Source organism: Musca vetustissima, unplaced genomic scaffold (genome assembly GCF_032173495.1).
Source record: "Musca vetustissima isolate MV318-11 ecotype Yass unplaced genomic scaffold, APGP_CSIRO_Mvet_v1 utg1154, whole genome shotgun sequence".
NCBI lineage: Eukaryota > Metazoa > Arthropoda > Insecta > Diptera > Muscidae > Musca > Musca vetustissima.
In genome coordinates this window covers 192,914-265,002 of record NW_026881586.1, presented here as the reverse complement: position 1 = coordinate 265,002, position 72,089 = coordinate 192,914, and the positions used below count along the sequence as shown (strand labels likewise).

At 33.6% G+C, this 72,089-nt stretch overlaps 4 protein-coding genes and 1 long non-coding RNA gene across 5 annotated transcripts; 1 reads left to right on the top strand and 4 right to left on the bottom strand.

Moving 5' to 3' along the window:
- Positions 1-37,512: 37,512 nt before the first annotated feature.
- Positions 37,513-37,752, bottom strand: LOC133327517 (uncharacterized). Its single transcript, XM_061536035.1, has one exon. It carries the CDS (start codon positions 37,750-37,752, stop codon positions 37,513-37,515), a length of 240 nt encoding a protein of 79 aa, XP_061392019.1.
- LOC133327519 (uncharacterized) lies at positions 37,663-38,013 on the bottom strand. Its single transcript, XM_061536037.1, has 2 exons — positions 37,967-38,013; positions 37,663-37,896 (listed from the first exon to the last, which is right to left on the bottom strand). The coding sequence occupies exons 1-2, from the start codon at positions 38,011-38,013 to the stop codon at positions 37,797-37,799; spliced, it is 147 nt and encodes a 48-aa protein (XP_061392021.1). The 3' UTR covers positions 37,663-37,796.
- Positions 38,014-44,358: 6,345 nt separating this feature from the next.
- LOC133327518 (uncharacterized) lies at positions 44,359-44,611 on the bottom strand. Its single transcript, XM_061536036.1, has one exon. It carries the CDS (start codon positions 44,593-44,595, stop codon positions 44,359-44,361), a length of 237 nt encoding a protein of 78 aa, XP_061392020.1. The 5' UTR covers positions 44,596-44,611.
- A 28-nt stretch (positions 44,612-44,639) lies between these two features.
- Positions 44,640-44,901, bottom strand: LOC133327520 (uncharacterized). The gene is made up of 2 exons (XM_061536039.1): positions 44,810-44,901; positions 44,640-44,739 (listed from the first exon to the last, which is right to left on the bottom strand). Exons 1-2 carry the CDS (start codon positions 44,854-44,856, stop codon positions 44,640-44,642), a joined length of 147 nt encoding a protein of 48 aa, XP_061392023.1. The 5' UTR covers positions 44,857-44,901.
- A 9,608-nt stretch (positions 44,902-54,509) lies between these two features.
- Positions 54,510-54,907, top strand: LOC133327521 (uncharacterized). The gene is made up of 2 exons (XR_009754258.1): positions 54,510-54,640; positions 54,835-54,907. It is a non-coding gene; the product is annotated as an uncharacterized LOC133327521 (long non-coding RNA).
- Positions 54,908-72,089: the final 17,182 nt, after the last annotated feature.

Genomic DNA, 72,089 nt, shown 5'->3' with positions numbered 1-72,089 from the left:
TGATGTACTAAATTTGATACAATTTTAATTTAGAGGATCTGGTAGAGCTGGAATCCTAAAATTTGGAATAAAGATTGGGGGTTGTGGGAAATTTTGGAAATTCTTGGTAGGTAGTTATGGACATTTATGTTTATATGTACTAATTGGTGCTAAATTTGGATTTGAGTGAATCTATATTTGAATTTGAATTGAATGTTTTTGGAAATAAGTATTACAAAAGTTCAAAGGGTAATAATTAATGATACCAAATTTAGTATAGAGCTAGTTTTCTTTTGCGGTCAAAATTGGTGTGTAGTGTTCAGATATGGAGGTGATTTTGGAAATTTCTTAACTTATAAAAAGTTCCCTAATTAGCATTTCTCAACGGGTCCACTTTTTCATAGACCCGATTTTAATTATTTTAAATGTAAAATCCGCATTTTCAATTAAATGCGGATTTGCCTATCTTACCAGATCGAATTTATACCTTCGTCCACCTAAACAAATGTCAAATATATTTCTCATTTCCCAAACACCTGTTAAATTGTTATTCGGTTTTCAATTTGTCATCAGAATTTACAACTTAAATAGATTTCAGTCCATAGATACATCTATATAGAGTAGTGGCAGTGGTGAAGATGTTTACTTTTGGGTATGGCGTTGGAATGGTACGAGGAAGATGTGGATGTTGTATAAATGAAAATCTAAAGCTGAAATATCACAGGGCGACGTACTTTATTTCCTGAAAATGTCCTCGAAATGCGAACATTACACATACAACAACAAGTTGAGAGTATATCCCGGAAACAGGAAGTTGAACATTTTCAAGGAAGCGGCAGCATTCAAAAGCCCTCAAGCAAGGAAACTACGACACACACACAGACCAACACACCGTTGCAAAAGCAACACTAACATCCCGACCATACCAAAACGATGAGGCACAGGCAAAGCGAAGGCCACCACCACTCATCCGACCGACATGTCTTGAAAGCCATTTGCAACTTAACACATTTTGAGCTTTGCTAACGCAAGTGGGTGTGTGTACGGGTGTTCTGTGTCTGTGTGTATGTACGGCTGTGTGAGGATGCGATTTTGTATTGCTGTCGGTGTGCTCCCAAGGAAGTTGGATGTTAATGGCATAAAGGATGTTGAAATGTATGTAAGTTTATAAAATGCCATGCCACTATACAAGTTGGTAAACACCAGCCAACATAGACATCGTCACTCGGTGAATAGGCCTAAAGAGTAATGTTTTTATATGCATTTGTGCGAATGTTGGTATATAGGGGGCTGGATGGGTGGGTGGTTGGATGTTTAAATGTATATGTGCTGATACATTTGTGTGGTTAGTCTTGTTTATTCTTCATTTGATTCTTCTTCTTTATGCCGGCTTGCTTCCACTTCCTCTGTTTCGAGAGCTTCCTATTCTCTGGATGTTTGATTTAAAGACATTACTAAAAGGTACAAATGAATGGATGGATGAATGAATGAACGAACGAAGACTGGGTGGAAGGGCTGGTTGGTTGGGCAGGACGGCGGGCGGGTGGTTGTTAGATTGTGGGCTGATATTCTTTCTGTTCATCATATTAAAACAAGTATTAATAGTCTTTTGAGTCAGACGGAAATGACGGAAGTTTAAACGTTCCTTCGACAGGAAATCATTGTCCTGAGCGTAAATTAGATTCCAAACAAACTAAACATTCATAGAACACACTCGCATACACACACATACATATACAGCTAGTAGATAGAGTAAACACCCAAGACAGAGATACTAAATTACAAACAAGAGTAGAACGGAATGGCATGGAATACAGATGAAATCGAATGACAACTATTAAGCAAAAGACCACAAGTGAAATGCAGACAGGATGGAGAATAGAAGAAGAAGACCCAGAAGGCCAAATGTAGTGGTTGTTGGACAAACACAAATTAATGAGGAAGACTCAAAGCTAAATATGTCAACATATGTACGATGGCGGAGAGAGGCAGGGGCTATAGTCAATATGTAATACCCAAGGAAAGGTTAGAGTTTACAGTGACATTTTGGAAAGTTTCTTCATCGAAGGAAGCTATTATCATGATATATGAATGTTGAGTCGGAAATGTTGTTGTTATGGAAATTCAAGGAAATTAATAAAGTCAAAAAAAGGAAGAACTATATTTGCTTCACAGCAAATCTTTAGTTATATAAGAACATATAAGTGGGGTGGGATAAAATCCCGTTTTATGTGTATATAACTTGAAGGAATTAATAGTGGTATTTTAATTTCCAGGTCATCATTTAGTTGTGGTTATCACTAGGACAAATGTTATAACGCTAAGGTCCTTAAGGTGGGAATTATAACATTTGTCTCTCTTTCAGCGAAATGAGTGGTATCATATCTATCGGGACCCTGTCATACCAAATTCCAGCCACTTCTGTGGAATATTGAGGCTGAGAACGTCAGAATTCCTAAAATCAGGCGGTGGTGTCACAAGAAAATTATGATCAAATGTCGCTGCACATCTTTGTTATCAGTTATGGATCAGTACTTAATGGTTTCACTGGACAGAAGCATCGATGTGGATTACTAATTTAATGATGTGCATTTGATCCTGGCAAATGATCACTGACCTCATAATAAAACCCTGAAGTTTCCACCGAATATGAAAACCATGGGCCCGACAGATGCTGATCGGATCTGCAATGACAGACATTTGATCCTGGACACATATTCAACATCTGAAGTCTGAAGTTTTACATCCACCGAATATGAAAACCTTGGACCCGTCAGACCCAGATCGAATCTGCAATGTTAAAGTACCAGTAGAAGTTTATATAAGTTTTTTTATCGATATCGATTTCATCCATTTGGTTTACTTTCAAATTATTTAACAACAAAATCCACCTGAAATATTTTGAAGAAACTTTTGCTGAAAATATCCGAACATTCGAAGACAGTAAAACCCAACCTGTGTCTGCAATGTCAGGGAATGCATATTTCTCCACATTTCATACAGGAAAATTCTTTCCGTTTCCGCATTCTTCACTCATTTATACATATTCGCTTCTTCATACTGACAAAAACGCATTCTGTTAAAAATTCTCAGGAATTTCATATCGTCGAGTTGCAAAACTTTGAGAACTTATGACATTTCCGGTTTCTGTGGAACCACCTATGTGAAATACCTTCGAAGTAAATGCCAGTAAACGATACTGAAAGAAACATTAACAAACAACGATACCGAATAAAAATAATCATGATGAAATAATGCGACTTCCGTGTACTTGAGGCGTCCTCAAGATGACGGGCACCACAAGACGAGGACGCCAGTGATCACTTGATCGACAACAACAACCAGTAATGTTGTAATAAAAGGATTCAAATGACAAAATATGGTGTCGTCTTGGTAGTTCACCTCCACAGCGTTCACACACAAACTCATGCACGCACCCTTACATAGACCAGCCACTGATTGGGTCGATCGTTAATACACGAATATCAAGTGGCGTTCAAAATTCCCATAATTCGAGCCACCGCACTGATTATGGATTCCAAGCACAAAAGCTGTGAAAGAAGAAAAACGTTTTTAAATTTACATAAAAACAAATAAAACTGACGTACTGGCTGGCTGACTTAAAAACAAACAGACACACGCACACGCGTTCACCCGAAGAACTTTGTCAAGAAGACCCAACCTTTTTTCTTTTCTTTCTTTCCTCATTTCTTTCAACTGACTAAGGTGGTAGCCGCTGTGGACTGGAGTTATTAAATACCAACAGCCTACAAATGACATAGAAACGAATGATTGTACCATGCAATAGAAATTCCGATTCTCAACAAATCCAATCGCGATCGTTTGGGTCAAGCTGGCAGGCATACAGCGCCCCCTCCCCACACAGTGTGGGGCAACGCCACCGCCACCATGCACTTTGTGTTTCGATGAATGACAGCAGACGATGACAGTTAATGATTAAAGGTAAACCAGAAAAGTCGTTGGACAATAAAAACAAACAACACCTATGGTAGGTGGAGGAGGAGGAGAGGATTGAAGCCAACCCTTCGAAGCCCCGAGGTAGAAAAACATAAACAAAACGAATGAAATGTTTCGCATTTAATCGCTGATGACACTACTATCAAATACCGATTCAACTAAATTCCATTTGATTAGGGAGAAATGTATGGCCTATCAAAGTTGGCCGATTGTATGTAAACAACCTTAAAGGTTGACGGATTTACCAAGAATTGTACGAGGGTAGTGTGTGGAAATTTAAGAGCTCTGAACTTATAATAAAAATAAAAAATTTGATTATCGCTGTAATAAAGAAATTTAATTAATCGAACGATATATTTTGTTTTAAACGACGCGAAGAAAATGCTCCAAGAAAATGTTGAAGAGTGTGGTCGGAGAAACTGTGTCAATAGACTTGAAGGTTCGGACGCAGGGCTTTGCTGGCAGGAGGGACACATATTTAATATTCCGGGGACCACGGGAAGCTACTGGTGATAGAAGAGAAATCAGGTGATAGGATTCCCCATTAGTAGCGTATTTATCTGGTTTTAGGATTGGAATAATCCGAGGAACTTTCCAAGTATCATGGATTAACAAATGTGGCATTGGTGACTTGAGAACTTTGGTCAGATAAACTAGCTCTGATGCACCAAGCTTTTTAACATGAACATGGATATACCGTCTGGACCAAGGGCTTTGGATTGCTTGGATTTGTAGATAATTGTCTCTACCTCCCTGGATGTAAATGACATGAGCTGAAAGTCTCTTTTAAAATTCTTGGATCTTCGGATAATTGATCGATCGATCGATTGATGATAAATGAATTGGTGGCAGAACTGCAATGCACATTTTTTGGAATCAGAATGTTGAATGTTATTGAAGGAAATATCAGAGAGATTTCTTTTCTTTTGGAACTAGATATACTCTTAATAGTAGACCATAGCTGTTTGGAATTTATATTGTTGTGGTAAAGGTGGCATTTAGAGCGGATTAGATCATCTATTTCAGCGCTTAGCCTCGGCATTCTGTCGTCAGATGGACAGTTTGGTCTCATTAGAGGAATTCTGCTAGCGGGAATGAAGCGTTTTGCTTCCTTAGAATAGTTTCACGAAATAAGCTTTTTACCCTTTCTAGCGCATACAGGTGGCGGCATAGGACTTAAGGAATCCTCAATAAATTATATATCTTGATTTTTATTCATGAAAGTACGGTAAATAAGTTATTTAAGTTTCAAATGGAAAATCCATGCTTTTTCTCTATATTTACCGTTATAAAATTAATTTTCGAAGTGACCCATATTTTCGCCAGGGACTTCTACTACCGAATGGTACATTAGAACCCCTGAAAAATTTTCGTGTCGCACAGTGTTATTGAAGGAAATTGAGAGATTTGGATGATATACTCTTATAGCTGTTTGGAATTTATATTATTGTGGTAAAGGTGGCATTTAGAGCGGATTAGATCATCTATTTCAGCGTTTAGCTGCGGCATTCTGTCGTCAGATGGACAGTTTGGTCAATTTCAAAATCGTCGGGAATGAAGCGTTTTGCTTCCTTAGAATAGTTTCACGAAATAAGCTTTTTACCTTTTCTAGCGCATACAGGTGGCGGCATAGGACTTAAGGAATCCTCAATAAATTTTGGATTTTTATTCATGAAAGTACGGTGATCGAGCTCCACAAAATCACATGGTTTCTCTACCGTGGCCAGGATGGATATCGTTTGGATGATAACTAGCCCCAATGCTGTTGACGTGCGGAATATTGACAATTTCTCTGTCTCGCCGAATTGTAATTCGCGGAGGATGATAAGGAACAACTGCTGGTCAAATTCGTTTCTTACAAGGCAACAATGAGGATGTTGTTTTCATTCATGGAGTTTGTGATCTCAATTACCTTCTTCCTAAGAAAATTGTAAACAAATTGCATGCTTAGGAAAGAGGTATTTGGATCACTTTCCTGCATGGACTGCTGCTGTGCTGCTCTTGTGGTGCAGGTGGATGAAATTATTTGCCTAACTGAAAACCGTAATAGTAGAATAACTAACTTGACTACGAGCATGAAAACTAGTAGTAGTACTATTGGATGGAGAACTAGACGAAGTGCTAGCCGTAGTACTGGAATCACTACTAGGATAACTAGTCGGACTAGCCGCAGAAGTGGAGGAAGAGCTAGTAGAATAACTAGATCTATCACTCACACTAGTAACAGTACTACCGGATGGAAAGGTAGACGGATTGCTAGCCGTAGGACTCAACTGGATTCTTGCAGATCTTGCAGAATTACTAATGCAGCCATCGGCCACAAAGTAGTAGGGAAATTGTGATGTGACTACCAACAGTGAAAATGGGTCAAAACTTTTATATAAGGACTATGTCAAAACATTGTCATATATTAAACCCGAAATGCTAAGTTACAGCCATTTAGGTAAAAAAAATTGGCAAAAAACTTTACAATACAGGATAATGTTGTTGTTTTCCGATTTTTTTTTATTTATTTTTTTTTCTCAACTTGTCTAAATAATACCAAAACTAAATATGCAGTTCAATATTTGTATTTCCAAATTCCCCATAACTGTTTATCGCCATCCTCGTACATGAAATACAACTGCATTGTAAAGTAAACATAGATATTTGTGTTTCTGTATAAACGGACATTGCACCTACACTTGCCTGTTATTCTTCATTACAATCAATTTATTGACTATACTTTCGTTCAGAATTGGGATTGGCTTTGGCTAGAGTTTGGACCGACCACTAGCAACAACAACAACAACAGCACCAGTAACAAAAACAACAAACCACAATATGGGAAAGAAACAAAACAACAATAAACACACAATAAGAAAGGGTATGAAAAACAAATAAACCTTTTAGAACCAACGACGACGACAACGACCAAATTTCCATTCCGTATTCAATACGCAGGCGCAGTGTTTGGAACTTAACGTACGAGTATGATACAATGGGTGTACCAGTTGGTTGGCTGGAGGGCTGAGGTGTAGCACGGTGCGGTGCGGTGCCGTGATTTGTGTATGGAGAACATGATGCACGTGAAGGAATTGGATTTGGTATTGCGGCTATCAAACTCGTGTAAAATGCAATGAGCGATCATAATTTGTATGCACATGTTGCTGCGGCAGCTATTGCTGTTACTGTTTGTTGTTCGTTGTTGCTGCTGCTGATGATCGAGGCAAGGCAGGCAGGCAGGCAATTTGTTGTTGATGTTCGTTGTTAGTGCCTCGACCGCTGGTGTGTAATGCAAATGAACACATTTAAGCAAATGTTTATGAGTATTTCGCTCGCTACTATCACACCCTTTCTTCCTTGGCACCCTTCCCACCCACAGTGTTATCACTCTCTGTAATATTCAATTGCAGGCCACTTGTTGTTTGAATTTTTGTTTTTATTCTGTTGTCCGCGAGGTTACGTTGCTTGTGGCAGTGCTGATGGATATACGAATTAATTTAAACGCTACAAAACAACAATATAACCACGAGAATCGTAAGGGGAACTACAAGCAGTACATGACGAAAAAGAAAAACATTATAAAGTCAACAACAACGGCAACAAATGTAACATTCGTTTGTTATGTACTTGACAAATTTCATATCGTAATTTCTTTCTGGGGTTCTGTATTGCCTGCCCGGTCCGTTTTCCTCGTTAAAGTGATATCGCATTGTTATGTGAGAATTGGATTTACAAATGCTGAAATTTAACTACGCACGTACGCACTCACACACGCACACTCACACGGTCAGAGACAGAGTAATCGGCACTCCTCCACTTAGCCACCACTACCATTACGTGATGGTAAGTCAATGCACTTGTTACACACTACAGTGATACACTGTGATGCAGTCGAAAAGGATACTCGGAATTGTTTTTTTATGGGATTACAAGTGTATACCTTCATCCATAAGATCAATGGCATATTAATTTTGTCATTCAGTCGTCCTCATAAATGCAAACGGACGTAACTACACTTTCGTCCGATTTTGTGTAAATGCTGCACTAAAGACATTAAATATTTCTCCAATAGCGATAGAACTTTGCACAGGGTACTTTTCCAAAAGTAAATTTTGAATTTTTTTGTAGTTACGTCCGTTTGCATTTATGATGACGATATGTAGGGAACATGGGCTACCTCGTGTAACTGCAATTTTTAAAATGTTTTTTGAAATAACATTTAGTTATTATGTTCCTTTATACTTTAATAAGTTTTGATCAGAATTTTTAACTTTTCGAATAGAAAATTTTGAAATTTTAATAAAAACATTTCTGATATGTATGTAAAAATATATAGGTTCGAGGTCGTCCATTAAAGTGGAAGAAAATGATTAAATCGAGCTTAAAATATGTCATTTTTTATATTCAGGGTTAATGTTACATATGTACCTACTAGTTAAAGTTTAAAAACAACAATAATTTAAAATAAGATATATAAAGTTTGAAGGCAAAATGTGCTCAAATGTGCATTTTGGGGATAATATGGAAAAAGCTCTATCAGGTAACCCAAAATTCAAATCCTACACCCCAACAATGATACTAACTCCAAATTTCAGGATCCCACCTCAATCAATTCATCCAAAATTAAATTGTATTAAATCTAGTACAATATAGTACCCATAAGTATGAGTTTCCAACACTACATTTTAAATTGCACAAAATTTAGTTCACATTAGTAAGAATTTCCAAAACTTCCGAAATAGCTCAATTTCAGGATACCAGATCTATTGGTTCAAGTAAATCCAAATTGTAACAATTATAGTACGACTTAGAACTTTTCTTACACTTACGTACAAAATTTAAATTTTTAAATTTTAGGATTCTAGCTCCATTTGTACCTCCAATTAAAAATTGTACCAAATACAGTACTATATAGTACTTTTCGTACACGTTTTGAAAACCACCTCCTTATATCGGCCTTACTTCCTAATCATAATTTGCATTCCAAATTTCAAGTTATTTGCTCTATCCATTCACATGCTACGAGCTGTACCAAATATTCCATGATACCACTTTTAGTACTTTTCTTTCCGTTATAGTACGAATTTCCAAAAACCTTTCACCTTTGGACCAGGAGTAACCATCACCAAAAATTTCAAGATTTTAGCTTCAGCCGTTTCATCAGGCCGTTGATGAATTCATTAAAAAAAAATAAATAAATAAATTATTATAGCAAATCTTATAGCAATTTCTCTCTGTGCACCACAAACATGTGTCATATATGAAAGTAGGAACACGAAGAAATGATAAATTTCCTAAACGATTCAATTCTACAGCAATATGAAGAAATGGTCGAAATAAACAAAAAAACTCCCGGATCTAGAAACGAAAGAAAATGAAAAAAAAAAAATAATAAAAACGCAAACATTAAAAATTCTTTACAAACACACAAAACGCAGAAGATTACCGAAGACGAAATTTAAGACCTTCGACTTCTCATAAAAATAACTACAAGCCTGGACTGTCATATGAATACCAAATCAACAAAATCATCATCATTTCAACTCCATTTGAAATTATTACCACAAATTTCAATTCATCAAACAGGCGGACGGACGGAGGAATGAACACACGAACGAATGCACTATTGCAACGACTTCAGAACTAACGTACTTAACCGATTCGGCATGATTGCACTTGCTTGATTTGTTCGATTGTTCTCTTCCAAATGGCCCACACTTTGGTCGCTGTTGAAGAAGTCATTAGAAATTAGTCACCAGTAGCTGGCTATTGCTGCTGCTGCCGTTGATGATAACTGCTGCTGGCGAAGGCGGTGACGGTGGAATGAGTGCGGGTGATTTGGGCCGTCAGCCACGATCACAACGCTCATGATTTATTAAGCGGACCTTCTAATGTTTGCTCACCAGGCAGCAAGGCGAGGTGTCAAGATGAATATTTAATTTGGTTTCTTCTCTCCTTTCCGTATTCTCCGTGGGCCATTGCAGGCTTATCGATTTCGGTTGCATTCTCCGGCCGGTCCGTTCTTCCACATATTTTGGTGATGGAAAGTACGCCTCGTCGTAAATATTCACATTTCAACAAATTGTTGACAATTATTTGAAGTTATGATTCTTGGAAATGTTGGAAATAAATGTCCGATGGAAACGACCCAACCGTACGCAATGTGGTCATTGCGGTTGGCCGTATTGGCCACTGTGTATTACACGAAAATTTATTATTTGAATTAATTCGGGAATGACAACGGCAACTGCAGCTCCGGAATATTTTAACGATGATTTGATAGCGGTGCTGACGGACAGGCGGGTTGGCATGTTGGTATGTGCGCTTGCCTCACAGCCCATCGTGAGCAATGTGTGGGGAATGTTTATAGGAATTGACGGCAATTTAACCTCATTTTGATAGGAACGCAACAGGATGTTAGTGGCTATCACGGACAAGTGTGCCTGAGAATATTTCGATGGCTCTGCATTGTCTGTAAACTACAGAAGTAATATTTTTTTTAAATTATTAATATTTTAACTGTAATTTTCATTTTTCGTGGGAACAAAGCCTGATTAGACCGAGATAAGAATAAATTCTTAAGAACTTCGGAAAGATCCAAGAGATTTTATTTATTATTTTTTGAAGGAGGATTATTAAGAAATCTTCTTGCGCTACAAATAACCCCAGCTAATTAAAAAAATCAATCGATAGTTAAGTCATATTTTGTTTGATTTCTCCAAATCGCGTTTGACAACGGCATCCGGTGGTAATCATTGATTATTGATTTTTCAGCTACCGTAATATCGAAATACAAATTTGAGTAATTAACATTTAAAGCGTTCTCACGATGTGTTTTCATTGATCCTTACGTGACAATATTTAGCTACTGGAATATGAATATTAATATGTTTATCAATTATTATTAATATTAATAATAATGAAGGATATTGAATTTCGGTAATCAATAACTTTATGAAATTGCCGCAGCAATGTGTGGATGGAATTTTTAGCGCCCTTCGAGGCACTTGTTCAAACATCAGAGAAAAATAACCGAATTGTTTTCCGGTTCAAATACTTGTTAGTTTGTCGAACATTATACAAGTGGCCAAACGGATACGAATAAATCAAGGCAGATTATTAATATATGTGGTGATTGTAACGCTATTCATAAGCATATTTAAAAGATTCTTTCTTTTGGTCAAGATCGACTTTCGATGTTCTTCATAAATACTTGGTTAAGTTTTTCAAAGCCCAAATTTCTCAAAACTTACACATTCTAGAACTTTATTCTATCTGTTGAGAACAATCAAAAAAATGTAATCGAAAAGTCTAACATTCGAAATTTTGCTCAGCGGCAAAAAAAAAATAAAAATAAAAGTCTAAAAGTCAACTTTTGCGTTCGACAACGGTACATCACCCTTTGAAATGATAATTACTAATTTAAATCTACAAATCACTGAAGTGACTATACGCCGCAGATTGATCAACCCTACGTTGAGTTTTGTAAAATCTCATGTAGTCTGGCCACTAGAAAAATTACGTAACATATTATGGACAGATGAAACAAAAATTGTCTCATATGGCGGAACTGGCTCCAGACAGTATCTTCGAATCACCTCAATACACAGCCGTAGAATTCGGACTTCGAATAATCCATTAATTTCAAAGAAAAATAGGTTAACTCCACTTCAGTTTGCAACAAATATCTCCAATGGCAGAAGTGGAAATGTGTTGTCTTATTTGTTTAATCACAGTTCGGATTCAGGTGTCTGGTGCGTAGGCCAAACGCGAAAATCGTAACCCTAGTCTTAACCCTAACCCTACAAAAGGGTCTGTGTAATAGGGTTGAGGCAATATTATGGTATGGGGGTGTTTTTCCGGACAATGAATTGATCCGATTCATAAAATTACTGGAATTATAAGGTCAGAAGATTACCAAAATAGTTTATCTAGCGTAATGTGGACATATGCGTCTTGGGAAATGCCTCTTTCATGGGTGTTTCAATAAGACAATGACCCCACGCACGCGTCTAAGTTGGTAAAACAATGGATATCCAATAAAAATTGTGTGTGCTGAATTGGCCTGCTTAATCACCTGACCTAAATCACATAGAGACACTTTTGGGAAATTGTATACATAACAAAAAATTGGAAATCAATTTTTTTTTTTAAATTATAATTTGTTGTTGCCCTGAATGGTCAGAGGGATAACATCTCAAACGACAAAGTTGATCATTTTATCCACTCCAGGCCATGAAGATGTGCAGAACTCCTTAAACAACGTGGTTATGCTATTGATCACTAACAAAACATTGAAACTTTTTTCAATATCGGTGACAGAAAACATGAGTTTTTTAGTTATCTTGTAAATTGAAACAAATTTTTGCTGATATGAAATTATCATTTTTTAAACCTTATAACGACTGAATAAGGAACATTTTTGCATTTAAAACATTGTATACAAATATTTTATTTTAATGAAATTAGGGGGTTTGTCCCGCAGATGATTTGGTTGCAACAGTTTTTTTTGCAATATTTTTTATTTTTTATTTGATCTCATTTTTCCTCACAAATCAAAAAACCTACACTACCAGTACAGTTCCAGCAAGTGGAAAGCTACGATTTTTATTCTTCCGACCAGTGGAACACAAAAATTTGTTGTGTACCGCAGTCGGTACGCAACGATTTTTCGTGTACCAAGTTGTGGAACAATGCGATTTTCGTTTTGCTCCGGAGCAGTAACGATATATATATGTTTAGAGTTTGTGTACCGGTACAGTACGTAATTTTAGTATTCCTATCCACCTTCGAACGGTGCAGACCACTATGGAACGGAACCATAATGTTTATTTTCGAACACTATTATACGATTTCATAATTGATTAAACTTTGCGAAAATGGAGAACATTTGGTACCTTTCCTACAAAGGCTAAAAATTAAAAAAAAAACTTGTAAATTTAATTTAAAGTGAATTGAATAGCCGCTTTGATCCATTGCTGGCACATTGTAATATTTAGTGCACATTTATACTATAAATTCATCAAAAACTGCATGGTGACGTAAAATTTTACCATATAATATTTTTTATTTAAACTCAAACTTAATCAGAAATCGATTTCAGAGTAATAGGAGCATGTATTAGAAACCTTTCTAATATATATTTATAAAATTTTCGTCACAAGAAAATCAATTACAAACAACAAATTAAACCAATGAGCATACTGCTCCGCTTACTGGTTTCATTTTTTTGTCGTCGGAAGAAGCCGACCATACGATACCCTACATAACCCCCACAGAACTCAATTTTTCTGCTGATTTTTATTCCGAACCTGGGCAATATTTCGTGACAGGTGCACCCTCTTGCACGATTAGAGGTCAACAGCACCTCTTCCGTTCACTGACATATTTTCCGAATTTTACTAATATTCAGTACAGCCCTTTCAATTACTTGCCCAGATTCCCTTCACCGTGGGTTGTGTTGTGATGTTCGGCTTTCAATCGACTCGAAAAAATACAAAAAATTAAGTGTTGTCCTTGACCAAAACTGGAACCTCATGGAAAATTTCAGTGTGGTAATAGGTTACTAAATAATATGTGAATACGTAAGCACCGGTAAATATTTAGGTGTAACTCCCACATCCGAGTGCATACGACAATAATATACCAATATAATTGGTATCAATTTAAAGGCCAACCACTCCTCTTGGATATACTGTCACCATCTCGGGTCTATGTCCTTCAGAAGTAAATATATACGTTAATGAATACAAATTTTGTCATTTTCACACAAAAGTCAGGGACATATGACCAGCTAAATATTGACCGATCTTTATCAAGACAGGCATGCTTATTTTTTTTTGGCCCGATCCTCTTCTTCTTGTAAAAATTCGTGATGTTTGGGTCATAATTGCGGCTGACAAAAATTAAGTATTTGGTTCGCTTCATCCTCTGAATATTAACCGATCTTTACCAAAAACAATATTGGTCTTCATTGGGCAGAACCCATCCTACATGCAAAATTTGGTGAAGATTGGTCCATAATTGGGGCTGTACAGAGCTGTAATACCCTAATAACATAGTTGTGCAGGGTATAAAAAGGTGAATCGCAATTTCTACGAAACATCAAATTTATTATTGCATCAAAGTGTTTTTTATACAATGTATATTGAAAGACTTATTGAGGCTCGGTCCACCAAATGTTAATATATTTTAATAACCTAGACAGACGACAGCCTTAATTTGCATTAACAGCTTTAATTCAAATTAACTTGTACATTATCCTCATTTGTATGTGTTGTTAATGCACAAAATCAAACTGAATTTATACTGAATTAGGCAATTTCAATATGGCAATGATGTCTAAAATTAATTGTTTCTTGTCAAATTTATTTATATTTATGAAAATAAAAATGAGAAATGAAGGCAAATTTCAACCATTTTTTAAATTGGGAGCTGTTTTGCTTTGCTCATAGTTGCTATTCCTCCTTTATGTCATGTATCTATTTCCTAAAGATGTAATCCCGAAAAATATCGAAACAAATGTAAAATATTTTCATCCTACACACAGACAAACAATTGTTTTGAAGCAAAAAATTGTTTCGTAAATGCAGAAACTCTCGTCTGTCAGGGGTAAATATTAATTCAAATTAAGAAATTTTTAATGCAAATTAAGGCTGTCGTTTGTCTATGGTATAAAATATTTTATTAAACATTCATTGGTGTTATGGAAATTTCCATTACTATGCAAAAAAGGGTTAAAACCTTCGCTAGTAACTCTTCACAATTGGTCAACTCTTTAATAAAAACATATACTGTATGTACAACGAATAATAATAGAGTAACTTCGGGTAATGTGGACCATGCGTCAAATGTGCACCACCCTCCCATATCTTAGAAAATGCTTGAAATATGTCAATGCCGCCTTGATAAATATTTTCCTTATTAGTGAAAACAAACATCAAAAATAATAAATAATTGCAATGTAGAAAATTTTGTAGTAGAAAATGTAGCTCTGATTGTAAAAGTTTGATTTGAACATTTTTTAGCACAAAAGTCGAACGTTTTTGCAAAATAGTCAAACACTTTGTTTTTCTCGAATATAAAGAAGTTATGTGGTTTTTCTAGTTTTCTTTAACAAAAATATACGTTTAGCTGTAATTACAATCGGCGATTTTTAATTTTTATTCATTTTTGAGGCCGATAATTATTTTTAAATAAAAATATTCAATGTCGGGTAATGTGGACCACTATAAAAATTGGGACCTTTTTATGAGGACGAGTTCAAAACATGGACGCATTTAATATGCGAGTAGGTATTCTATCCTCTGAAAACTCGATATGGGAAATTACAGGTGTTTCGGTTGGATACTGAAGCAAGGACCTTCAAAATACCGCAAATGGGGCGGTACCCTTAAATGGGGACTTTTCCAAAACATAAACCCATATATTTTTGCATTCACTGTTACCCAAGAGTGTAATAAATTAAAATTTATCACAACCAAACCACGACCTACCTTTAACTTACTAATACTCATTACCCACACATACTGGTCCACATTACCCGCCAAGTTATTTTTATTTGCAGCTTAGAGTTTTTTGAAATATAATGGAATAACATTTTTATAGACAAATATATATAATTTTTGACCTGGAATATATTTAGCCAACAAATCTACTATGTTGTGAAAACAATTTGTTTTCAGTTTTTACCGTTGGTACGCCCAAAATATCAAAAAAAGAAAATGGTGGTCCATATTACCGGAAGTTACTCTACCTGCGTGTAATTCCGTAGATCTCTACAAACCATAGGCGGATGGTGTATAACTGTCGGTAACACCAATTTTTAATTGTTTAACTATTATTATTGAACTAGTTTACATTTCTTACCCTACGTTATTATCATTTTTCTTCTGTTACACCTCTGTTCCTGCAATAACATATGTAACACTATTATCCACATTTTATCGTTTTTGAAAAACAATAACATATTGTAACAGTAGGTAATTCATGCAGAAGACTGCCATCTACAATTCAACAATTTGTCGGATAATACTGTTTACCCAGTTCTTTTGCACTTTTATACCAATGATAGGACGGTTCTTATCGACGGAATATTCGAATTAGATATTAACATCTATATCAAAGACATACACCAAACGACATGTGGGTTATTGTGATTTGTTATCAACAATTGAGGAACTTGACGGCTAGATGGCGCCATATTAGATATATTTCTTCTGATACTTTTGCTGTAGAAATGTAAAACAAACTATTTGTTAGTTCTTAATTAAACAAGGATATACATTCATAAAATTTATTTACCATTATTTATGTATTATTATTATTTATGTATGTAAATTGTGTTATGTTAGCTTTAGGTATAAAACATATCACTTTAGCCCAATTGAATTACAAAAGTTGTTGAAGACTTATTGTTTACATACCCAGGAAATAGCCGACAATAAAGTAACAAAAAGAAGACATGAAAAACGAAATAGAACGCCAAAATAACAATTGATTGCGTCCATGTCTGAGATATGTTCAAAAAGTATTGAACGCTGAAACTTTTTCCTTAGCAAAGGCATCAATTACGGAGTTGAACTAAAATTGCCACTGTCTATTGAACTGAGATTGACAATAGACAATAAAAAAGTGGAAGGAAGTTAAAAACACGGCATAATGGACTAAAAAAGTTCCTACATTACGGCCACAATTGTTTTTTTTATAAAAAATAAAATTATAAAATGATTTTATAAAAATAAATGTTGGATAATTTTTTTTCAAGAGTATGGATAAAAATGTTAATAGCCAGAAGAGAGTATATTTTTTAATATTTTTTCTATATTGACCGATGTGCAGCTTTAAAAAAATATTTTCTGAAGGAAAAGATTGGATGAAAAAAATCAGGGCATGGATTTCTTTTTTAACCACTAGAATTCATTTTTAAGATTATGTTTTTAAGGCTATGTTTCCAAAGACCATCTGGTCCATAAACGTGAATTTTTCATTTGGTTGACTCGTAGTACTGATATGATACTGATTGCATGTCCAATCCTTCTCATGCAATTGATTACAACTCAACGGCCACATTGGCAATACCCCATAAAATATGTTGGTGTAGGGTATAGGAAATTGCAATAATCATAAAAGTGCAAAGTTAATGCTATTAAAAATATACACATCAACATCAATATGAACAGAGCCGGTAATAGATCACGTGATGTATACAAAAGGAGAAAAGATATAATACCGACAACCTGAATGAACCAACGACGGCGGACGAACAAAATGAATTACTTTGAAGGCAACAACTTTGATATTTGCCAAAAAATAAAAAAGAACGAGTTCTACAATTCAGGATATCAGACTTGTACAAAAGCAATAAAATACAATTTCCGCCTGGTAAATAAACTTTTAAGACATTTTACAAACATCGAAACGGGGGTGGGGGATAGGCGATGGCAATACCATTCAGTTTTCAATTGAATTGCTTTACTCGTACTTATCTATACCGGTCGCCGTCATTGGCTGTAAAAACACCTTGAATATTGGCCAAAAAATGGAATCAACGAATTTTACAATCTTCTGTTCGCCCCTTTTGCTACTGTGAAAAGGAAACAGAGCCAAATAACATTAAAGCAACATTCGTATGTTCACACCACCTCTGGGGAATACCGAACAAAAAGGAACAGCAACAACACAATAGTGTCGAAAAGTGAAAAATGTAAAATATTTTCTTTTTTGTTGCGAAAAATAACAGTTTAAACTAATGTTAAGCGAATTTTAGATAAGCGGCAACACATTCCATTCACTCATCCTGCCCTTTTTTAAAGGAGGATAAGGGTAATACAATTGTAATTCAATGGTCATTGTAGGAAATGGTCGTACAAGGAATCGTGTTTAAATTGAATCGTCAATGGTATTGATAACTTTGGTAAACATTTTAAAATTTGCCGAAACTCCTGTGGAAGTTATCAGATGATTATTGTTGCAATTTTTTTTTTAAAGAAAATTATCATTCCTAGAATAAAGGAAAGGATTTAGATAATAGAAGCTAAATGCACATTTTAAATTTAATGGACAAAACGTGCTACAATCTAAACATATCCCTTTAAAGCACACATTTAAATAAAAAAAGGATAACAATGGAACCTTTTCTATAATATTAACTGCTAATAATGAAAAAAAAATCAATCTAAAGTTATTCAATTCGTATTGGAAACTATAAAAATGAACACCCCCTTCCCTTCCTCTATTGTTTTTGGTGTTGATCCGTTAATATTTAGGGGATGAAATGATCCAACAACTTTATTTTTGTCTTTTTTTCTGGTCGCTCTGGAGTCCACAACTATGACCCGAACACCACGAAATTTTACACCAAGAAGGGAATCTGGCCAAAAAATAAGCATGGCGGTTCTAACGGTCAATATTCAGCAGGTCAAAAATGGTAAAATTTGGGTTATATTATATCCAAGAGGAGTTGTTGACTTTAAATTGATACCAACTATATATAACGCAGGTGTCTACGTATTTTGATATGATTAATATTACCATATTTTATTTCACCCTATTGCATGTTAACGGCCTTCAAAAATTCTACTTTTTTTAGGATGTATCTGCATGCATTTGATGCATCACGTAGTCGGCCCCGTCCGACTTTACTATTTTAAATGTACTGAGGGAGTGCTCATTAAATGTGGATTGTTTTGTTCATGCTAATCATGATATTTATATTTCTAATCAAAATTGTCTTGAAATATAGATTAAGTTTCAAATTGCCTATATTAGACCTGTCATATTATCGGTTTCAATCCTTCCGATATATCCCATATAAATGTTTGAAATTCGATAAATGTTGATGCAATTTTGAAGAGTAGAAAATGTGGTCTTCATCCAATCAAAGTTATGTTTGAAATTGACCAATTCATTTGCCATATCTATATATCGTTTTTGGATTATTTTCAGGACATGTAACGTAATTTTTCTGAATCTAATGGATATTACCTCGTTCGAAACTGAAAGGACATAGGTCACATTTCCCCCATTGTGATAATTGTATAAATCATTAATATAATTGAATTACCAATATATCTTTAACTAGCTAATCCTATTTTTGCTTTGTGCATTTGAGATTCGTATTTCATGGTCAGTCTCCTTAAATATGATTTTTTTATTTGAATCCCGATTTCATCAGATTTTGTGATTGATTATTTTTTCCAATACCTAACATTACCGTGCCCGAAATTACTTGACGGTAGCCTCCTATTGTCGTAATAATTCAATGCTAATAATATTACACTCTTTAAAAAAGTAATTCATGATCTAATTAACTTTTATTACCACGCACTAATTTTCTATGTCTACCCCGCCACCCTTTCTAATCGTTGAACATGCAGCTGCTGCTAAACTTGACTGTGATTCGTTGTTTTGTGTCCTCCAGACTTGGCCGCCTTCAAACTGGAAAATTTATGACTTTCATAATTTCGTTAATTTTAATGTTCTTAACAAACGTCTCGAATATCAAAATAAGTTTCAGTTTTATTTTTAACGGAAAAAAGTTAACTTTCCACCAACCACCCGCCGCCTACCTTTCCAACACCATTTGGACTTGACTTTCTGCGTAACTTTGGGGCTCATTAACTTCCCACCCCTTCCACTTGATTTGGGCCCATCGTACGCTGTGGCTATTCTCTTTTGCCTGTTCCATATTTTCAGATAATTATGTTTATTTTTATTAGACATGGAAAAGCGTTTTTCTTCCATAGTCGACAGAACGTTTTGTTTTCATTTTTGGCTTAGAGGGTAGAAAAAAGACATGCGAGGGAAGGAATTTGTCTGTGTGTGTGTGAGAGAAGCTAAAGAAAAAACTCTTTTAATTAAAGAATAGAAAACACAAAGTGCGGCGAACAAAGGAACAACACCAAAGGCAAAGACCGGGCAAAAAAAGAAAAAAATAGAGATTTGTTTGTCGTCCAGTGTGGTTGTTGTTTGTGGATAAAGTTTTTCCCTCGTCCTCTTCCATTATGTCAAAAAGTGTTGACACCAAACTTGCTGGCAAAAAAGTAAATACTTTCAAAATTGTTTCTTAAACTGTTTCAGATTTCCACACATACACACACACACCCTCAGTAGTATATCCAGCGAAGTTAAGAAATTAGGAATTAACAGGGGCTGACATTTCCAAACTTTTGCTGTTATTTTTATTATTGAGGCATTTTGAGATAATGTGAATATGAAGTGTGAAATATATTTCGATTTAAGTGCATTTTTGCTCTCCATGATTTTTCTTAATTTTTATTGACAATTAAATACACTTGTGTTGTTTTAAAGTGATTAAAACAAATTTTCTCGTCTTAGGTTAATTTTATCAATTCACTTTTCTGAATTCTCATAATTTTAATGTAATTAAATTTTTTCAAAAAAAGTTTTCTAATTAATGTGAACAGGCTTTACAATAAGAAGAGATAATAAAATTGCAAGCTTATTTCAAAGTGTTTTAATATGATTGCCAGAAGTTTGCAATTAAAAACATATATTGTTATTAATATTTTAATAAACTGAAACTTCAAAGGAAATTTTCGAAGGCAGTATACCTCGTAAGAAAACAAATATAAATCGACTTAGGTATATTATCTAAAACTCTGTAGAAATTCCGGTATGTATTATATTTGGAGATTTTTTGTATTATTTCCGCTCACGCAATACTGCTACAGCAGTATCCAAATGCTCGTGATAGGATGATTCCACGATACTTTTACGATTTAAGACTTTTCATGCTTCTGAATTTAAAATTTAGTTTCAAATGAAATATATCGTAATTAAATATGTGTTGACATGCTGTTTCGCTTCCTTATGCAATTGTAAATTGTCATACGTTCAAAATCCTCTTTAACAACCTTAATTCACACATAAGACACATGTGGTGACATCTCATCCATGTCCAGCCACATAAATCCAATACGAATCTGCTTGGCACAGGCAACCGAAATCATTATTGCCGAAATTGATTTAATAAAATGACCACACAAAAACATACACAACCACATGCCCACCCACAACAATATAAACGACATACAAACACTATCAAGCGGAAACAATTCTCTTATGCCAAAAATGGTCTGGAGTAGCAAACAAACATATTTGGAAACGATTTATGCCAATTGAAAAAGAAAATCTCTCTCACAATTATGGAACAACATCCGTTTCCAATAACACACTCATAACCAACACACACACACCCCCAACCACCCATCACATCCACCTTACCCATATGATGATGATATACATATGTTATGGAGGAAGGGGATGCTGCCATCGATATTTAAGGATAATATGCCAAAAAAGCATAACATCTCACACAATCATAAAATTGAGCCAATAAAATCTGCAGCAATTGGTTTCATTCAATGTTAACGATGTCCAACGACGAGAGTGTTCTTCAATTCAATTTTCAGTCTCACAACCATGTTACGGATGTTGACGGCTACCACTACAACGGCTATTAGGATAATCATTCGAGCGAAGGATGTTGGCAGGGAGGCGAGTGTCGGCAAGTGGAGTGTGTTGTAATGTCAGCAGGGGTCAAGAGCTGAAATTGATGTTTCGTTTATGATTTATCGTCAGAAGGGAGAATATTGCCCAAAGTGTAATATCCAGCATTTGATATTAAACCAAGAACAACAACAGTAACAACAATAATAATAACTACTTGTTCTTTGATGTCCATTTTTTCCATGGGATTTTGAAGTTGGGTGTGTGGGTGAGTGCGAAAGTTTGCCGGTATGTTGAATGCCAAAGACAGGATTATTACAAGAAAATAGATGAGCGAGTGAAACATCAGTAGCAGCAGAAATTGAGTTGTAAATTAAAAGCTAGCACATTTTATGATACAATAACCGAAACAGTCAAGGACTTTTTGGGGAAGTGAGAACAGCAAATGTTGTCATAATTTTCAGCAATATCATTATGTAAGTGTTGGATTTGCCGCCAACTCTGTCATAATCTCTGCAGCGAACATCACAGTTGGATGATAATTGAAAATTTCTAAAGGATATAATGATTTATCACATATTGGCATATACCCGCTACTTCGTTAGCGAATGTGGAAATTATTTAAACCCAAATACCAAACATTGTTAACACTTCTGGAACCATCTAGTACCTATGTTCTCTTATATTACTTTTTTCCAAAACTACCACAAAAGAAATTTAGCTCTATACAAAATTTTTTGCCATATTTTACCCTTTGTACTCGTGTAAAATTTCCAAATTTCAAATATACCTTCACCCATATCCAGATTAAGTACCAGTTAGTAAATATTTATATAAATTGTCATAACTACCAATGAAAATCATGCAATCCAAGGGAAATTTTATTAATCAATTTCAGGATTCCAGCTCTGTCGGTTAGCTTTTAATCCAAATTGTATCAAATTTAGTGACATTTAGTACACATTAGTAGAAATTTCCAAAACTTCCAACATAGCCCAATCCTACACCCCAACAGTAATCCTAACTTCAAATATCAAGATTCTATCTCTATCGGTTTACCTAAATCCAAATTTGGTACCAGTTTGTACACATTACTGCGAATTTCCAAAAAAAATAGAAAGTAGCCCGCCAAAAAAATAAAAAAAATAAAAAATTGCATCTGGCAATACTGCACAAAGAAATTACAAAATTTGTTGCATACTTTAAGGCATTCGAATTTTTTTACGGGTTGGGTGTGGCCAGACCAAAATTTTTCGAAATTTTTAGTTTTTTTGCGGGCAACTTGCTATTTCATTCTGGGCGCCTGGTATTTTTTTGAAATCTGCTACATTGGACGTTATTGTTACTAAGAAACTAATATTGTGAACCCCCACTAAAAATTTTTTTAGACGTCCATAAATAAAACACATTTTTAGCATTTTTAAATCTGTTTATTTATTTTATTTCAATAGACGAAAAAGGTACATAAAGGAATAACTCAACTACATACACTATTTACTTAATAATACTTAATATAATGGTAGTATAGAGGAACAAATTGATGATGATGTCAGCTGGATATTTTCTTTCAGAAATTGCTCAAACCTACCAGGCATCCAGAACAGGTAGATAGAAAATTTAACTAACTGGCAAACTGTGGGCTTTTAACTCCGTAACATGTACCAGGTTTGATATTCGGAACAACATTTTTGGGCTCATATCAGGAAATAGATTTCAAAAAATCCAACATAACTTATTATTAATATTTCATCGATAATCTTACCTCGGTTCTACGTTTATTGAAATAGCCGCAAGAAACCAAAATGTTAAAAAATCCACAATTGTATATTAAAAAAAAAACATTTTTAGGAAGCTTTCAAAAGTCTGATTTTGTTAAAAATATTTTTTCGGCAATTACATTTATACTTTAGATAAAAATATATTTCTTTAAGAAATATTTTTTTTCGAATAACACATAAAGTCATGGGTTTTTAAACATGTTTGTTTTGGGACCAGATATGGGCGTGGATTCATTAAAAAATACCAGGGACCACAAATGTAAGTGGATCTCAGGGCTGTCATTCCTGACCTGTAAGGTATCATAATGAAGTAAAAATTGGTCATTGGTAGGGAAACGGCAAATTTTATTTCTAAAACTTAGTTAAGGTTCTAAATAGTTTTTCACATAAAACATTTCATATTTTTTAAATTTTAATTAATTATAACCGTTCATATCGCACAAATTTTTTACAATATCTGCAGTAGTTCAACAGTTATGACAAAAAAGACGACGTTAAATTGTTCAATCCTGATTTTTTCAACTACTGCATCAATAGATGACGCTGCGGTCGCTCATAATGTATGCTGTTGTATCAAAATTATAGCATACTTGTAGGGGCAAAGGGCAGTTCAAGGTGCAATTTATTGTTGCTTGATATGTAGGTGTGATTGTATGTGATTTATGCACATATGCAATGTAAAATATACCCTGTAGGAAATGTCTACAGTAAATCAGTATTGACTTACTATTGACATCGTCACCAATACTGTTGACCGACTATACCCAACACAATGCATTTTACTATTGACATTTAACATGTGCTTGTCATTGGAAATGAACTAGTGACTTGGTCAGTAGTAAGTCAGTAGTTTTTAGATATAGACACAGCGTCGCATATGTGGACACGGTCAGTAGTAAGTCAATAGTTTGTAGATATAGACAAAACTTGTAAATTTTTTATAATTTCTTTTGCTCAAAAAACACCCCACATTTCCTTCAGGGATATTTACTTACACATACACGCACTGTAGCTGTATGAAGAAAAAATTTCCATTTTTGCAAGATCGATTTTTGTGGTGTTTTTCATTTTTTTGGTAATAGGCGCCCAGCATTTTTTGAATTTTGCAGCAATAAAAAAACATTTTTTATATTTTCATAGTTTCATTTAGAAAAAGAAAAACAATTTATTATTTCTTTTCTTGTTTTTAATTCACCGTTGCATTTACTTTCAGTTATTAAAGACTTATAAAAAAATATTTGTTTATACAAAAAAATCACTAACTTCTAATTTCGAACTTACAAACAAAATATGTATACGAATGATATAAAAATATAAATAAATAAAATTTATAGGTAAACAGTTATGTAGAAAGATATGTTTGTAATAATAGCGTACATCTAATATGAAGTTTATTACCATTTAGTACACTTCATACACATAAACACTATTTTCCGAAATCTCTTTCTTATTTCCATTACAAAGAACAAGGTCAGAATTCCAATTATATATTTCAGCAAATTCGTACAAGTTCCACTTTATTTACATTTAGCACTTTTCGAACACATAAGTAAACATTTTCAATTTAAATTTAGTACCAGCTAGTACCAAAAACCTTTTGGCACTTTTTTCTAACTCTCCGTCAGTGACCCACATTTTAAATTTTAGGTTTCCAGCTCTCCATTAGTACCAAATTTAGTACTTTTCGTACCAATATTGTATCAAATTTGATACCATTCTGTACTTTTTGTACCCATATTCCAAACCTACTTTCAAATATTAATCGTAAGTCCAAATTTAAGAATTCCAGGTCTGCGTGTTCACCAAATTGTACCAGATTTGGTACCATTCTGAACTTTTCCTAAGTTGCAATTTTCGGGATTCGAGTTCTACCCGTTCACAAAAGTTCTTTTCGTAGATTTAAGCAGGAGTTAGTAAAACTTCCTCAATTCCACACTGCAACCCTATCCGTTCACATATATCCAAATTGTACCATATTTAGTACCATTTAGTACTTATGAGTTCGAGTATGAGTTCGAATTCGAGTATGAGTTTGAATTCCAACACTATATCAATCATGTGCTATAACAGTAATTTTATTTTCAAATATAAATTTTCCATCTCTATCATTTCATTCAAATCCAAATTGTACAAAATTTAGTACCATTTTTAAAACTACCTCCATGTTTCATCCTACACTTCAACCTTAATTCTTACTCCAAATTGTAGAATTTCCGGTCACACAAAAAGAATTGTACCATATTTAGTGCCATTTAGTGCTAGTGAAAATACTACCTTTATCCTCTAATTTTCATTTCAAATTTAAGTTTCCCATCTCTATACGTTAACAAAAATCTAAATTGTAGAAAATTTTATACCATTTAGTACACATAATGACGAATTTTCAAAACTACCGATATATCTCAATCCTGCATTCCAACTGTAATATTAATTCAAAACTTCAGAATCTCAGCCCTATCCGCTCATACAAAAGCAATTTGTAAACTGGTACAAAATTTATTATTTTTTGTTTCTACATTTAAGAATTTCCTACACTCCAACAGTAATTTTAATTCCAAAAATCTGGAGTCCAGCTCTATACGTTCACACATAAACCGTTTAGTACACATAAGTGCTATGATTCCATATTTCAATTCAATATTCCAACAGCAACCATTATTCCAAATTTTAGGTTTCCAGCTCTCTGAAAATTGTACCAAATCAAGTGCCGTTTAACACTGTTCGTGCACATACATACGAATTTCCAAAGATGTCTCTGTAGCTCAATCTTCAATAGTAATCATAATTCCAAATTTTCAAACAATGAACTTTCTTATGAAATTCAATGATTTGAAAGCGTTGATCGTTTGTATGACGATTCATCGTTAAATTGTGGACCAAACTGAAGATGTATGACAGAAAAACAAAACACGAGATGTGTGTAAACTGTTAAAAACAGTGTTGCCAAAGATATAATAGCTAACAAATCAACTTTATAGGTGTAATAAATATATAATGGCATAGTGTAATAAAACTACAGATTTCCCTCTAACCATTGCTGCAAAATTCATAAAAATCGGATAAGTATTTCCGGAGTTATTCGAATTTCTATTTTAACATGCTCCGAAACATACTTTCTGTTCGATGCTGGGCGCCTATTACCAAAAAATGCACACTGTAGCTGTGTGTGTATGTGTAAGTAAATATATTTTGCATAAATCACATACAGTCACACCTACATATCAAGCAACAAGAAATTGCATGCACCTCGAACTGCCCTTTGCCCCTACAAGTATGCTATAATTTCATACAACAGCAACATGAAAACAATTTTTGCCTGTTTTAAAGACCGATTTTTGTGTGGTTTTTTATTTTCAGGTAATAGGCGACCAGAATCGAGCAGGAGGTGTATTTCGGACCATCGTTGAATTGAAACACCACTAAACTGATTTTTATAAAGTTTCCAGATATGGTTAGTCGAAATTCTGAAGTTTTATTACACACTGCATATTTTTACAATTATAAATGGTGATCTTTTAGCTATTATCTTTTTGGAAACACTGTTTTTAGCAGTTTACATATATTTCGTGTATTGTTTCACTGCCAAACATCTTCAGTTCGGGCTATAATTTCACGATGAATAATCATACAAACAACCCTTTCAAATTATTGATTTTTTTATTAAAATGCGTGCTCTGTTAAAATGGTTCACAGCCCGATTCTTCAATGTTATGGTTGCATAATCGACCCACTTAAGCGGCTATTCCTTACTCTTTTATTAATATATATATATATATATATATATATACCGATTTAAAATTCCTTAAGGACCTGGTAATTTAGCGACCGCAGCGTCATCTATTGATGCAGTAGTTGAAAAAATCATTAATGAAAAATTAAATGTGTTTTTTTTCATAACTGTTGAACTACTGCAGATATTGTAAAAAAAATCTATTTCGTGATTTAATTATAATTAATATTTAAAAAATATGAAATGGGAAAAATTATTTAGAGCCCTAACTAAGTTTTCGAATTTTTTCTACCAATGATACTATTTTTCATTTTTTAATGAATCCACGCCCATATCTGGTCCCCAAAACAAACATGTTTAAAAACCCACGACTTTATGTGTTACTCGAAAAAATATTTCTTTAAAAAATATATTTTATCTAAAGTCTAAATGTAATTCCCGAAAAAATATTTTTAACAAAATCAGTCTTTTGAAAGCTTCCTAAAAATATGTTTTTTAATATACAATTGTGGATTTCTAAATATTTTTGTTTCATGCGGCTATTTTAATAATCATTGAACCGATTATCGATGAAAGTGGGATCCATCACCGGTTTTTTAAATTTCTTTAAATATTAAATAAGCAGTCTTTGTGTGTTTTTATAGCTGCCATCTTTCTTTAAGGGCTGCCAAATCAGTTATGTTGAATTTTTTGAAATCTATTTCCTAATATGAGCCCAAAAATGTTTTTCCGAATATCAAACCTGGTACACGTTATGGAGCTAAAAGCCCGCAGTTTGCCAGTTAGTTAAATTTTCTATCTACCTGTTCTGGATGCCTGGTAGATTTGAGCAATTTCTGAAAGAAAATATCCAGCTGAGCCTGACATCGTTCATCAATTTGTTCCTCTACACTACCATTGTATTATGTACTATTAAGTAAATAGTGTATGTAGTTGAGTTATTTCTTTATGTACCTTTTTCGTTTATTGAAATAAAATAAGTAAACAGATTCAAAAAAAAAAATCTAAAAATGTGTTTTATTTATGGACGTCTAAAAAATTTTGTTAGTGGGGGTTCACAATATTAGTTTCTTAGTAACAATAACGCCCAATGTCACAATAATGGCCCCCAAAGACTTTAAAAAAAATCCCAAAAATTTAGTGCAATTTTGCGCAAATTTCACAAAAATACCAGGCGCCCAGAATGCAATAGCAAGTTGCCCGCCAAAAAAAAAAACTTCGAAAAATTTTGGTCTGGCAACACCAAACCCGCGAAAAAATTCTAGCGCCTAAAAGTATGCTACAAATTTTGAAATTTATTTGAACGGTATTGCCAGATGCAATTTTTTACATTTTTTTGGCGGGTTACTTTCTATTTTCTTCTGGGCGCCTGGTACTTTTGTGAAATTTGCACAAAAAATGCATACAAGCAGGTGAATGAAAAATTGTGACGTCATCACACAAATTACAAATTACGTCACATGCGTAGGGGCATGTGTACTTACCATATTTGTTGTATCCGTAAATAAAAACAAATAGTATTTTTAGTAAATTCATTATTCTTTATTTTTTATTCAATATTCTTTGTAAAAAATATATACACACATTTAAATAATATATTAAATATAAATTTTAAGAAATAATAAATTGGGCCCACTTATTTGGACTATATTCTATTGTAATCCTTCCTTGTGGAATTTTCTGATTGAGAGATGAGGATAATTCCAAAATATATATTGATCGTTATCGGCGGGCCTGTCATATTTTCAAATAATTTGTATATCGTTTTCGATTGTCATCATACGGAAATTCGAGCATATAATATTCATAAAAACCTGGAATGTAAAATAAAAGACAAATTAAAAATATATATAAGCATTAAATAATCTATAGTCTATACTAATAAAAGAGTAAAGTAAATGACTGACTGACTGATTTAAGGATTCATCAACGCCCAGACGAAACGGCTGACGATAGAATATTGAAATTTGGGGTGAGGGTCATTCTTGGTCCAAAGGTTGGGTTTTAGGAAATTCGTACTAGAACGCTACGAAAAGTACTAAATGTGATACCATTTGTATTTGGCGAACCGGTAGAGCTGGAACTCTTAAATTTGCAATGAGGGTCACTGATAGAGTGTAGAATAGATATAGCAAATGTTTTTTTGGACATTCGAACTATATGTATGCGAAAAGTAATAAAATGTACTAAAATTAGTAGAATTTCGTAGATAGAGCTTCGTGGATAGAGCTAAAAACTTAAAATTTGGAATGCAAATTAAGGTTGAGAAGAAGGGTAGATATAAGGAGCTGGCTTTGGAAGCGTGTACTTATGTATACGAAGTACTATATGGTACTATATGGTACTATATTCGGTACAAATTTAATTTCGAGGTACAAATTGAGTTGGAATCCTGAAAATGTTAATTAACATTACTGTCGAAGTGTAAGATTGGGATATATACGTACAATTTGGATTTGGGTGAACCGATAGAGCTGGAACAATGCAATTTGGAGTCGGGATCGCTGTTGGGGTGTAGGATTATGGTATGTAGATAATTTTTAAAATTCGTACTAATGTGGAAGCTTTACATTTGGAGTTATGATAGAATGTTGAGGTAGAATTGAGCTATTTAAGAAGGTTTGAAAATTCTTGCTAATGTGAACTAAATTTTGTACAATTTAAAATTTTGGGTGAACCGATGCGATGAAGTTTTGGAAATTTGTACTAAATGGTACAAAATTTGACTTTGAGTGAACAGATTGAGCTGGAATTTTGAAATTTGACGATCGGATAACGTTTGAGGTGTAGAATTGGGCTTTGTGGAAAGTTTAGGAAATTCGTACTAATGTGTACTAAATTACAGCTGGAATCATGAAATTTGGCCTTAGGGTTACTGTTGGGATGTAGGATTGGGCTACGTAAAATATTTTGGACATTAACACTAATGTGTACAAAATGGTAACAAATGTGGATTTGGGTGAACCGATAGAGTTGGAATCTTAATATTTGGTGTTAGGAACACTGTTGAAGTGTAGGATTGCGCTTTGTAGGAAGTTCTGGAAATTCATACTAATGTGTACTAAATGTTGTACAATTTAAATTTTGGGTGAACCAATACTGCTGGAATCCTGAAAATTGGAGATAGGGTTACTGTCAGGGTATAGGATTGGGCTATGTTAGAGGTTTTGGAAATGTCTACTAATGTGTACTAAATGGCATTAAATTTTGTACAGTTAGGATTAACAGTAAACCGATAGAGCTGGAATCCTGAAATTGAGTAATAAGATTTCCATTGGATTGCATGATTTCCATTAGAAGTTATGGCAATTTATATAAATGTTTACTAACTGGTACTTAATTTGGATTTGGGTGAAGCTATATTTGAAATTTGGAAATTTTACACGAGTACAAAGGGTAAAAAATTACAATAAATCTTGTATAGAGCTAAATTTCTTTTGCGCTCAAAAAATCACTATAAGAGAACATATGTACTAAATGGTTCCAAAAGTGTTAACAATGTTTGTTATTTGGTTTTAAATATTTCCCACATTAGCTAACGAAGTAGCGGGTATATGTTAGTATAATATAAACAAATAAAAATTATATGATAAAAACATGTATTACTTAAGAAAACTATTACAAAAGAAGTAATTAAAATAAAAAATATTATTAGAATATACACATTTATTTTGTTTTTATAAAATCATCAAAAATAAATAAATAAATAAAACTCAATCTTAATAACAACGAAATTATAAAAATAAATTCTCTAATAACAATTTATATAATACAATTTATTTTATTAAAATATATAATTTTTTAATTTATAGAAAACTTTAAACACATATCCAAAATTGTATTCAGTTACTAGCAAAGTGCCCGCTACTTCGTATGCGGAAAATAATAAATTTCAAAATAATATTTCATATGGAAATCGTGAATACTGTATAATTTGTTGCACTATAGTTCTGAATTCCACCTCTCTTCCTACATCTAACATCAAGTTTATTACCATTTAGTACTCTTCATACATTCTTATTTCCATTACAAAGAAATATATCAGAATTCTAATTATATATTCAGCAAATTCGTACAGGTTCCACATTATTTCCATTTAGCACTTTTCGAAAACATAAGTACACATTTTCAACACTACCTCCATACCATCACGACCACTAAATTTAGTACCAGTTAGTACATAAATTCGAGTTCCCAAAGTTGTTTCCATAGCTCAATACTACACACAGTGGGCGATTGGGCCTCGCTAGCGGCATTTAATTCAAATTTGAAAAAGCGTTAATTTTTTTCACAAATCGATAACGGATGGTTTTTTACGTTTTTTATAAACTCTACGATCAGCTGATCATCAGCTGTGAGCTGTCAGACACAAAATATGTTTTAGCAAGTGCTTTACAATATATTTTCTTTGTTGTGCGCATTGATTTCGAGCTCCTTGGGAATTTATAATTTTTACTTGTTTTATTAAAAGTGTGGCTTTTTATTAACTTCAAGGTGTGTATTACATAAAAAATCAGTGTTTGTGACCGGTCTATAAATGTGTTGTTCATAAAACGTAGTGGTAATTAAGTGTATTAACAACTAGCCCGCTATAGCCTGCACCTGTCGTTCGTGGAGTAGATGTATGTATGTATATGAAAATTCATGCTTAACAGGGGGAACGATTTAGAACCTTATTTTTAATTCATTACAAAAATAACACATAACAGATTAAATAAAAAATCAATTATCCTGATTTACTTCCTAATTGACACCTTATCTAATTTTGCTAATAGTAGCTGATCATGTAATTTACATCCCAAATATTTCACATCACAATAACCAAAATAGAAATAACTTCTTCTGCGTTTCTTTCATTCCTGAAAACATTCAAACAATTTGATCCCAAATACTTGAACTTCATTTGCCCTCCGGCTTGACTTTTGCTGGGAATCTCAACTGCACAGCATGTCCCAAGCCATGGCCATCATGGGGGTGGAAGCAGTCGACAATAAGTGTTCTATAATTTACCGTTCCGCCCCCTTGCTTTTATTCTTCACACATTTCAATATGTTGCCCTTCGAAACATTGTCATCATCAACATCATTGCCACCTTCGGCTATTGTTTTTGTTGTTGTGCTTGTTTTGTTGTTTTCTGGTGGTGGTATTTTCGAATTGGATTATTGTGATGTAATAACCATGTTCTCGACTTGTAATACGACCAAAGACAACGTATTGCCATGTCATCGAGAAGACCGAGGAAGTAAAGTGGTTGGCAACAACATCATTAGATATCCCAACAAAGGAAAGTGAATAAGACTTTATACTCTGTGGGATGTTTTTCTTGTTCCCACCGCTTTCAAGGATATGGAGATGAATTGGTGTGGACAGTGAAATAACTGTGGTTTGGTGTTTCCCTTGTCTTGGTGGTTGTTGCGTAAATGATTTTGCAAATTCAAAATAGGTTTTGCATCTTTGGCTTTTCTCCATTGTTTGTCACTAAATGTGTGATAATTTAATGACTTCCCATAACAGATGACTGAGTATGTCCTTTTTAAGCACACACATACACACAGTGTGTGTGTGTGTGTGTTAAAAATCCACAATTTAATGTAATGCAGCTTTTGTTTAGTCATGAAAAGACATTTCAGAATTGAAGTATGTATTTAACGGACAATAACAAAAATCTGTCAAGTATTTTTGCCCCCTGTTTTTGTGCAATATGTTCCCCTTTTTGTGTTTTCTGTTAATGATTTGTTTGAGGGATGTAGAAAAAAAGAAAATTATGGAAGTTTCTTATGTTTTTGAAGCATTTAAAACAGATTGTTTTTTAATTACTTTATTGGATGATTTTCGATAAGATTTATGTAAAGAAATTGGAAAACTGTTATTGGATTATTAGCAAGTCAATTCCAATTGGAGTCAATTGGACGTATTGGATTAGAGAAAAGTGATAAGAATGTAAATGCTACAAAGATTGAAAATAGTAGTAATTCGTTATTATGAATGATATATTGCTACAAATAACGGAAACAATTTAGCAAATATTGAGACATATTTTTATGATAATGTAAAAAATCCTATAGAACGACATTGATATGTACAAATATTTTACATATACACGATTTTTTAACTGAAAAAAAAAACGATATATACCTTCAGCCTATGGGATGAGGAGGTCTACGAAATTATACACAGGTTACATTATTCATTGTATCAAAGGTAAATTTCGGAACATCGTTGAATTTAAAAGCAAAGGCATTATGTGAAAGTTCAAAGAGATATTTAAAACATCAACTAAAAGATCGAACGTTCCATACGATTGTTATTGGATTAACAAATTTTCAAAATTGGTAAAAATACTACAATGTGTAATGTTTGAGCCAAATCGGACATTCCATTCGTTTAATATTAGATTTATAAAAATTTAAAATGGTCAACCCTTTGGGGGATGTACTTGAATGCGCGATTATTTATTTGCCAAAACATATTTGAACTGGATGAACTAATTGAACTGAATACCCCGACCTGGTTCTGATCGTATCTTTCTCTGAATAGTTCCAGAACGACCCAACTCTAAACTTAGTGTGGTTGGCATATTTTAGATAATTAAATTAATATCTTGATTCATTTTTTATTATTTTTAGTTCATTAAAATTTTAATTATTTTTAATATAATAAAGTAATAAAAATAAATTAGTATCAATGCTGAAATAATTTTACTTAAAAAGATTACATTTTTGTTATAATATTAATAAAATTAACCAATATCAAAACGTGAATAAAAAGTTACTTATTTATGAAACAAACAACATAAACATTAAAATTAGTGAATTCACGTTAAAAAAAACTATTTAATAATTCAGCACAACAAAAACTATGAGAAGCAGCTCGATGTTTGTTTTTTAATTCGCATAATGAAAAGAAACCTCGTTTTGGCAAAGTGTGGCCGTTTGCTCGCGTAAAATTGGGATTTGTCTAAGGAAAGTGTTATCAAATTGGAAAGACGAGAATGCGGAAAACTATTAATATAGATATTAAAATTATTTTGCACAAATGGTTCGAGCGGATTTTAAAGGTTTATTTCATATTATTTATTATTAATCCCACCACCCCCCCCCATTCTCGATTTCTAATTTTTTAGATTTTAAATGATCTGGTAAATGAATACCAATGCATGTTAAGGTTTGTAACTTTGCACACATATATATTTGAAGATTTAAAAAGGAAGAAAAATAATTTACAAAAAATTGTTTTTTTTTTTGTGATCAAAGAAATGTCCTTATTTTTGATTTGCACATATATATTTCTAAGATTTAAAAAGGAAGAACACAACACTTAACAAAATGGCGGAACTTAACAAAATGGCGGAACTTTGAATTTTTTTTCAACAATCGCCTATTTCTGACCACAAACCAATTTAAAAAATAAAGAAGATCTTCACCGATTGGCTTTACCCTAACGATAGCTATACACTCACAGAGAAACGTCCCAAAATTTGAAATCGATTGGGTTATTAGTTTTTGAGTTATCGTGTCCGCCATTCGCAAAAACGCTGTTTGGAGAAAAACGCTTTTAAAGTTTGAGAAACCCTCTTGCTGTCACTTGATGATAACACAATAAATGGGCTATATCGTCAAAAATTGTTGAGATTTTCACTTGATTTATAGGGACATTCTTGAATTAGTGTAGGTTCAAATTAAATCAAAATAAAAAATTAATTTTTTTGAAACCGAGAATGGGTGGGGTCCCCTTAATTGATCAAAACTTTGCAAATCGTAATATTTTTCCAACCCTACATTAAATCCTAAGATGGGGTAAATAGTGCAGGCTACTCTGGTAGCTCACCAAGGATGGTCAACTCGTTGACATATAAAGCGAATAATAAAAAGTATGTCTTATTCCGTAGACCTCCGCAAACCATTGGCTGAGGGTATGTATTTGTCGGCAACATCGACTGGCACTATTTTATTTGTTTATTTTTATTAAAGTGTGAGAACATTTTTGGCATTATAACCTTTGAATTATGACCACTAATTTCAAAGTATAAGAATTCCATATTTCTTCTACAGTGGCTATGTGAGGATGGAAAGATATATTAACGGCATTTTCCAAGGTAAATTTGAATTTCAAAACGTAACTTGGCTGCATAATAATTTAATTTGTGAAACGATTAGTCGGCAAAGGGCAATAAATATTTTACGAAAAACCGCACTGACATGAAATTGTTTGGTACAGTGCCTAACAAAAGTTTGTCGATACTTTTTATATGTAAGAGCATTCTTCGGATCTTCTTTCTTGGACACTTCCTGATCAATTGTTATTGATCCTAGTAACTAAGCCTTTACAAATTTCATATCAATTGAATAGCAAATGTATTGAAGTTATAATAAAAATGCAGTTCAATTTTTCGCCATTACTGTATAGAAAAGTAAAGATAAAAATCCTAGCCTTATGCCGACCATGAAAGGTGGGTAGGAGTTGTGTTAATGCGTGTGATATCAACTTTCTCCACAAGAATAGAAATCGCGTGCAAAAAATTATTTTTTTTTTGTTACCCTGCAAAACCCCACCCCCAACATGCAATGCCAATTGTTCACCTAAGCAAATATAAAAATTTTCGCTAATAAAGTTTTATACTTTTTATGTCCTACATGGATTTTCTCTTTCGGGCAATGCGAGTGACACGTGACTTTAGCAAATGAAAGCTAATGTCAAGCAGAAAATGCGAATATTTTGATATATCGTTATTCCATTAGAAGAACAACAAAAAATAGCACAGCAGAACAGAGCAAAGTTTGGAAAAGATTTGCAGATTTATTGTGGGTGGAGAAAAGCAAGGATACAAATCACCACATTTCAAGGCTTCATGAATTGTGATTGTATGCAGCCGCAGACATATTTCTTCATTTGCGTTGCCTTGTCTTGATTTGTGTTCATTTAATAAATCCATAAATATTTCAATACCCTTGTTTGTTAATAATGCGGATTGTGTGTGGTGAGTTGTTTCCTCCCTAGGTATGTTACGGAACACCGTTTTTTTAAAACTCTATTAAATGCTATGATAAGATATACTAAGAGATGTTGCCTGTTGACGGTGTGTATGTAAATTAGGCAGTATTTCTTGTTCAGCACAAGCTATCGATAAGCTAGATTGTCGCTATCGTTTAAGCTAGCATCGATGATGAACTTTTGTTTTGTGGTATTTTTCCATATCGCAAGTATTTGAAATCGACTTTATAATGCTTTTAAAAATGTGTTGATATGTTTTGAAAAATTGTTGACATTTTTTAAACATTACTTTTTCAATTTCAAAAACAAAGGAATAAATTTTACCTCAGCATGCTTAAACGGAGATCTTTACAATGTATCTAAGGCTAATTGAAATATTGTTTTATGACCCCAAGGTTTTTGCACAAAAATCAGTTTAGACAATTTTGAGTCTTTTTAAAAATGTTCTTCCGCCTATTTTGTGAAAGCGAATCAAATTGAAATCAAGTTCTCAGATAAGGAATATCGGTCGACTCCTTATGGAAGCTTTCAAACTAAGTGGTCAATGAGGATTTAATCCTTCTAGTACTTCCCGACCAACCCTACTTTGTGTCCCAGAATGCCCTTTTTCTAGTACCATGCCACAAAGAGAAAAAATTATAATAAATTGTAAACTTGGTAATATTTTTATATTTTATTTTAAAGGTAACTGCCTCTCTCATAGAAGTCCTGCTCTCTATTTGCAAAAAAACTCTAGTAGTCGATTTTCACAATCCTAGATACCAATGTTTTATATAATAATCGCTTGTTGCCGGACTGTATGGTGGATGCATTAAAACTTCCCAACAAAGCTCCTGAGTGACTGTAGTTGGTGTGGCCTAGCGTTGTTCTGGTGGAATACGACGCCACTTCTATTGGCCAATTCTGGTCGTTCCTGGTCAATTGCTATCTTCAAACGGTTCAGTTGTTGACAGAAGAGATCAGAATTTAACGTTTGGCCATATGGAAGCAACTAATAAAAAATAATCCCTTTCCAGTCCTACCAAATGCACAGCAGGACCTTCCTGGACGTTAGTCCTGGTTTGGCCACCGTTTGAGGTGCTTCACCGCTCTTTGGCCACGATTGTTTTCGTACAGATCTATCGTATGTGATCCATTTTTCCAGTCACCATCCGTTTAAGAAATGGGTCTATCTCATTCCGTTTCATTTTCATAATGGATTAAGTGAAATATGGTTCCATTAGTCCTATTCCTATTTCGACTCCGCAGATCAAATAAAAAATGAATACAAATGTTACGATAAATGCATGGTTAAGGTATTTATCTGTCGAAAGGACCGACTGATTTATTGGGGATCCGCACATCATGTTTAATATGTTTGCATCTGGGTTGAATTCTATAGACGAATGAAGACTCGGATGCTTATTGTCATGTTCTATGGTGAGCACAACGTTTGGACTCCTCGAATTATTCACAATTTTTTCACCCCCTATTTGCATTGATTTCTCTCCAAATAATAACATTTGTTATGAATTTGCTTGTTTAAGCCTTCCAAATGTGAGAAAATTTATTTTAATGACATTTTTTGATATAATTGAAAATATTTTAGACGATTGGTTTTTAACAGAAATGTAGACTATTGAATTGTTGACGATTATTTTTGACCATATCATTGAAATACCAAGCATTCGAAGAGTTAGCCGAAGAACCCACTGGACGTGTGGGAACTTCCAAGGCGTAACCAATACGAGGGCTGGATGATAGTTCATATTTGTTTGCCGCGATGGGCAAAGTGTTGCGTAGTGGGCTGACATCCATGACGGGGCAGGATTTACGAGATGAGCGAGTTTTATGCACCATGTTGACAAATTTAGATTGTTTGGTTTACGAGGGGTGTAAAGAAATCAGGGAACGCTTTGGATTAGAGTAAGCACGGAGAACTCTAGGAAGTTGCCGCAATTGGAGGTTCTGGAACCTTTTTTGGATGACAAATGTTTGGAAAGGCTACAAGTGAAAAGATAATGACGTTAGTATACATTTCCCTTGGATGTTGGGATAATTTTTCTTAACTCACCTTAAATTAGCGTTTAATTTGGCTTTGGTGTCGGCGCGGTTATTCATTGACACATAGGTTTTTTATCCAATAAATTTCAAGTGAAGATTGTCACAGAAATTTAAAATGGTTAGTTAGGTAACTTGTTAAAGTTTTGAAAAGTAACGAGAAATTCCGTTTTCTTAAACTTGGCTGTTGATGCTTTTGGTTTTAATATCCAAACTCAAATGATGACCTCTTTTGTTTTGATCGTCTTTTTATACTCGAAAAGCTCGACTGGTCATGCATTTAAAGCGTGCTTTTTCGGTTGATTTTTTTTTAGTTTTGTTTTGGAATTTACAAATAATATCAAAACATAAACTCGTTTAAATCTCGAGCGTATGGCCTCATTTGCATAATTGGCTTTATTCGAATTGAAAACATTTTGTTATTATTGTCGGGGACTACGAAATATTTAGTGATCAGCATCATCTGAGTTTTTTTTTGTTTTTCAAAAGTTTGTTTGTTTTTCTTTTTCTTTCTTGGAAATATCATCTATGAAAGTTATTGGTAATATGATGCGGTTATAATGAATTATAGAATATGTTTGTTTACATTTGTTTGTGAAAGAAAAGTTCAGTTAAGGGTCAGAACAATGACGTGTTTCGAAAGCTTTATGAGTAGTGGCATAGCACGCTTTATTCATGTGTTGTAAAACGTATACTTTATCAAAGTGCTATAGTATATCTACACACGTGCAAGGAATAATTACTTTATAAAAGTAGGCCCCATATCATAAAAAATAAACGCAAAGTAACTGATTATTTAAAATGATGTTGATTTCCTTAATTTTTATATCCGGGAATTTCATGAAAAAATGTTACAAAATACAAGTAGACAAGTAAAAAAGTGTCAAAATTGCCGACAGATATATATCCTCAGCCTATGGTTTGCGGAGTTCTTCGGAATTACACACAGATTTTTTTATTATTATAGATATATTTTTATTAAAGAAGTTTCGATTTTATTATTGATCAAATGGATTAATTCAATTTAAATTATTCGAATTAAATGTATAAGTTTAATAAAAAATATCGATCATTTGTGAGGGAGGTACCGAAAGGTCCCGTCTTGGGACTTGATCTAGACTTGGCAAAGATAATGGGGTTTGCAAAGTTTGGTTCAAACTATTGGTCTGATATTAATAATAAATATTGAAAATGTTGACTATTTGTGGGGGAGGTACCAGAAGGAGTGGACCAATAGGTCCCATCTTCGGACATGATCCAAGCTAAATAATGATAATAGATTGTTTGAATCAAATCCGACATTCCCTTCGACGGATAATGGGTCCATAAATATTGAAAATTTAGACCATTTGTGGGGGAGGTACCCGAAGGAGTGAACCAATGGGTCTCATAGTCGGACTTGATCTATACTTCGCAAAGATAATGGATTGTGTAAAATTTGGTTGAAATCGGACATTAGCCTAATGTTGGATTTTTAAATATTGAAAATTTTGATCATTTATGGGGAAGGTACCAGAAGGAGTACACCAATAGGCCCATCTTTGGACCTGATCTAGGCTAGGTAAAGATAACACGCTGTGCAAAATTTGGTTCGGTCTAATTTGGCCTTGGTGTCGACGTGGTTATTCATTGACACATAGGTTTTTTATCCAATAAAATTCAATGTGATGATTTGTGGGAGAGGTACAAGAGGCAGTGGACCAATGGGTTACATCTTTGATTTGATCTAGGCTTGGTAAAGATAATAGGTTGTAGAAATGCTTTGTTCAAATCGGTTAATCGTTCGCATAATATTATAAAATTAACTCTTAGAATAATTATGACCATTTTGTGGGGGAGGTACCAGAAGGACTTGATCGATAATCCTCATTTTCGAACATGAACTATTTTTGGAAGAAATATTACAATGTGCAAAGTTTGGAATGCAATCGGATACTCCATTTGAGATTTATCGTGCGCACCAGCCGGTCAGACAGACGGATCTGAACCAATGTTTCGATGAGGTACATTTTTGCATCAGAATGAGGGAATAACCAGGAAAATTGGGGCACATTCGGCAATGTCGTTTTCGGTATGAAGCTCTGATTGCACATCACTAGCGTTGATCCATAGGTATCGCATATAAAAATAAATAACTGTCGCAAAGTTTGAAATCCGTAGCTTGCATTTTTGCCAATGTGTTTGTAATATTTCCATTATTTATATTCCATTCCATTTCTTGTATGTTTTTGGTACTAGCTTTTATAATTAAGTATCAGAGGACAATTATCAGCCATAAAGTTTTTGTATCTGTTGAATAAGTACGTAGAAATATCGTTCATTTTTAAACATTTCTTTTTTATGAACAAATAGCTCATGCGTGTAAAATATTTGCCATATTCATTCTATAGGAGGTTTGCGTGATTACACAAAATATAGCAGCAAAAAGGTAGAGTAGACTTCGGTCATCATATGGGATCAACTATTTTCTGGTAATCACGGGTTATATGCATAGGGGAAAAAGAATATTTTAAGGACAAGTGGTCTATATACCACGTTGCAATCTAATAAGATCAGGACAAAGTTTGTATTTTTTTTTTTCAAATATTTTGTTCATTTAAAATTATAAACTAATAGTTAACATTATCTTAGTCTATTTTTAAGGTTTTTAAAACCAAGTTATAATGGATAAAGGAATTCCCTGTAGAATGCGGTTATGTCTTCATTATAGATTTGATACGTTAATGTTTACATCTTACAAACCACAAATTTCCCAATGTCTAAACCTTAAAATAAAATAAATCACTTTATTTATCTCTAATGACTTTTTTATTCATTAATAAGAAATATGATGATTATACTTTGGCATATTTCAATTACAAAATATCTTCAATGCCACTTTTAACAGAAATGCAAGCTATTGAATTGTTCGCGATTATTCTTGATCATATCATTGTAATACCAAAGATTAGATGACGATGTAGATCCAATTGGGCGGTTTGGTACCTCCAGAGTATAGCCTATACGAGGACTGGTGGATAAATCATGTTTATTAGTCGATGCAGACAATGAGTTGCGCAGGGGACTGACATCAATGACGGGGCAGGATTTGCGAGATGAACGATTTTTATGGACCATATTGACAATGTTCAGATTGTGTGGTTGGTGTATAGAATCAGGGTACGCTATGTATGCGAGTTAGCACGGAAAATTCTAGGATATTAGCGCAATTGGAGGTACGGGAACCTTTTTTCGATGACAAATGTTTGGAAAGGCTATAAGGAAATGGAAAATAATAAATTAACTTATGTACTCTCTTGATAATAATGTGTTCAACTCACCTTAAATTAGCGTTTAACTTAGCTTTAGTGTCGGCTCGGTAATTCATTGACACTATAGTTTTTATAACTTTATTTTAAAGTGAAAATTTTCATAGAAATTCCACTTAAATTTATTGTTTTGTTTGCGAAGGGCAAAATGTTTTAGCTTTGCTTGAATGCTGTTTGTTTTGATATTGAATTTGGAATGATAAACACTTCGAATTTAACCGGCTTTTTATATTCGTTAAATTGTCATGCATTGGCGACGTGTTGTTTGTCGTTGTGCGTTATATGACGCTGACGATCGACGATGGCTTATGTGATCGTTTACTCGTTTCTGTATCTAATCGGATTGCGCCTAAAATTCAAATGAATTCTAAATAAGTGATTCTTCAAGTTCTAGTTATAAATTGCAAATGCACTACAAAGTTTCAGAAAATCGTCAGATAGCAAATAAACACATTGTAAGTAAATTGTAAATATTCAATGAATAAGTTTGAATAATCTAACTTATATATTCGATATATTACGAAATAAATAAGGGAATTACATTAGATGATTATACAAAATATGGATTCACTTATATTGAAAATGAACAACCACTAACTAAAAATATTTACTTGTAGTGTACAACGCAATTTCACTCGTTTTGTTGTTACTTCCTCATGGTTGCTGCACAATTTTATTGTAACAATCTGACTAAATTTAAATGTCAAGGTATATACACTTTGACCAAAATTTGCTTGACATGAGCCAAAATATTTACATGGAATGAAGATCAATTACACAGAATTTAATAAAAAAAATAAACTTGACTTTTACTAACATAGCAGCTGATGATAAAAACGGAAGGTATTAGTCTCACATTCATCCAAATGGGATGTAACTTGGTATTATGGGTTCGCATTGCGTAGGGCATATTCTCACCAAAAATTATTAATTTGGGCCCACTATTTGAGGTAGCCCCCATATAACGGTATCCCCTAATGTTGTTTTTTTGGAGATATTGCTCGTGTTTTCAATAAAATTGGCTGTAATTTAGTATTTTGAATTCACTTTGGGTTTGCAAGATGTAATAGTTTTTGGTACATAGCAAAAACTATTACATCTTTTGGTAGTTTCGGCATTTTGAGTACCCATTTCAATCAAATTGACTATAATTACAATTTATTTAAGGTATACTATGTATATAAGACCATAATACATAAAAAATACGATTGTAATTTTTCATGATTTCAGCTCTATTGGTTCGCCTAAAATTCAAATTGTACCAAATTTAGTACCATTTAGTAACCATAAATATAAATTGCTTAAACTGAATCCTGACCACAATCCTACACCCCTACAGTGATCCTGACTCCAAATTTCATTTTCGCCAGCTCGATTTGCACCTCGAAAATAAATTTGCACCAAATATAGTACCATATAGTACTTTTCGTTCACATAAGCACACGCTTTCAAAACCATCTCCTTAAATGGAAACTACATCTCAAACTTAATTTATACTGCAAATTTCATGTTTTTGCGCTATCCGCTCACATGCTACGAAATTTAATAAATTTTCGTACTTTTCGGATAGTTATAGCTCGAAATTCCAAAAACCATTTGGTACATCTATACTACACCCCATCAACGACTACCAACCCAAATTTCAAAGTTCTAGCTCCACCGGTTCGTCAAATACAAATGGTATCACAATTAGTATTTTTCGTACCGTTTTAGTACGAATTTCCAAAAACCCAGCATTATCTGTCACATTTGGACCAAGAGTAACCCTCACCCAAAATTTCAAGATTCTAGCTTCAGTCATTTCTAGCTTCAGCGTTGATGAATCGTTAAATCAGCCAGTCAGTCAGTCAATCACAACTCTAAATCGGTACTCTGAAATCGGTACTCCCTATTTCATCAAACTTTGCACATCGTAATATTTCTTCCAAAGTTCGAAGATGAGGAATATTGATCCACCCCTTCTGATATCTCTGCCACAAAATGGTCAAAATTATGCAAACAATTGATTTTATAATATCATGCGAACGGACTATCCGATTCAAACCAAACTTTGCCCGAAGATGGGACCCATTGGTATACTCTTTCTGATACCTCCCCAACAAAGGGTCAACATTTTCAGTTTTTATAAATCCAATATCCTTTACCAAGCCTAGATCAAGGCCTAAGGTGGGATTCGTCGATTTATACTTCAGGTCCCCCCAAAGAGTAAATATTTGATAAACTTGATTTGATTTAATTTGGAGCTAATTGCATAACAGATTTGGTCAGCTTTACATCTAAAACCTTTTGTTAAAAATATATACATTATACAAAGCGAATAATGAAATCTGTGTGTAATTCCGAAGAACTCCGCAAATCATAGGCTGAGGGTTTATATCTGTCGGCGACACCGATTGACACTTTTTTACTTGTTTCTATCACTTTAAAAACATATTGCAGATACTTCGAGTGTAACATGGAGTATGGTTATGAAAATATACTTCATTATATGATTATAAATAAATAAAATTAATTATTTATATAAAACACGTGTCAAAAGACATCATAGACATGAACATATCGATGTAGACCTATAGCCCTTGGGCTATGGCAAAACATTGATAATTGATATTACCTTCAATAGAACGAATTGCGCAATAGGGGAAATTGTTGTATGGGAACTAAGTAACCCGGTTTTTAATACCATGAAGAATATATGTACTTAGACTTTTCAACTTGCGTTAAGGAATAACAAGGAGAAATGTATTGATTCAGCAACAATTATTACAATATTTTCCGATGATTTGTTTAATGGATTGTCTTGACTTTCTTAATATTTTTTCTTGCAGAAATACAAATATTTTTCCAAACTGTTTGATTCAGTTTACATTTTGAAGGTATTATTACTTCTAATAAGAATTTGAATAAATCACATTATTCTTAGATATCAAAATCTGTCCCATTTCAATTCATAAGTAAACACTCATGTGCTAAATAGAATTAAATAAAACAAATCAATATTTCGTTTAAAAATTCTAATGATTATTCATGGATTCAATATGAAATGAATTAGTTACACTTTGGTATATTTCAATTATAATTAAATTTCATGGTAACTTCAACAGAAATGTAAGCTGTTGAATTGTTCACGATTATTCTTGATCATATCATTGTAATACCAAAGATTTGATGACGATGTAGATCCAATTGGGCGGTTAGGTACATCCAGAGTATAGCCTATACGAGGACTTGTGGATAAGTCATGTTTATTAGCCGATGCAGACAATGAGTTGCGTAGGGGACTGACATCAATGACGGGGCAGGATTTGCGAGATGAACGATTCTTATGGACCATATTGACAATGTTCAGATGGCTTGGTTACTGGAGAGAAAATATATTCAGGGCACACTGTGTATACGGGTTAGCACGGAAAATTCTAGGATGTTACCGCAATTGGAGGTACGGGAACCTTTTTTCGATGACAAATGTTTGGAAAGGCTGCAATAGAAATATAAAAATGCCAGATTAGTGCTTAGTTACGGGCAGACTTTAATTGTATGTAACTCACCTTAAATTAGCGTTTAATTTAGCTTTTGTGTCTGCTCGGTAATTCATTGACACAATAGATTTTCAATTATTTAAAAGTGAAAATTTTCATAGAAATTTCACTTGGAAGAATTTGGTTGGAGAGAATGATTTTTGTTTTGATAGTCAAATTGAAATGATGATCGCTCTCTATTTAACCGGATTATATATTCAGTAGATTGGCATGCATTAACAATACTTTGTTTTGTTTGCGTAATTTGCCGCTTGTTTGTCTGATTGTTTAAGCATGGCTATAGCTGAGATGTAGCATTTTAAAATTTATTAATTCTAAGAAAACAACGCGTCTGGTTTCAGTGTTCAGCTCGCAGGTGGGAAATACTATATATTAAAATTTTTGTAGGATTTGAATATATATTTCATTTTTCGGTTGTATAAAATACTATATTATATGACAGGTAAATGTAATAGGCTGCGGAAAATTACTGCTAAATATATATAAATAATTTGTTTTGTTTTGATTGAATTTTATGGTAGTAAGTTGCACCCGAATTTGGGTCACTAATTTTACTGATAGTATTTTTTTCTTTTTTTTGAGTTGCTATTTCCACAACTCAGATCGAAGACCAAAACTATGATGGATTTTCAATACTCTCTGTCATATGGGTATTAATACTATTAATAATATACCTCATCAACATATCGGTTCTTGATCCCACCTTAACTTAAATCATGTTTAACCCTTTCAGTGTCAAAAAAATTTTTTGTCGGAATAAAAATCTAAAATTTTGTACTTAAAATCATATAAAGGCATAGAGTTTAGAAAAAAGCAATTTTCATTTTAACCCTCAGACAGTTTCGTCTGTTTTTCAGCAAAAACAAAATCATCAATGTTAACGGTACATAGGATAAGCGAAAAATCGCAAAGAAAGAGAGAATTTTTAAATGACGAATATATTCGACAAAAACACTGAAAGGGTTAAAGGATGGTATTTTTATCCTTTTGGTACTTTCGCCGCAAAAAGTTAAACATGTTCCTGAAAAATAATTTTATATCATTCCAATGGGGTATTAGATTTGATTCAAACGTTGTATAAACTTATACGGTTTCCTAACCTGAAGATCGGGACATTTCGGTCCACTCATATGTTTACCAAACATATTGGGTCACTTCTTCTGGTACATTCCCCCAAAAATAGACAACTTTTTACACCCTCAGCCTTATGGTATATACAATTTTATACGGTGAAAATGTGCCTTTTCGAAATATTGGTTTTAGAACCCATGTTTCTTTGGACCAAATCCGATTCAGAAAATTTGAAGTCGATTTATCCGTTCCTCTGTCTGGCCGGCTGGTCCGCACGAAGGGAATAACCGATTTCATCTAAACTTTGCACATCTTAATATTTTTTCCAAAATTAGTTCAAGGTCGAGGATGGGAAATATCGGTCCACTTCCTCTGGTACCTCCCCCACAAAATGGTCAAAATTGTGCAAAAAATTAATTTTATATCATGTAGGAAGATGGGACCCCTTTCCTTCTGGTACCTCCCTCACAGGCGGATGGAATGTCTGATTTGAACCAAACTTTGCACAACCTATTATTATATTATTATCCACTACTTGTGGTATATATATATGATATGAATTGCAAAATCTATATGGCCCAAACTTGTCATATTTTGAGGGTTGCAGATAGATTCATCTCCTGTTATACCTTCAAAAATTGAACAATATATAAAAAAATGATAATTGTAATAAAACGTGAAATTAGTCTCCTTATTAACTACAAAACAAAAAGACACTTGGTCAATACGATTTTATTTTTTTAAGGACATCCATATCTACTTTCAAGTTAGGCACAAGAGTAATATGTTTGTATGTATAAGTGTTGTTTGTTTGTATAATGAATATAAATCTGCTTTAGACTGTTTTGTTATATTATTACGGTTGCTGTTTGTATTTTTTTGATTTTTGTATGCAAATGTGGATGACTGTTTCCAAGAGCTTTGTTTTGGTTGTTCCCCTTTTATCCAATTTCTCTGTTGTTTTTATAGCTGTTTATAACTGACGCATTTTATCTTAATCATCCCCTCCACCCTTGCCATCAACGTATTTTGAATTTGTTTTAACACAAATAGTAGGACCATAAAACAAAGATTTTGATGATTGGTTTCCACCGTCATCAATTGGCCAATCGGACGTCATAGCTGGGCTTATGACGTTATTCTCAAATTCATGAAAGTGCTTTCCAAACAAAAACACACATTCTCACTGCTAAGAATGAACGTCATGATACAATAAATATATGTATACTGTGCATAATGGAGGCAAATATAAAATAAATCTTTAACTATGATACATAGTAGTGAAACAGTTTATTTCAGTGCATTATTAACTAAAAACACATCTTAAAAATTGTAATTTTATTAGAATTATTAAAGGGAAATCCCAATTCTAAAGTTTCCTATTATAAAAAAAATTAATCATAACGACAGGTTATGGTAGTTTCCATTAATGCAAATTTCTGTTCCAAACAACGATATATCTTACACCTGCCCTTATAAATATTTAACAAAAAGTGAATGAATCCATTAAACACAATATATTGGCTACTAAATTAAGCGACTAAAGCAGAAATCTCCAACAAGTTTTTAATTCATCTGTTTTATGTGATCGCCCCCAAATAACATTTGCAAAGAACACACAAAAACGTTACTCGCATCACGTCTCATAACGACCAGACAGACAAATAAACAGCCTGAGGATGAATTCAATGAAATATTTTTGTATTCCAAATCTAAATTAGCCCATGTTTTTTATGATCGGTTTTTGGGTTCGAAAACAATTCTAACGCATAATTTAATTGTACAAAACAAAGAGACTAGAAGTATGTAGAATAAAACAAAATAAGATTTTAATTGAAGCTATTGAATTATTTATTATTGCCAAAAAATTATTTTAAGTCTGGTCAAAGATAATTTGGTCCAAAAACAGTATTTCAAGGTTAAAAATGCAATTGTTATGATTTTAAGAATTTCGGGGTGTTTAAAGTTTAATATTTCTATTCAGAATTTTATTGTAAAAAACATTAGAAATGATAAATTTCTTTCGTTTTTGACTATCTTAAATTATTTTGAGGCACTTAAGTTTGGGAATTGATGTTTTGGAGGATTTTAATTTATTTTTATAAAGTCAACATATCACATTCTTATATCGATAATATTTGTCTAATATTGACCTAGGTTCAATATTAGACAAATATTCATAGTTATTTTTATTGATATACGTCTCAGAAAATATAAAAATAAACCGGTTGAATCACAAAAAGTTCGTTTTATTTTATTGCTCTTATATAAAAAATCCGGTTTTAATAAAACTAACTTGTAATCATTTTTTATAAAATAAAATCCTAATTACACTAGATAACAATACAATTATCAGGGTGTTGTACGGATCTTTATACACATTTGGTTTAGTACATTAATAATGGTTCTATATTTAACGATCACCCGCTAAACTCTAAAATATAGAGAAATGCATATTTAACCCCTTGAGCCCCGAATTTTTTTCCTCAATCTTAGAACAAATTTCTGTTCATGGATTTAATGCAACTATCCTAAATAGGATATTGACAAAATTCGACATCGCTACATCATTGCATTCGGGAAATACAGTACATTCTTTCAGAAAAATTAAAGTCCAATATCAAGAAACCCAAATGCAAAATCGACAGGAAAATCATTTTAAATTATTCTCTATATTCTGTTTTACAAGAATCAACAATAGCTCTGACCGCAGAGTTTGTACATTTCGAATACGAAGCGATTTAAATAATTTGGACTGTATACACAAATTAGTACTGTACACATGTTGCCCTCTTCTCTATATTAAAAAGCTCATAACTTTACCAAAAATTTGAATTTTTTAGATTTTGTAATATGTGTCGTCCATAATCAGATCTTGACAAAGAATTTATATCTACTAGCTGTATAATATATATAAGCTGTAAGACATTTTGTTGCCTGTGGGCAACATTGGGCCATAAAGGGTTAAATTAATTTTTTAGTTTTCAAGCGAACCTGATGGGTTTTCAAGCGATCAATATGGTCTAAGCTGGTGAAGTATTACTTGTTATGAGGTGTGAACCCAGGATCAGTGATACAGATGAAAACTGTTTTTTGTTTTTTTTAACGTTCTTGCCAAATGGATTTGTTAAGGAACAAGAGTTGGCTGTTGCCCCTTTACAAAAACTTCCCCTCTGCACTATGGACCAGACATCCCATTTTGGCTCTAATAAGAGCAGTATGTTTATAACATAAATATCAAATATAAGGTTTTCGAGGACGCTGATTACGATTGAGCAAAAAAAAAGTAAAAATTCAATGGAGAGGATCGAAAATGATTTCATTGATTCATTTTTGAAAAATATTTTGAAGAGCTATGGCCTATTTACAATAATCATTCAGCAAATTTTATAAATTCTAAGATTTTGACAGAGTAGTTAAATCCCAGTGTATTTAGCAATAGTATATAATTACAATTTTAAATAAATATTGTGTAAGAAATTGGAGATCTAAAACATGCCTTCTTTTCAGTCTTCTGATTACGTCTGAGTCATCGAATAAGCTGATTGCAAGGATGTTTGAGCAATGGCTTAATCTGTCTAAATATAGAGAACTATACTTTTTGATTTCTTCTTTAATTTGATGATTTTTTAAATCTCTGTGAACGATGTTATTATGAACAAACCAAGGAGCATCCGTAACCAATCTAAGCGAAATACCGATTTACAGCCAATTTGGATTAAGAAGAGACCACTATCTTTCAATTAAATTATCAGTATGCTATGGCAGTAAAAGTTAATTTTGTTTTATTTTTTATAACGACTTTCTTATATTATAGGCAATAACTCTTAAGCTTATGAACGGTCGCAAATTTCTGGACAGAGAACATATTAAGGTGCATTATATTATTGAGATTTATATACGAATTTTTTGATGATAATCTTCAAATGACAAATTATTTTCACTTTCATTATAATCACCAGCTAACTCCACGTGTTAAATTAACTGCCATTTCATAAACTTTTTTCAAATAGGAATTATATTGACTAAACTTTGAAATTTTGACTTTGAGCTTATGTCATTTGTAAACCGTGACCCAAAATGTTATAAAATTTTACTGGTTTAAAGTTCAAAGTCTGCAGATTTGAAATATATAACGTTTTTCTGTTCTATCTGAAATTGACTAGGATTCGTACCCCGTACCCATCGGTTTGCAGTCTGGCAACTAGGGATAAGTAAATCGACTTTCGACTAATCGATTTTTGTATTGAAAAGTCTAAAAGTCGAAGTCGACTTTTGACCTTTGAAAAAATCGCAAAGTCGACTTTTCAAGATCGACTTTCGATTTGCTTCATAAATTCTTGGTTAATTACCACAAAGCGGAAATTGTCCAAAAATGAAACACTCCAGAGCAACTCCAGACAACAATTCTTATAAAAAATTAAATTTTTAGTCGATTTTATTAAGTTGGTAAAAGTCGAAAATCGATTTTGAACAGGTTTGACAAAATCGAAAAGTCGACTTTTTAGTCAAAGGCAAAAATCGAAAAGTCAAAAAATCGACTTTTTGGTCAGAGGCAAAAGTCGAAAAGTCTTTTGCGCTCGACTACGTATCCCTACTGGCAACATCAACTTTGATATATGATAAAGCTTCAAAATATCCCGAATCATGGCGGGGATATGTCAAATCATGGACCAATAATTATAATTTTCGGCATAGATATGTGCGAGCTTTCAATAATGTCGTAGGCCAAATTACATCCATTTCGGTTGGAAGTATATTTCTTTCAAAATACCAAATAATGGCCGGTATCATTTGTAATACGAAACGTTCTAGGACTAGGGCAATGCTAGTGCAAAATTCTAAAATGTTTTTTAAATATTGCGATTTCTACATACATACGGACATCGCTAAATTGATATAGAATTTTATTCTAATCAAGAGAATATATGTACGTTACGTTACATGAAACGTTATTTTGATTAAAATACAAGAACAGTCTGACCAATTTAATATAATAAAACTGTAGTAGAATCTCATACAAAAAGCCAACAATAAAATAATTTATTTTATATACGAAATATTAAAATAAATTAAATCTTGCAAAATTAGGCCGTGGCAACCATTCAATATTTGACCTCTTTAACAGGGAAAAAATGTTGTAAGTTAGTTTGTTATTAAAAGAGTCGTTAGTAATGGAGAAAGTTTTGAATATTGTAAACTAAAACTACAATTCCATTACTATCCATCAATTTCCACAACAAACTAGAAAATCATGCAATTGTCGTCTAATTGAATATACAAAATAAAATGATTTTCATTAACATGAAAAGAACAGCATTATATGCATATACAAACACAACAACAACAAATGCACTAAAAAAAACGATTTACTTAAAATTTAAATATATTTATATTTTCCAATTGGCCAATGTGACGATATAAAAAAAACAAGCAACTTTTATAGTGAATTGAAGTAATGATATGCGTCTTTTATCTGGTCTGGCCGGCGTGATGAAAAGTACGAGTTTCATTGCATCAGCCAATTCTTCCTCTCTCGTTATACTACCTTTGTTGTTGTTGTTTTACAAAGAAAATATTTAAAACAGAAATATCAGGTTATTCGACAGTTGACAGCAGCTTCAAGTTGAACACAGTAGCCGGGAGAGGGGTGGGTGGTCGACCAAATATTTACTACTCAGTTTGAAAAAAAAGTGTAACAAATGTTGGAATCTTTTAAAGAGTTACATGGGACTTTAAAAAGGTTCTCAATAATACCGAATTAGAAACTCCCATTGAGCCATATAGGAAACATATATTCGTATCTCACATTGACATATGTCACTCCTCTGTAATGTCATATATATACAGATCTTTTAAGACTTTAAATGGACTGGCATATTTTATATGGGTGCAAGCTATAGACATCAAACAATACTCCCCATATTTTTTCTTCCTAATTTATGTAATGCCCCAATGCTAGATCGAAATACTCCGATGCGAAGTATAGATTTTAATCTTATTCACACACTCAAAAATAGTTGTAGCATAGTGTTATCAAAATTCGTTATCGTTGTTGAAGACAATACTAAAATTATAGTACCTTGGCAACAAAATAGTTTATCTTCCAAATTTGAAACTTGTTCCTTAACTATTTGAAGTAAATCTTCTTTGGAGAAGTAACAAAAATAATAATAATTAAAAATTCCCCAATATAAATTGTTATATAATTCTAAGTAATAATAATGTTAATTGTAGACCAGCTTCAATTATTTCAGTGCACTTGTCACACAAATATATATATTTTTAATAGTGTCCTTGAGACAATAACAAAATTTTGAATTCATACTCAAAATAACAAAATTATAATGACACAATGAAAGAACCAGTCTGACCGTCTGGGATTTCAGACAGTTCAATAAATTTTTAATATCTGCTAAAATGAAATTTAAATCTGTTTATTGTTGATACACGTTTTGGCACCACTTTCTCTGTTGTATAGATTAATGCAGAATTTAAAGGAATTTTGCAAAGATGAATGCCACTCAATATCAAGAAGACAAAGCAATTAAATTTTTTTGGGGAAATACAATTAGAGATTGATGAAAAATAATTTAAATTTATACAACAGAGAGAAAGAGAGACTTGAAAATATATTTTAATATTGCACGTATTTAATACTGGTCTACTGGTAAAGATATTGATTGTATTATATTCTTCAAATATGCACCGTTTGTTTCCATTTTAAAGGAAACTTCAAACTGCCTCTCTCATAGAAGTCCCGCTCTCTATTTGCAAAAATCTCTAGTAGTCGATTTTCACCATCCTCCCTAGATACAATTTTTTTTTATCATTGAAGAAATTTTGCTATGCAAGAAAAATATGATAATCGCTTGGTGTCAAGACCGGACTGTATGGCGGATGCATTAAAACTTCCCAACCAAACTCCCGAAGTTTCTGGCGAGTCACTGTAGATGTGTGTGGCCTAGCGTTGTCTTGGTGGAACACAACACCTCTCCTGTTGGCCAAATCCGCCGTTACTGGTCAATTGATATCTCAAACGGTCCAGTTGTTGACGATTAGCGTTTGGCCATATGGAAGCAATTCATAATAAATAATCCCCTTCCAGTCCAACCAAATGCATAGCCAAACCTTCCTGGTCGTTAGTCCTCGTTTGGCAATCGATTGAGGTGATTCACCGATCTTTAACCACGATCGTTTTCTCACAGGGTTATCGTATGTGATCCATTTCTCATTTCCAGTCACCATCCATTTAAGAAATGGGCCTATCTCATTCCGTTTGGCCAAGGCTTCGCAGATGGAAATTCGATCCATCCTATTTTTTTCTGATAATTGGTCTGGCAGCCAAACATCGAACTTCATTTTGAATCCAGGTTTGTGTAAATGGTTGAAAACAGTTTTATGGTCGATTTTTTGATCCTTGGCGATGTTATGACTGCTAACATGTCGGTCAACTTTGATAATTTCTCCGATTTCCGACATTTTCGACGACCGGCCTAATGGATTTATTTTTCCCCAACCTAATATGTTCAATTTGTGTCTTCAGAGGATAAATACCTCTTCACATAAATACCTTTTCAGTTCACTGTAAACAACACAACACATGGTCGTACGCCGTATCGTACTGAGAAAATATACCATCTGATATTTTCATTGTCAGAACGATACCAGGCCAGAAATAAACATAGTATGATTTGGATAGGTTTATAAAAATGTTTGTTTTTTTGCAGTGTAATTATGAGAAATGAAATAATTTGAATCTTCTTTATATAATAACTGTATGTAAACAAATCGGCAATCCAGTTTTTGTTTGTTGTCAATGTATGTCATAGCAATATGCCAGGTTGAATAAAAGCAAAATATCATAGGTGATGCGCTTTTTCTAACACCTCAAAATTTCCAAGGGGAACATTGACCCGAAGATAATCTGGAGAACATTTATGACTAATTTTTCTTCTCATATTTATTAAACATTATCCCATATAATCAAAAGATAAACATCAAAAAACTCCACAAGCAACTCATTGTGGTTTCATTTCTATTTTAAGTCAGCGGACGTGAGCAGTAGCAGGTTTTTCATATGTATTTTAAGCCAAGTCGATATTTCAGCTTAATGGCAGTTCACAACAAGTGTAGCGTTTAAACCCGTTCCCGCAAAGCAGACAGACAGACACATTAAAATGTGTTATATGGCAACATGTCGATAAACCGTCTAAGAAAACAAACGCGAGCAAGTCAACAATTTTAAGACACAGAGATTGGTACTCACAACATTTGTTTTGAAGGAAGCAACGAAGGAATGTTGGTTGCAACGTTAATAAACTTGGAATCGCTTAGCGAAGCGCGAGACAGGCCAGGTGTTAACTGAGTGCATTTTGCATCTCATTAGAACGAATCGATGTTACGAGTATTGCGCACCGATGCAATGACAACGGGGACTATTTAAGCCCAACGATCGTGAACTGAGAGCATTAGTTGTGGTTCAAAATTCTCCAAAGAAAGTTGCAAAACAACAGCAGCAACAGCAGCAGTAACATTTTATATCAGCTTTTGGTTAAAAAAAAATCGCAAATTTCAACGTCAGTTCCAGCGACAAGGATATTCCATTGTCATCATTAACGGATTACTGCTGTCACATATTTCGGATTACTTTCGGATTATCAACCAATCGACCACAACTGTCTGTCGATTTTTATTTTACATATGTTAAACTTCAAAACGATTGGTGTCAATGTTTAGACCCCTAGCAAGGAAGTCACTTAAACTACGGTGAGTTGTGGTGTGACCAAACTTTGAGCGATTATACGAATGCGCTATTAATCGGAAACATGGAAAAATTGTGTCAAATTGGCTCTTATTAATCTTTGAAATTCCAATCACATAATAATTAGAAACAAACCGATTTACAATGTGAAATCATTTATCTAATTTGATTATATTTTTTTTCTAATATTTCCTCGCAGTTTAACTAAGGATCTCGCAAACCATCCCGGCTCTCGAACTGGCAATTCGGCTAATGGTCTAGAGCTTAAAGTACTAACCCATATTAAATACGTTCCATGAAATAGGCTGCAATCCGACGTTAAACCAATTGGACTGGACAACTCACTACCAACGGCTCAACACTTTGTTTTTTTGAAAAGAAAAATACTTGCACCCAAAAAAGAAAACGAAAACTCCTGTTTTTTACAAAAAAAGTTACCACTACAACAAAACAGCAAAATGGTTTACACTAATCGCACTGAGAAATGCATCTCCTCCCAAGACAATCCCGGAGTAAAGGCTTCAGCAAATGCCAACTCCAAATACCAAAGTTCGTGTGGGTCAAATTATAGCAGCGGCAGTGCCAGTAGCAACAAGCCCACCAACAATGCTTGGTCGAAGAACGCCTCGGAAGCGGATAAATGGAAGTACAACAATATGGTGCGTGACAACCGTGATAAATTCAACAGCATGCATTTTTGTTAATTAATTTTTAAAAGATCCTCATTGTCATTCTAAAATTTTATTTACCTAGCCATAATCATTTTGCATTTAGATAGAAGCAGCCTAGTGTAGATCCTTAGTAACGTAGTATTTTTTTTATTTTTTTATTGTTTTGTAAAAGAGCAATCATTCTAGAATGTTTATAGCTTTTATGTTTATTAATGTTTTATTTGTTGTTATCTTTGAAAATTGTGACCAATAAAGCTCTAATTTTAAAATAATAATAATAATGTTTTTTGTTGGGCAAAATTTAATGAAAAGGATATACGTAGATTTGGAGTTTCCGCATGGAATTATTCTACAGCGAATGATTTTTAATATGGGGCATTTAAGAAATAAGTGGTCCTATGACGACAATGTTTTCCAAAGATATTAGTTTCGGGTAAAATAAATCCATTTTTTATATGAACTATAGGACTATATTCGTGCACAGTTTTGTTGTATGATTTGTTGCCATTTTAAAGGTAACTTCATAATGCCTCTTTCATAGAAGTCCTGCTTTCAATTTGCAAAAACTCCGGCGATGCTAACATGCTGGCCAACTTCGATCATTTCTCCGATTTTATCGACATTTTCGACGACCGACCTACCTGTGCGAGGTAGGTCCTGAACGGAATCTACGAAACCAAAATTGCACATTATTGTCTGTTACAGTATCGGAACCATAAACACCATTCACAATTTTAGCCGCTTGGCTTGCATTTTCGCCTTTGTCAAAGAAATATGTACCGAATTTTCTCTTTGTTCACTTCCATTTTTAACACCCTGTAACTCACTGAATGCACCGAACCAAAATAGCAAAATAATTTTTTTAACTATGAAATGTCATCCTTCCAACGACATAAATCTGAAATTGTTTGATCGATACTTTACGAGAAATCTATCAGTACAGCCATCTGTAAATAGTTGTGTAGGGTATAACAAGTAAAGAAGTGTCAGTTGGTGTTGCCGACAGATATATATCATCAGCCTATGGTTTGCGGATGTGTTCGGAGTCACACACATGTTTTATTATTCGTTTTATATGAGGTATATGTTTTATCAAAGACATTTCGGATTTAATGTTGATCAAATCGGTCATTCAGTTAGCTTCAAGTAAAATTTACAAGTTTATAAAATATTGCCCCTTTTTGGAAGAGGTACCAAAAGAGAGGGCTGACGTGTCCCACCTTCGCACTTGATATAGGCTTGGAAATGATAATAGCTTGTGCAAAGTTTGGTTCAAATCAGACATTCCATTCGCCTGATATTGGATTTAAAAATATTGAAAATGTTGATCTTTTGTGGAGAAGGTACCAGAAGGAGTGGACCAATGGGTCCCATCTTTGGACTTGATCTAGGCTTGTTAAACATAAAGGATGTGAAAGGATTGATAAACATAATAGGTTGTTTGGTTAACATCGGATAGTCCGTTCGTATGATATTATATAATTAATCTTTTGTACAAAGTTGACCATTTTGTGGTAGAGGTACCAGACGGAGTGGGCCTATATTCCTTATCTTCGAATTTGAACTGAGTTTGGTATAAATATTACGATGTGCAAAGATGGTTGGGTGAAATCGGTTACTCCCTTCGAGAGTTATCGGACGGACGGATATTTGTAAATCGACTCTAAATTGTCTGAAACAATATTTCGATCAAATTGTATATACTCTCATTAGCTATAAGGCTGAAGTTTAATTAGAATTAATTGACGTCTTTCACATTCCCCCACTTCTTACGAAAATCCTATTAAGTTATTATGTTTTGTAGTGATTTGCATGGCCTCGTTAGATATCGGTTCAGATTTAGATTTATCTTCCATATCACAATTTTGCCCGAAAAAGTCGCCAATTTGTTGTGTTATATTTTAGACGAAATTAAATATAAATTATAAAAATTAAACATATGATCCACACATTATTTAAATTTATTTTGAGAGATGCCGAAATTATCTCATATTTCCGGTTCCGTTTGTTCTTTCTTTGTGGTTTCATAAATTGGATTTATAATGATTGAATTTATAATATTTATAGTAAGATATTTGAGTCATGTTAGGAAATGCATTTTGAGTTGATTCATAAAATTATAATGAACTAATGAATAGCTTCCTAATAATTCCTCAGTGATATCATGATCAGAATGCTTTAGTTTTATTTTTTGTAATTATTTTTATTTGAATAATTATAAACATTTTGAAAACTGTTTCATATCATTAAAACTGAACATTAACCTCAAAAATTTTATTCCCAAATGTTGAACTCTCAAAAGGTTACTTCTTTTTTTTGTATAAATATCATTAATTCTATTTGTGTTAACATTAATGATGGCAATAAAAAGCATTTGTGCACAACGTTAGCGTTTCAAAATTAATTGTTTGCCACAATTAAGGACAATTTTGTCACCCATGTTCGCACTTGAACACTTGTCACCATTGAGCAGAACTCCGAATGATATCGCCCTGCAAAAGCCCTGTATGACAAGCAGACAATTCTCTGACATTTAAGGTTTTTTAAAATAATTCGATACGCTCTCTGTTGGCACTTCCATAGAGTCTATCACCGTATCACTGTTACCCATCATTAGCATTGAAGTAGAACGTGCGGTGAAAACCATTATACGAGGAGTGTGCAAAGTTCTGTGAAGTTTTATCCTAAAAATATTTTCCAAAAAAATAAACATTGTCCGAATTTTGCATCAATCTTATTTTCTTCCAATTGTGACACTGAGCCACGTGACCTGACACATTACACGAACAGTGCCAACATACTATTTGAAAGGCGTGTGTCCTTATCGATGTGGTTATTTCAATTGTTACTATTTTCCGTTGTGAAATTAGACAATGGTGACAACAGAAGGACAGAACAAGTGATTTTTAAACTTTCTACGACGGCTTTGGATTCCCATCGATGGATTTTTGAAAAGTGAAAAGTCGTGTGCTTGTGTGCAAAAAATAATCCTTAAAATTGATATCTGTCCATTTGGAAGGAAACAAAAGTTTGTCGAGTCACGTGGCTTTTAGTGGTTTAACACGCATTCCCAACGCCCATGCCCAACCGCTTTGTTTGTCTGTCTGCCTGCCTGTCTCTCCGTGTGCAGAATTTATTCGTAATAGCTTCTTTTGTACAACTGTCGTCGACATTTTAATGTTTTTCAATTTATCAGTTTTCGCAACATATGAATGTTTGTATGTCTGGTCTGTATGTATGTAAAATGTTTATGACTTCATTTTACATTTTGCCATGTTTGACTTTTAAATCAATGCAATCATTGATTTTACGGATTAATGGATGAACGCCAAAGATAAGAATGTGGAAATGAACCCTTTCTATTTTTAGAGTTTTTTATGTGAGAAAGCTGACAAAGAGTTTGTGCAAATAGTAAGAATCAAAGGCGTTTTACGTTTTTTGGTACAATTTCTAAAAAAATTCTCACGTTTAAAGTCATAAAAGGATTATCATAAATGTTAACAGTTCGAGTTCTATTGTCGATAGATTATAAGGTTGGCTTTAAGAGAGTAAGGCTTAATTTAGGATTAAAAGGTTTATAAGCGGAGATATTAGAAAAAGGGCAACAAGGAATTTTATATACTATTCAGAAATAAAAGCGTGTTATTCTAAGAACGTATATTCATTAAAGTACATTTTTGAATGATAATGAATAAAAGGGTGTATATTAAAAAACATAGTCTTATATACGTGTATTTCTTAATATTTTATCGAGGACTATGGCTACACGCATCAATTTTATACTTTATATGCGTGTTATTAATGTTGGTTTTAGACCCCATGTTTCTTTGGACCAAATCCGTTTCAGAAAATTTGGAGTCGTCTGGCTGGCTGGTGCACTTATGGTACCTCGAAGATGGCGAATATCGGTCCACTCCTTCTGGTACCTTCCCTACAGAGGGTCAACATTTTCAATATTTATAAATCCAATATCAGGGTATGTTCGATTTGAACCAAACTTTGCACAACCTATTACCTTTACCAAGTCTAGATCAAGTTTGAAGATGGGACCCATTGGTCTGCTCCTTCTGGTACCTCCTCCACAAAATGGTCAACATTGTGCTAAAAATTAATTTTATAATATCATGCAAACGGACTATCCGATTTTAACGAAACTTTGTAAAACCTATTATCTTTACCAAGCCTAGATCAGTCCGAAGATGGAACCATTGGTCCACTCCTGTTGGTAACTCTCCCACAAATGGAAACATTTTCAGTGCACAAGTTATTATCTTTATTAAGCCTAGATCAAGTCCGAAGGTAGAACCCGTCTGTCCTCTCATCTGGTACATCTTATAAAAAGGGTCAATATTATATCTTTGATCAACATAAAATCCGAAACATTCTTAATTAATTATATACCTTATATAAAAAGAGTAATAAAACCTGTGTATAACTCCGAAGATCTCCTCCGCAAACCATTGGGTGACGGTATATATCTGTCGGCCACACCGACTGACACTTTTTTGCTTGTTTTTAAGAACAGTTAATGATGGATTATTAAAGCAATAACCTTAGACTTTATATGACGGACAATCATAACACCAATATTTTTTGAAGGACTATAAATAAAAGTTTGTTTTTATACCCTAAACCATAAGGTGGAGTTTATATCAAATTTGTCATTGCGTTTGAAACACCTTTAAATATTCACCGGAGATCCCATAAACAATATAAACAATACGAGATCGAAATATTTAAGATAGAGCTCTGACATTTTGCACAGACATTGCTAGTACTCCTAGGATATTTGGGATTGCAAATGGGATATATCGCTACCCCACAATATGGGGATTTTTGAAACGTTTTTCATCAAATTGACTGTAATTTGTGTATTTTGGGTTCTCATAATGGTATTACCACATTTCCGCACTAACAGTTATTAATATTCACCCAAGCCGGTATTTGGACACGTTTTTCAACCGAATTTGGCTGTAATTTGGTATTTTGTATTCTGTGAAATCTTACTACCTAAAGTATCAATATTGATCTCCGTTTTATTATAGCCACGTATAACAGTATACCACTATTCGATAGTCCTCATGGTGGTTATAAAAAGTTCGACAGGGCCGAACTTAACAAAGTTCGACTTTGATTACGTATCTTCTACTAAAAATTGGTAATGTCGGTACAAGTTTTGGTATAACTCCCGTAGGATAGAGTTCAACGTAGGATGAAGACCCAAACTGAATGTCGTAAATTTAGCAGACAATTTACAATGGTTGAGTTTCTATATAAAAGTATCGACATCTTTGAGAAATTTTCAATGTACACCACAGCGTGGTAAAACTGACTTCTTTTGTTAATAAATTGAGGTTTTGGACTCTCGCAATTTCAAAACAGATATAATACCCATTAGATATTGCATTTGGTATAAAATATTTTTCATTACATTTTTATCTCAACACAAATAATAACAATAAGAAACTCATGTCCATTGAATATCTATAAGGAAACAATAAATATTTTAAAGGACATTTTATGTTTTCACAACAGGACATTGTTTACAGTAAATGGCACAGAGTCCCAAATTTTCCTGTTGAGAACACCAGTGGAACGGTGGCATATCAGGGCATAACATCAACAACAAAAGCTGTCATAACGACCTTTTGTGTTTTGCAGTTTTGAGATGCGTTGTCATCACAGCGAAATCAAACATCACAAACCAATGCTATCCATCCATCCACCCATCAATCCATCCATCCATTCGTCTCTGCTGTTCGCCGCTGATGTTCGTGATGAACACAGTTGGACAGCATTTAAGATTAAGTAGGAGGTTGTGGAGGAGGAGGTGGAGTATGTCACGGAAGACTGCCGTGAATGTAAATGCAATTAAAACATCTCCACAGGTGTTCTTTGTATTAACGCACTTAAATGTGTCACTTGCAGGGTTTCCGCAAACAGGATACTTTTGCCTTTTACACTTACAATATTCTACAACAACATTGCCGCTGTGGCATCCCAAAAAGGAATCGGCTTCATTCGGAAATTCTTTGATATAAAAATGTGGGCTTCTAATGGTGACAAAAAATATAAAAATAATTATCACTTCGATAACTCGATGTGGCGAGGGGGCCATACAAATTTTCAATTTTACTTTTAATTTTATAGACATTGTCAGGATGAATCGGGGTGGGTGCTGGCGTTGGAGTTCAGTGTCATAATCACATATTTCGGAATGCAGGTTGTCATATAATTTTCCATCATATCTGATATTATGTCTGGCTGACAGTGGCATTTTCATACGTTGGGTAATTGGGTTTGGTTTGTTCATTGTTTCATAGTTTTGCAGATGACTTTCAATCTTTTCGGCTATTTCCCTTCTCTATTCGGAATGATGACAAAGTAGCATTTTGCGATGATATATTGAAAACATATGCCTTTTGCAAATGAAAGGGTAAAATGTTAATAACCTCAACGAAAGAGGTGTGCATTTTTGTTTTTGCTAAATTCAATCCATATTGTCCTGTCATCAGTTGGTAGCTAGGAACAACCCCTATTTGTTTGTGGATTTTGAAATTTCTCTGGTGTTGATAACATCGGATAATCACTCATTTCCAGAAAACCATTCTGCCAACAAGTCGCAACATAACTCAATTTAGTTATTGAATTCTACGGGCATTTTATCTTTTGACGAAATTAATGGTCGACAACATACCATAACATGTTATCGACAATGTGTGTGTATTTGTGCGTATGTAGCTACATATGTAAGTACATTATACGTATCATGACAATAAAAACAAACATAAACAGTGGTTAAAAAATAAATTTAGGATTGGCACTGACACGGTTTGAAATTGTTCGGTTAATCGCAGAATGTCCTGAATCATATATATTAAGTGCGACAACATGAAGGCACTTTGAGGGCATGGTTCTGGTGTTCAACAAAAAAGGTGTTAAAGAAGGGCGGAACTATAGCCAGTGGAGAATTGTACATTATGAACGCATGAAGAAGGGAAGTTAACACGCCAATGAATCGGTTTGTCTAATTTACTTTAGTATACATGATTTCTTCTAAAAATTCCGTAAATAACATTAAATGAAAAAACGATTGGCGAAGTAAGATTTCCATTTTTTGACTTCTATCACAGGTACCGGTTTATCTCTCTTACAAAATTTTTAATTTTCATAGCACTATTTCCAGTTGAATTGTCTGTGTTTTTTAGGTTCTTAGTGGAAGATAAAGTGGTGAAAATGTTTTCAATACAGATCCACGTTTTGCCATTATTATCATATTATAAGGATCTGAATCTGGAACTCGTGTAAAACTTTATGACGACGATCTTGGGACATTCTTGAGCTATTCGTTATACCAAACATAAAAAAAATTCTTGAGCTATTCGTTATACCAAATATCTTTATTATTGCATCCTTTGCCTATTTTGTTTAACCCCCCTCAAAACACAGTGCCCAACATTTGATACTGTCATCGATGGCACAAGTTGTAATAAATGTGTCTGTAAATGCCCAAAACATCCGTGACATTGTCAAAATAATGTATAATTTTCATAATTCTCAACTTTACACAACCATCCCTCTGCCAACATTCCGTGTCGTGTGCATCAATGTGTGTGTGGCGTCCTTGTGTCTGTTCGAGGGTACGCTCACTCGAAGGATAATATTTTTCACAACCAAACACAAACATCCTTATTAGGATTTTTCCTATTTTCAATTTTACGTACACACCATCCAAAAAGAAAAAAGGTTAATTTCAGGATTTCTGATTTGTGTGTTTGTAATGTCGTTGTTGTTGTTCTTTGCAATTACATTTTTTTTGTCAGATTTGCACCTTAGCACGAGTTTTGTGCCACCACCATCATCATCATTACCACTTTTCATATCAACAGAGAGGACAGCACACTGTAGCCCGTGCTCAATAACATTTGCAGGAAACACTGGCATGAAGGAAAAGAGTACATCATGTCAGCGACTTCCGACAGATGTTAACCAGAAGCTGTTTCGGAAAATTGTTATGCGTTTGTTTTTATGCAAAAGCCAGGGAGTTCTGGCATTCCATAGAGTTGCGCCCATCGCCAACGCCCCACATAAAAATGGTTGTCTTGTCTTTTGCATTGCAAGCAATTGAACGTAGAAAATTACTAAGACTGCTGCTCTGCCCTGAACTGAACTGATAATGAAAAACGTATTTGTCGTCGTCGCCGTCATCATATTTCGCGTTTTTTCCACCTTGTGCCATTGATTGTCTGTGTTTGGTTTGAGAGGTGTGATAATTCATGGCAGATGACATTTCTATTTGTGCTTGTTTTTTTGTTTTCGTAGCAGACGTTGCACTTCTTTTGAAACTTTGTCTTAAGAGGGCCAACAGAACGAGATTCGGATAGCATTTAAATATCGATAACATTGAGCGCGTGCTATGCGTGACATTGTCATTGGAGATGGGCGACATATGTTGAGGAAAAATAGACACGGTGTCAAAAACAAAAGAAAATAGCAAAAGTTGAAAACAATTTCAAGTTCAGCTCATAAATAATAACTTAGAAATAGATTTTTGTTGTAATTTTGAAAGTAATGAAGCTCGGGAGGTTTGATGTTAAATATGTATATGTGTGTAATGTAAGATAAGGATTTATTAAAGTTTGTTATTATTAGTTGAAATTATTTTTAATTTGGAATTCCTTTTATGTAGCAGTACATCACTTGCCGCCTCTTTAAATGATAGTCGATTGGACTTGGAGTGAAATAATGGATCCATATGGGTAATATGCCAAAATGTGGACCATTTTTAATATCAAAGCAGTTGTAACAATGTTAGTGTAACATTGCAAAGATGTATCTTAAATATTGCCTGGTCTATCCTCATTCCTACAGTGGGACATGGCTAAATCGATATAGATTACACTGTGATACAAAATACAAAAATGTGTATTGAACTATATTTTACTCTACTTTTACCGTTACAAAAAATATTTACGAAGTGACCCAGAAAAACCAACGGTATTTTCGTGGCCCAGGGACTCCAACTAAAAAGAATTGGTGCATTAGAAACCCTGAATAATTTATTATTCTGTACAAAATTGTAATGAAATCCTGAAAATAGGAATTAGGAGTAGGGGAGACTGGGGCACCTTCTACACTTTTTTTAGAGCTCTATATCTCAGTACTTATTCAACATATATAACAACTTTATGGCTGATTTTTGTCCTCTGACACTTAATTACAAAAATAGTACCAAAAAGATATAAAAAATAGTATTAGTTAAAAAATTTTACAGTTTTGTAAAAAAAGTTAAATTCGCCGAATGTGCCCCAACCCGGGGTAGCTTCGGCATTTTATGGGACACATTCGGCACCATAGTCATAGCCGGGTAATTGTCATCGCTATCAGTCTGGTTGAAATTCTGATCTTCTAAAGGCTCTATTTGGTTTTAATACGCCACACAGTTTTTGAATTATAGGACTTTATTTTCTAACGGCGGACGTTTACATCTCAAGGTCGCACACACCATCAGAAATAGAGGTTTTCTATCGCATTTTCGTCAATACAAGCACATTTGATCTTATATATCGTTAGCTAAAATGCAAAAAGGCGTAACTAACAAAAGCAAAATTATGTAGGAGAAGCAAAAACTGTTTTGAATGAAAACTATAAACATGTCATGTGAAATGAAAAATTATTATTATAGGGTGATATTGCAAATGACAAATAATAGACTATAATTTTTTTTTTAACAAATTTAGTTATTTCGTTTAATGCAGTCATAACAATTAAGTGAAAACGTGAATTTTTTGTTAGTTACGCCTTTTTGCATGTATCAAATAAACCCACTTGTAGTTACGTCTTTTTGTTTTTTGTTAACAGAAGCTCCTTTTTTGACCGCAGACGTGTAAAACTTTGTCAACACATGTAGTTTATTGACATTCACAATATTCATTCAAAAAGTCAATTTTCAATTTTTTGTTAGTTACGCCTTTTTGCATTTTAGCTGACGATATGCAATTTCGAACCATATTAAAGGATTAGTTTTAAAGACAAACTCAAAAACATTTTAAGGAAATAATATTGCAGAATCTGTATATGGCCGAATGGGCCCCACTTTAAAATGCCGAATGTACTTTTTATAGTTTTTTTTATTTTTTTCGATCAGTTTTGTAAAAACATTATATTTCTAAATATTTCTATAATAATACACATCGTAGTTAACCACTTTTTAATAATATTGTCTTAAAAATTTAAAAAGTTTTATACACGAATTTTTACGAAATGGAATTGAAATATTACAGAAACATCTATAAAAATACAAAAACCCATGTATCTAAATAAGCTTATTAGCTAGAAATGTCACACTTTGTGTCAGTTATTTATTTTGATATTCGATACCTATGTTTCGAAACTAGTGATGTACGGTGAGAGCTTCATATCGAAAACGCGATTGGCGTGCAGGATTGAGTTAGATTTATAAAATCATACTTATGTGTAAGAAAAGTACTAAATGGTACCAAATTAAGTATTAAATTGTACTTAATTTGTTACAAGTTGGATTTAGGTGAACTGATAGTGCTGGAGTATTGAAATCGGGAAATGACTGCGAAAATTTGTATTTATGTGTACGATAAGTACTAAGCGGCACTAGATTTGGTACAATTTGGATTTGGATGAAGGGAGAGAGCAGAAGACCGAAATTTGGAATAATGGTTGCTGTTGCAGTGTAAATTTGCAATTAAAAATAGTGTTGGAATGCATGACTGGGACATGGCTGTTACAGTATCAGGACCAGAAACACCATTCACAATTTTAGCCGCTTGGCTTGCATTTTCGCCTTTGTCAACGTTACAGTTTTTCGTTGACAAAGGCGAAAATGCAAGCCAAGCGGTTGTACCGAATTTTCTCTTTGTTCACTTTCATTTCATTTAAATCACAACTGAATGCACCAAACAAAACAACGGAAAATTTTTCTTTACTGTGAAATGTCATTCTTCCAACGAGCATAAATCGGAAATTTTTAATCGATACTTTACGAGAAATCTACCAGGCAACTGCCGAAAAAATAATGGATTTTTTCCCCAACCTAATATTATTTTGTTTTTCCCCTTAGCGGGTAGTTCGCTAGTTACTTCATAAATGTCGTAAATAGATTGAAACAACAAACAAACAATGAACAATAACAGCCCAAAACCATTATTGATCCATCTCCATGCTTCGAAGTACCCTTGCAATACTGAGACCTGAGTTTTTCATTTTAGGCCTTCTCGCCGCAAAATGGTTCATCCGAGAACATATTTCTCCACTGAATCGGATTCCAATTGATATGATCTTTTGCGAAAGTCAACTTAGCTCCTGATTCTTTTCGCGATATAAATGGATTTATTGACAGTTTCCGAGTATGTAGACCTGTTACTACAGTTCGTCTACGTTTTGTTCTTGAAGTTATATCCAACAATTCACCAATTCTGATGAACTACTAAATGGGTGTTTTTAACTTCTCAGACAATTTGCTGATTGGTATGAATAGCCTTCCTTCGTGATGAATCGCTTTAAAAATAAAAAGGAAATAGGGGTAGAAACTAAAACATAGTATTTATAACGGTAAATATAAAAGAGCTCATCGGTTTTTACAATAGAGTTGCTTCATTATCCATACATTATTATGTATTTCAAAATTATTTTTTAAAGTAAATAAAGCAAGAAACATCTCTACGATATGTTTATTTTTGAAAAAAGTTGTACGAGATTTATTATTTATTATCATTGCAAAATTCAGTTGCTATAGTTTTGACAACCAGTGTATATGAACAATGTCTCATTTTGTTCATAAGTTATTTGGCTTCTTTACGTAAGTGAAATTTGTGGGACCTTTTAAATTATTAAATGGGATAAACCTTATATAAATCTATAATAGGCATATTATTCATTCCTACTATTTGAAATGATGTTTGAGAAAAAAGTCAAGAAGTCATAACCCTTGTGTACAAATCAAAACTCCAAATTCGAAACAGTTCCGAATAAACAGACTGTGTGTAACCCATAGAAGATGAGCTAGTTCATAATAATTTATAAAAATGTTTTTTTGCTTGCTTCAATTAACCCACTTTTAACCTTTATTCTTTCAGATTGTTCCCACGCCCTCACACACGGTATAAATAACAAATTACAACTCCACTTCCACTTGGCAATTGTCTGTTAATTTTCTGCATAAATACAATCATCAGCACCGTCGCTACAAAAACAATAAAAATCTCCCTCCATTGCAACAGCAACAGAAGCGGCAACAACCTGTAAAAATAGCCATAGGCAAAAGCTACTCTTTTTGTTGGTGGTGTTGTGGTCGCCGGGTTTTTTTGTATGTGCAAAATGCAAATAATTGAGACCGACAATAGGAAGGCACTGCCATGCAGCAGCTAGCAGGAGGCCAACAAACATTTGTGCCGGACTTACCAACAACCACGCTCAAATACTCGATAAGTAAGCAAAATGAGTTGGCGGAGTGGTGAGACATTGTCTGGAGTTCGGGGTAAAGGCGTCTTACAATAAATGCCCAGCAAACATTTAAGCGGCAGTCGGCTATTGTTTACACATTTTTCGTAATGCAAACTTTGTTTTGGCAAGAATATGAAGCAACCAGCAAATGTAACAATAACAAATCGATGTGCTGTACAGCACAAGGTGTGTGAATGGGGATGGATGTTGTAATGTTGAAAAATGTATTAAAATTATTACTGGAGTGAGTATGAAATATCAATCGATACAAAAAATAGAAAAGTTATTAACAAAAAAAAATAATGATGTGCTCACAACAAATACATATATCATGATATTGGTTGCAATTTTCCACCTTTTCTATTTCATGTGTTCAAATACTTTATTTCTCAATTGCGAAAGGGATACATATGACTGTGGATAGATGAATGATGATGATGACGACAATAGCTGTAGGCGCATTTAATTAAATGTCAGCGTGTGTAGTGGAGAGCACAATTGCAGTCTGAATTTACAAGCATCAACAACGGCGGTGGCACACACGAAGCTAATTTCAAAGGCAGAAGCTACATTAAGAGTAACAATTCGTAAACTTGCATAATGTTATGGCCGCAAATGGGTTGCATGGGTGTGTATCAACAAATTGAATACAACAACTACAAATATAACAACACCATCCGCAACAGTAGCCGAGTGTCAGAAGCTACAATAACGAACAATAATAAGGGTCAATTCACAGTGGCCACAAAACAGGAGATGTGTCAGGATGGTTGAACGCGTGAGTGTGATTTTGTGAGTGTGTGGGTTTATGTTCGAATAATATTCACTGAATATGACTGCAATTGAGCAATCATTATTCTATTCAGTCAGTCATTCATTCATTCAACCAATCATCCCAACCATCCTTCAATTCAACCGAACCAACCGTCCCAACCACCAACAATTCAATTGATTACTTTGGGCTGTTTGTTAAAGTGCGGGCGACCTGCTGATGATTTTTGTTGAATTTTTATAAAATATTAATGTAATTATAAAATACAACAACAACAGCAGCGGCGAACGGCAAACAAATGGAAATGGTGGTATTGTACAACGTTCAACTACTATAAACACCGGTGTTCTGCAATCTCGCTGATGATGATGAGAATGAATGACGACGTCGATGCGATAACAATGTTGATGGTGATGGCAACATAAAAATGGCCTAGAGGTCGAAAATAACAACAGAGTTTCATTTTCACATTCCGATTATTTGATAAAGATAATACAAACTGACTTATTTCGTTGTTTTTGTTGTGTGTGTGTGTGTGTTTGTGTGGGACAAGCCAAAGAAAAGGCTAATTAAAATTAAATTTTTAAATGACGAGGGTGCTTGGATGGAAATTTTCTCAAAACATATAGAATATAGATTGATATACATTGAAGATAGAAAACATTCTGCACATGCATATCTAGGCTTCCCAAAGGAATATATGAAATTGAATGTGAGTTTTTATGGGTTCAAGATGCGATGCAATTATACACACAACAAGGTTTGTTCTTCTACAGATCCCGAGGAGTAAGCCGCAGGGGTCAGTTCTGCTGAATTTGACAACTGAAATCTGATTTTTTCATTCGTTCCCGACCATTGATTATTACCCTTGCAACATGTAGATCAGAAACAATTCGACCAGGTCGAATAATTTATACCCTCTATCATGAGGTATCTCAAATCAGAAATATTAACTACATTTTACATCTTTTCGTTGACAAATGCGAAAATGCAAGCCAAGCGTCTGAAATTGTGAATGGTGTTTATGGTTCCGATACTGTAACAACCAATTATTTGCAATTTCAGGAATTTTTGATGTTAAAGATGCACCTTGCACAGTTAGGCCGGTCTTCGAAAATGTCGATAAAATTGCAGAAATGATCGAAGTTGAGCGACATGTTAGCAGTCGTAACATCTCCCAGAAGCTAAAAATCGACCATAAAACTTTTTAAACCATTTACAATTGACCAGAAACGGCAATAATTGGCCAACAGGAGAGGTGTCGTGTTCCACCAGCACCACGCTAGGCCACACACATGTGCAGTTACTCGCCGGAAACTTCGGGAGCTTGGTTGGGAAGTTCATCTTTTCTTGCATTGGAAAATTTCTTTAATGATAAAAAATAGGTATCTTGGGAGGATTGTTAAAATCGACAACTAGAGTTTTTTTTTTTTTGCAAATAGAGAGCAGGACTTCTAAGAGAGAGGCATTATGAAGTTACCTTAAAATGGTGCATATTTGGTCCAAATCGAACATTCCGAAGCATGTTGAATAAAGTCCTATAGTTCATATAAAAATAATTAATTTCTTTTCCCCAACCTGATATTTTTAGTGTAATAAGAAATTTTAATACTTCGTGAAGTATCTGAGGTATATTACAACAGTAGTAGAGTATACAAATAATTTTGTAATCCCAGTATAGAACGAAATTATGAAGCGATATTTTGTGGGTGGTCCGGTTCTATATAAGTTATTGGTAAAAATTTTATAGATGGAAATCATTTCATACATCTATACAGCAACACAAAAACGTTAAAGACCGTCCGATTATACATTGGAACATTTTGAAAAACGACAGAAAACATAATTTTAAAACTTTGTTTGATTATAACACGCTTCATTATGAGTGGAACGAAGTATTTTAAATTAATTTATTAATTACGAACATAAATTTTATAATAGACTTCCATTGAATGGATATGGTACACAACCCTCGTACAGTTGTGTGACATTTCCGACAATAAACGATAATATTCAACGAACTTAATCACAGAAGTCATAAAGTTTCTCTCTGCCACAAGGCCAAAAGGTACTACACAAGGATGTGGTGAAAGTGGCTTTGTGGAATTTTTCAAATCGGTGTGTGCGTGCGGTTTTATTGTCTCGGTGGGTGGAGGATGAGGTGGTAGAATAGACTAATACAAATGTAATTTACCTTGAAGGTGATGTATACACTTGTTAACAACAACTGTAACATCAGCAACAACAACAAAAACAATTGTTTACAATTTTCCTGTACCAGAACTAAAAACATTGAAAGCATCCTTTGGCAAAATAAAGCTAAAGGATTTTATTTCAGGGCAGAAGGGTGAAATTATAACCCTCCCTCAAACGCTCCACTCCACTAGTTGTTATTGTTTAGTCTAGTTATTACCATTGTTTATGTTGTGATGAGCTTGTGGCAAAGGGTGTAATGGGTGGTGGGTTATGGCATGAGGGAGCCAGGAAATCTTACTTAGGTGGCTGTTCACAAATTGAGGTAATGTCTTTAGCCATGGCAACATATTGATAGACAATAATTTGTCTTAATGAAAATTTGTTCCAACAAAAGATATAATTTATGATATTGCCACGACGTGCAGACAATTACTTACATTTTGCCGTTGTTTTCAAAAAGGTTTCAACTCGTCTGAGCCACCCTCTCACTTAAAGTAATTTGAAATTTATTTAAGATTTTTGGAAGAACATTTGTCAACTTTACTTCAAAAAGTAAGTTCAGGCAATACCACAATCTATGACAGTTACAATTCCACTTGACTGTTATTTGAGTTTTTTTTGTTTTTGTCTGGGCGCTGTAAAAATGGAATGTGGCAAGGTGGCTGGGTGTCTGTTTGTTTGTCAAACACGGAAACCTTTCAAGTAAAAAAGTCAAATTAATTTATTTCCTAAGAATAACTGTGACAAATATAATTAACACAACAATAACTTTTTGCGTGTAGCCATAAGTTGTGATTTTGACTCTATTAGGAATATTGGAACAATGATGTTTTGTGTACATTCTCATCTATGAATAGAAATCAATGGTTGTGACATTTAAAGTGTCATCTGTTGTTACGAAAATTATAGTGCTTCCTGTAGAAATATCTCTAAATTAAGGCACGTGACAAATAAATTGATATATTGTTAAAATCTTCAGAAAAATTCTTCTTAGAAAGTAATACAAACATTAGAAACATGTACACTGGTGGCCAAAACTGAAGCAACTGAAATTGCAAGGTTAATAAATGCCGCATAACTTTTTCAAAAATAATGATATCCTCTTGGTTTTTTACATTTTTTAAGTCACTTAAAAAACAAAAGCAATAATGCAAAATTCATTATGAAAAAAATACCAATTTAAGAGATCAACGGAAGTGGTGAGAGGGTTATCGTTGCACACAACCTAAAGACCAGAGAGTGGACGAGTTATGGTAGCAGGCCTACATTTCCGGGAACTATGAAGAAAGTTATACTATTTCTGAAAAGAATCAGAAAGCCAGATTGTCTTCTGCAAAA

Bases quoted from the DNA above. Each gene is read 5' to 3' on its own strand.
- LOC133327519 (XM_061536037.1), bottom strand. From the start codon at position 38,013: ATGAATAACCGCGCCGACACCAAAGCCAAATTAAACGCTAATTTAAG. The intron at 37,897-37,966 runs GTGAGTTAAGAA...TTTCACTTGTAG, and splicing joins AAATTAAACGCTAATTTAAG to CCTTTCCAAACATTTGTCAT.
- LOC133327520 (XM_061536039.1), bottom strand. From the start codon at position 44,856: ATGAATTACCGAGCAGACACAAAAGCTAAATTAAACGCTAATTTAAG. The intron at 44,740-44,809 runs GTGAGTTACATA...TTTCTATTGCAG, and splicing joins AAATTAAACGCTAATTTAAG to CCTTTCCAAACATTTGTCAT.
- LOC133327517 (XM_061536035.1), bottom strand. From the start codon at position 37,752: ATGGTGCATAAAACTCGCTCATCTCGTAAATCCTGCCCCGTCATGGAT.
- LOC133327518 (XM_061536036.1), bottom strand. From the start codon at position 44,595: ATGGTCCATAAGAATCGTTCATCTCGCAAATCCTGCCCCGTCATTGAT.